The sequence below is a fragment of the Calidris pugnax genome, unplaced genomic scaffold (genome assembly GCF_001431845.1).
Source record: "Calidris pugnax isolate Ruff unplaced genomic scaffold, ASM143184v1 scaffold20, whole genome shotgun sequence".
NCBI lineage: Eukaryota > Metazoa > Chordata > Aves > Charadriiformes > Scolopacidae > Calidris > Calidris pugnax.
Window position 1 is genome coordinate 10750742 of NW_015094510.1, and position 72089 is coordinate 10822830.

Sequence of the window (72089 nt, forward strand, 5' to 3'; positions counted from 1 at the left end):
CTTAATATAGAAGCAGATGTGTATACAAGCCTTCCTGTTTGAAACTTCGTATCTTTCTTAAATATTAACATGTAGTCTCAGTTTCTACAATACGAACTAAGAGTGAACTTCTTTTAGTATCCATAGCAAAGATACAGCCATCAGGGTCAATGATGGTTTATGGTCTGGTAAAACATACGTTGCTGTTCACAAACAGGACTTTATTCCTACAATCAAAGGCTAATTGGCTCATAATCTATTTTTAAGATAAGCCACAACAGGCATCCCTTCGAATGGAAGGAAGTCCATGAATAATGGCTTGTCATCTAGCAGGAGCCAATAGTTATGTACTCAGGAATGACCTTAGTATGTTAATCCATTTTCAAAGAAATCTGAACAGTCACATCTCTGGGCTGCCTCCAAGGCTGACCCATTTAATTTTCTGCCTGGGACACATCTCAGCGCTCTGCCTTCTCTTCCAGACGAAAGTGAATAGCTACTTGCCTGGGAGGCACTATACCAAGTTTGATGAATTGCCTCACAGGCTGACCCAAACCTATACCTGTCTGGAAGGTACTGTCTTTCTATTGACCTAATTATTAAGCAGACTGTAAGAGTTACGTATCCTAAGATGTGTAATGTAAATTATACCCAAAAGTGACTGTCTGTGGCTTTTGATTAATAATTCATATTTAAAGTCATCTTGATTTTTAAATGTAGCAGTGACTGCTCCTTCAGAAAAATATTAGAATAATCACTTAACCATTGCAAATCATGGTTCTTTTTTTTTTCTTTTTTTTTTTCTTACTCACTGTGATAATCTTCATGCTGCAAAATGTAAAAGAACATGCATTTATATGTCAGGTTTTCAAGGTCATTGTGAAGCTTAATTTATGATCATGAGTGTCTTTGTAATCTTCATTTTAAAGATGTTATAAATGCAAAATAGTAGTGGTAGTATTTCTTAAATCTGTTCTGAAGTTCACAAAACTCTTAAGTGAACCACTGACCTGACAGCTTAGATTTCTAGCTGAACATTGTCAGTGACTACAGAAGAACATACAAGGGAATTTGATAGTGGAAGAATAATAAGATTTAATAACAAATTACATGCGAAATAAAAAAGGCTAGAGAAAAAAGACAAGTAAAGAATGATCTGTGTAGTAAGACTAAAGGATGATTAGGGAGTATAAACAATATTAGCATAGGAAAAATCATCACTTGGAAGCCTGATGCTTCTCACAAGACAAAACGGAAAAATTCTACCTTTGAGCACATTTGGAACTCACTTTATTGCAGATGTGTGTCAGGGCAATTTGTCTAGCAAATGAAAAAAGACAAAATAAGTCTAATCAGTTAAAATGCATATTGATATCTTTTATGGGGTTTTTTTGACTCATCTGATCTTTTCCTTGCAGTACTTGGGGATATTTGCTTAGCTGTTTTCTTCAACTTTCCATTTATAAAAAGTATGATTTTAAAATAAAGTGTCTGAGCGATACAATCTCCATGTGTGATGAATCAGACATCAAGTACCTGCACACACGAAGTAGGAAGTATAGTAGAGGGATTTAGACATACAATAACATATCCAGCCTTCAAAGTAAATTATTTATTTTCATGGTTATGAATGTCAATATACAGAATACAACAGGAAGTGCAGGAGCTGCCTCTGAAATCAGAGAACGCATCAGAGATAGGAGGTCCAAGTCACAGAAGACAAACTATCTGCCTGGGATCCATAAATGAGATACTCTCTGTACTGCAGACGCAATCTCAAGGAAAATTGCTCCATCCTCTTTCTGCGTACAGTGGATTAGCTCAAAGAGTGCTCAGTAATCATTGGCACAGAACTTAGGTGCAAAATCTGCCCAAACAATTGCCTCCTTTCCCCTGGCTGACAACTGGACATTTTTTGACATTCTGACTCTCCCTGTTCTAAAGGCTTGTTGTTCCCCCATCATGTGAATTTGAGTGAAAATCTACTGGTGCTTTCTGCTGCCTTTTCATGCTACCTCAAACTGTGTACATAAATCACATCTTTGGATACAGATCAGTATTCAATTTTAATTATTCCCATATTGACAGAGGTAGTAAACACCGTGCTTCTCTGCTTAAAGTATTAATTAGGGCAATTTCTACATTGGGAATAGTGATTTTTTTCTTACTATTACTGCCAGTATTGTTACAAATAGAATTATTTATTAAATGGTGCCAGTGGTTTTATGGACTTCCAGAACATCACATGAAAATCATCAAACAACCTGGCCAGCCATACAAACTCATTTCAAAGGTAAACCAACTTGATTCTTTTGATGTTTAACAAAGTATATGAGAAGGAAAAAGTAACATAATGCCCAAAGTTCTCTTTCTTTGTCTATGGAATCAAATGCCTGAAGGGAGAGATCTCAGTGTTCCAATAATCAGAACTGTTGAGGAATTAGAATTTCCATTCCACAAAATTCCCCATATTTAAAAGACACCATTTTACTATGAGTGAAAATATATATCTGGAAATGTAGTTGTTCCCCTGGAAGGAAAATTCTCAGAAATAATTAAGTTTCCAACTCCGTCATTCTGTTACTGTGGAACACCAATCAGAAGTGGTTTTTTCCTCTCTCTTTTTTTTTTTTTTTTTTACCTTCCTTTCTTTTCTTTTAAAGCATAGAAAAACGTACAGAAAAATTGACATTAAAAATATAGAAATATATTTGTATAATATTTCACTGGTACAGACTTTCATAAAACATATTTAAGCAGAAAAGGATACTACATAAATTAAACACTCTCTTTAAATTAAATGCTCTTATTTGCTGTGTGCTATGGAACTCATGCTTTCTCATTGTTTTAAGTCTTCCAACTGAAAACAAGTCAAGGAAGATCTCAGTTTTCAGCCTGAAGAAAAAGTGAGTTTTGTGTTCACAAATACATTCAGTGGGGGTTTTTTTTGATATTGTAGTTGAAAGAAATAACATAAATACATAAGGAAAATAATCAAATAAATTAAAAAAAAAACCATACTGGAAGTCCAGGTCAGCTTGAAATACCTGTATTAAAAACAGGGTTCTTTTAAGAATAGGTTAAAAAGCAAAAAATCTTAAGATTTAAAAAAATATCACCTTTGCCTTGAACTTAAAAGCCCTAAGGGCTGCACTTACAATATGTCACCTTATCACTCATGCTTGAAGTGTTTTAGTGCTTAATCATGTAATAGTCTCATCTTGAACAATATCTGAGAGGATGGAGAAACTCTGCCTTCTTCAACTCTCACTAGAGCATCACGTGTGATCAAGTAGAAGGTTTGGTCAATATGCTTTTTCTTTTTTACTGCTTGTTAAAATTCTGTAAAACTTACTGCAAAATTCTGAAAGTAATAGTGTAGTAAAGTAATCCTCCACCAGGATTTCTCTCAGCCCACTTTTAAACATGATCCATAATTTGATCAAATGCTCTTGGGCACTATTAAATAGTAATAATGAACTTCACCTAAAGCCCTTAGTAATTTTGTTCCACATTTCCTTCTCTAATTATCCACTATTCCCTATTTATTATTGCTTCATTCCCTGCCTTGAGGCCTTCTAAAAATACTAAGAATGATAAATTAAACAATACATTTTGGCACCAAGTTAACCAGTGGGGAGGGTTATAATTTAATGGGTTGTCTTCTGAATTAATTATTTTTGAATTATTTAATTGCAGCTTCTAAACAAAATTTCTTGCTGAAAGTGTGACACTGAAAGCCAAATTATCTTCCTGTATTCTCTAGAAAAAGGAAAAGCAAAACATTAAAAACATACATGTTTAAATGAAATTCACAATGTGTCTCTATTCAGATCAATAGAAACCTTCCATTTGCATCTATATTTATATTTTTGCTAATGAGCAGTGTCTCCTCCCAAGAGCCATAACAGTATTTTTCAGGGTACTCTCACAAGTGTAATCACTAGGCAAGCGGCATTCTGGAGCTAATGTCTTTTTTCCCCATCTTTATTTTTTAAGTAAAAATAGTCATTGGCTTTTATATGATGTCCTTATGCTTTTCATTCAAAATCAATTTTAAATAAAGCTCTGATTTTCTTTCTAATGTTAGAGATCCTTGTTCACTCCCTATTATTTTCCAGCTTTATTATCCAGTCCTGATAGAACTTCACTTGTTCTTAGTTTCTAAAATAAATATTTTAATTATTTTGAGCAATATGATATTTGGAGGAATGCTAAGTAGTAGGTGCCATTTGTGTGCTTTTTCTAACCAAGTTCACATGGATATCATACAAAAATTTTGCTGAGGTACACCACCGCGAATCTGTCAGTATCTAGATGCATACCTTAGACATGCTTTTTTGTACTGATACTGAAAATTCATACGAGAGAAATAATTAAACATGCTATGCAGCTTGTCACTTCTCTGGGATCAACAAAAAGAAAAGAAAATCAGGTCATGTGAGCCATTTAGTATGATGCCCTACATTTTGCAGGACTATGTTCTTTCCTGAATAAAGGAAGAACATTAAAAGCATGTGGAAATCTGAGCTTTATTACTCATCCTACTAATTAATGTCTCTGATTCAGAACAAAATTTTCAATTCCATTGTGTTATTCAGTTTTCATGGGTTTATACTTTTTGGTGTTATGGTTATGAGGTGTAAAAGCAATAGTCCATTATTTATCATCCTACCAAAAAACTGGTTCAGAGGAGGAAAGGAAAACATGTCCCACTCACCCAGAAACTCCAGATCATTTTAGTGTAAATGCATTGGCTCCTGAGTAGCCACAACAGATAAGAATATATTCTAAGAAAGTAAGTCCTACTTTCAGTATTTAAATAGAAATTTACTGAACCTTTTGTTGACATACTCTTAACATGCATCAAGCAGGGTGGTTCCTTCAAACCCATCATATAATTAATTGTATTTCTCCAAACTTTCCTAAGGCGTATCTGCAGACTCATTCAGGTTCATTTTAAGACATTAACTATCTTTAAATTAAGAAGGCAAAGTATGTTTAATATGCTCAACAAGGGCTAAACCAAAAAAAAAAGCCCGACAAAAAGTGTATGAGAGTACATGAGCTAAAATTTTGCCTCTTACCATTTTATTTCTGTCTTCGTCACTCCCAGACATATTTTTCCCTTTTAATGTACCAGGAAGCTCCCTCCAAATATATATGTGGTTTCTGTAGGTCCACCAACCACTCTCGTGTACTGGAGGGGAGGCAGAGAAATACTCTGATCAAGCTTTTATCACATAATATGCCACTTTTCCAGCTCAAGCCTAAGCTGTGAGTGGTGCTGTCTGTAGCAGCTGTCTTCCTGGCCTAGGAAGAAGATAATGATGATAAAGTGACATGAGCTATACTTGCCTGGAGGATCCCAAGCTTTAAGGCAAAGCAGCAAATGAAAGTATCCGAGACTGCAGTACCTGGAAAATTTCCATCTATTATGTGAAGCAAGGTGAGAGCCTGTGGGCCAGAGTTCTCCTCACTATTGGTCTGGCAGTTCTGCTCCAGCTTACTCTGAACTTGTCTGAATCCATGAGAGGAATTTTGGTCCAAGAAGGGTGAAAAAAAGCTTAACAACCCTCTGTGACTAGAAAAATGTCCAAGAATTTGTGCTCTACCAGGGAAAAATCCTCACCATTACACAGTGCTGTTGAGTCTCAGGGCTAAGATGGAAAGAGTGATAGATCACAGGGGTGTTTATGGTAAAAGGACTAAATATTGCATGCTTTCTGGCTAGGCAGAAGTGAAGAAGGTTAGATATTTTCATTGTCTCAGCTTCTGATTTTTAGATCAAGAGAAAATTAACTATAGAAAACTGTCCATTTTCTGTTGGAAGAACCTTCTGTAGAGTAGAGCAACAGAAGCAGTAAAAGGAATATAGTAAACTGTGATCTTCTGGCACATGATGAGGTTAGGAAACTCCTGAACTTTCATGCACCTAAAAAGATCTAAGTCTTAGAGATCACAAAAAGAAGGAAATTATCTGAAGTACTCAAAGATGATTGAATGACTTTTTCTTCTGTTCACAAATTCATAGGCTGAAAGGGAGTGGAAGAAATGGAAGAAAAGATTTGCCTTAAAACTGCAGAAGGGTAAATTTATTTTTATTTAATTTGACCTGTCGTGACACCTGCAGTTTTCTCTGCTTAAAGAATTGTTCTGTTCTAGTATCTTGTTTTCTGTTTCAAGCATATCATTGATCTAAAGCCTGGAAGCAAATGGGAAGACTGGCTTGCTGGAACAACTTCATAAAATAACCATAAAATAACTGATATTTATGAGCCACTTAGAGGCAATGGGTTGATGAGTATCTTTTATTTTGTTGTTAGACTTGATCATCCAGGGCATAATTAGTGATAAAGTTGCTCTAAATTGCAGATCTTCCAAGTCCAGCTGATTAAATCTAGACATAATGGCCTCAGTCTCTTTAATAAGCCTCCTTTAATACATCTTCCTTAAAGTCTGGAAGCTGTTAATCATATCTGTATTATGTGTAGGTGATTTAGCTTTCCTTTAGTCGTCTTTTTATAAATACTTGGCACATATTTGGCAATGAAGTAGCTTGTTTGATGAAAGCAGTTATATATACTTACAGTGGCTTGCAATCTTGACTACAGCCAATAAACATGTCTCATTTTCTGGAGAACAATAAAATTTATCTAAAGAAATCAGATTACAACAGTTATACTTGATAAGGTTATATAGTAACCACTGCAGAAAACAAAGGTAAAGCAGGAAAAATTATTTTAAACAACAATCGCAAAAAAAAGAATTTATAATTATTTTAATTATTAATATATTATTATTTCACCCTTTTGTATTAGACAAAACTGTAGGAACAATGTTGCAGAGCATATTTATCCATTTACTAAAACTTTGGGTAAACACATATGCACAAAGGTGTGTTTCTTAGGAAAAAAAGTATCCAGTTTCACATCTGAAAATGATGAACATGAAAATCCTTAAGTATTCAATAGGTTATACAAAGTCCAAAATGGCCATGTAATTTTTGAACATGAAAACTTAAATTGGCTTTAAATAACAGCACAGAAGATTCACCATGTGGTATTTACAGATAGTTATGTCTGAGTTGCTCTGTTAATTTTAAAAGATATTTATAATTTTCTTAGGTTAATTGTTTTGAAATAATAGCCACAAAAATACTGTGTTCTTTTTATTTATTTTACAATTATCATATTTTCATTCAAGTAATCTATCCTTTAATTTTAAAATAGAGTTCATATATTTACAAAACTGAGATATCTTCAGAGTATTTTATTTATTCTTCAGAAGCTTTGTATCTGTGTGTAAAACCACTTCCTGTTTCTTCATTCAAAACCTTAATGCTCCTGGTTAATTCTCTAAATAAAATTTTTAAGCTATGTTTTGATCCAGTATTTTTTATACTGATTTAGGAGAGTACAAATACACAGGAGAGTGCTGTATATTTGCTTTTGCTAATGTCCTAAGCTGGCAAATGGGCTAATTTTACTAAAATGTATATGTGAGTTTTTTTCTTAAATAGAAGAGAATGAAAAATAACTGCCATTCATAGCTGAGTTTTGGAATAAAGATTAGAGTGATTCCAGCAGTCAGTATAATCGGTATTCAGAAAACAAATCTTTCTTATAGTTTGCACATGATTTTACTACTAGATCATTCAGTACAACTATGATTTTTCTCTTTAATTTCATAGCAAGATTCATGAGCTGAAGCCTGCTACATTTTCTGTTCTATTTCTGCATTTTTCATTATCCCACTGTCATGTACCTGACATCCTCACAGAAATGTACAGTGACCCGTTCTACTCACAGTCATTCATATCTAAGTACTATAGTTATTTAGAGGTGAAAGCAAAATTGAAGTAGCATTTGTAGTCTCAATGTGGATTTTTCAACAGAAACAGCACAGTATCATGTATGTATGCTCTCTATTGAGCTTCCTATTCCTTTTGTAAGAATTGGTATTAAAGTTCTTTGATCATTTTTAATCTCTGTATGTTCAAGTTCTTGTACAAATATTAAAAAAAATTTCAATAATCATATACATTTGTAATTTTTTTGGTGTACCAATAAAAGCTAAATCACTTGGACGTTTTTTCAATCAGTTTTGAGTTAAGTATGATACGCCCAAAACTAAATGCTTATAGACAAGTGTTAGCTAATTCTTCTTTCACTGAGAAAGTCAGAGCCAAATCTTGATATATTTTTTGGCTTTTCTGCTGTATCAGAGGTAAAGAAGATTTCTCACGATAATGTTTGCTATCCCTGAAATATAAAAGCTACACACTTTAAAAATATTGGCATCCACATATCTACCCAGGAGTTCCTGAGCAAGAATATGTACTCAAGGCCCACAAAATGCATGTATGTGAAGTGAATTCAAAACATTTGTGTAGTTAATTCCATGCTTCAGACTGTCCCAGTCTTCTGTCTTTGTGATAGAATGTGGAGGATAAAATAAAACACACAAAAAAAAGAGTTTGTTTACTACACAAAAGCTTATGCAAGAAGTAGAAGATATCATGCTCCTCATAGAGTACTCCTATCCCAAATATTTATATTTCATTGAGTATCTGTGTTAATTAAAAGCAAATACTGTAACTTGATTTTTTTCCAAAGAACTCCTGGAACTTTTTATGAATGGAGAATAGGAAAGATGCTACATCAGGAAACTGAATCAAAATTCCAAACCCTTGGAATTGCTATTCTATTGCTATAGAGAAAATATTTCCTTTTAGACCAACATGTAAGACAGGACAGAAGGACCAAATTTGCTTTCTATCTATACTTTCTAGCTGCTAAGGACACTTCCTTCAACAAGACCATCTCTTTGATCAAGGTATTGGGAAGTCTGCACTGGCAGCCCCTTTCCTCCTAGCTCTCATGTTGATGGCACACAAATTGGAGACCAAGGTGACAAAGTCCCTCCCACTGTAAGTGAAGACAAGGTATGTGATCAGCTCAGGAGCCTGAAGATATACAAGTCCATGGGACCTAATGAGATGATACTTCCCAGAGTCCTGAAGGAACTGGCTGACATAGTTTCCAAACCACTTTCCATGATATTTGAAAAATCATGACAGTCAGGTGAAGTCCCTGCAGACTGGAAGAAGGGAAACATCACACCCATTTTTAAAAAGGGTAGAAAGGAGGACCCTGGGAACTACCGACCTGTCAGCCTCACCTCTGTGCCTGGGAAGATCATGGAACAGATCCTTCTAGATGTCATGCTTGGGCACATGAAGGACAAGGAGGTGATTCAGGACAGCCAGCATGGCTTTACTAGGGGCGGGTCCTGCCTGACGAACTAGTGGCCTTCTATGGTAAAGTGACTAGGTCAATAGATAAGGGACAACCTATGGATGTGATCTATCTGGACTTCTGTAAGGCCTTTGACTCGGTCCCCCACAACATCCTGCTCACCAAATTGGAGGGGTATGGATTTGATGGGTGGACTGTTCAGTGGATAAGGAACTGGCTGAATGGTCGCATCCAGTGGGTAGTACTCAATGGCTTGAAGTCCAGATGGAGAGCAGTGACAAGCGGTGTCCCTCAAGGGTCCGTGCTGGGACAGATACTGTTTAACATTTTTATCAGTGATATAGACAGAGGGATTAAAGGCACCGTCAGCAAGTTTGCAGACAACACCAAGCTGCATGGTGTTGTTGATACACCAGAGGGATGGAACGTCATCCAGAAGGACCTGGACAGGCTGGAGAGGTGGGCCCAGGTGAACCTCATGAGGTTCAACAAAAGCAAGTGCAGGGTTCTGCACCTGGGCGGGAACAATCCTCACCATCAGTACAGACTAGGGGGTGAGGTATCAGAAAGCATCCCTGAGGAAAGGGACTTGGGGGTGGTGGTGGACAAGAAGCTGGACATGAGCAGGCAGTGGGCACTTGCAGCCCAGGCGGCCAATCGCATCCTGGGCTGCATCAAAAGATGCATTGCTAGCAGGTCCAGAGAGGTGATTCTTCCGTTTTACTTTGCTCTGGTGAGATACTGTGTACAGGTCTGGAGCCCTCAATTAAGGAAAGACACGGACTTGATAGAGCAGGTCCAGAGGAGGGCCACAAGGTTGAAGCACCTCTGCTGCGAGGACAGGCTGAGGGAGCTGGGGTTGTTCAGCCTGGAGAAGAGGAGGCTCCGGGGAGGCCTAATAGCAGCCTTCCAGTACCTGAGGGGGGCCTACAGGAAGGCTGGGGAGAGCCTGTTTACAAAGGCCTGCAGTGACAGGATGAGGGGCAATGGCTTTATACTGGAGGGGAACAGATTTCGATTGGAGATGAGCAGAAAGTTCTTTACTGTGAGGGTGGTGGAGCACTGGAACAGGTTGCCCGGGGGGATGATTGAGGCCCCATCCCTGGAGATACTCAAGGTGAGGCTCGATGAGGCCCTGGGCAACCTGGGCTAGTTGGGGGTGTCCCTGCTGACTGCGGGGAGGTCGGACTAGGTGACCTTTGGAGGTCCCTTCCAGCGTGGACCATTCTATGATTCTATGATTCTAAGTCCTAAAATTTCTTAAAGCTTGGAGAAGACAGGCTTCTCATAACACTGCAAGTCCAGCTCAGATCAACAGCAGGCAACTTCCAAACCCTGAACCCAATTTTGGAGAGCGATCTGGTACAGTACAGATAGTGATGAAGGCCTCTCTATGAGAAGAGCTAGCCTATCTTGGCGCTTTCATTATTACTGAAAATCTTAACACTGTTCTGCTCTGCTGGCTGCCCTAGAGACACCTTTTTTATATCTCAACTTCTACTGGGATTACCCCTGTGTTTTTTTCCTCAGTCCTTGTACTGTGACATGTAAGGCAGTGGAGGCATAGGGAAAAAGCAAAGTTAACTTGTTTCTTTGCCCTCCTTTCTGCCATGAGGACCTTGGGAAGTCATATTTTGTCTCTGAAGTTTAATTTCTTCATCAGGAAATTAGAATGAGTTCCAGTTCTTTCCTGGCAAAGAGTTTTTTGTTCCCTGGCTGAAAAAGAAGCAACAGCCACTAATTAAGTATTATGGAAATATTAAAGTATTTAATAGCAAGTACTCCTACGTGTACCAGACAGACAGGTAGTTCTCTTGTACTCTATTTATTTGTAAAAAAGTTATTGTGTTATGATTTCTAGAATCACCAAGTGAATCTGTTATTGACATGCTTCCAAGTAAAAAAATTGTGTTATGATTTCTAGAATCTCCAAGTGAATCTGTTATTGACATGCTTCCAACTTCATTGTATGATTTGAAAGCATCTTTTTTATTTAATGTTGTTACCCTGAAGGAGGTGGAGAAAAAAAAAAGCAATAGAATAAGATTGACTGTAAATCACTGAGGACTCACAGAGAGCCAGATCTTTTCCAGGGCTCTGCTATGAGGAAGACCACAGTGGTATTGTTTTATTATCTCTGCTTTCAAGATAACGTGCTATGAATGCTAATGTTAAGTGGCAACAACAAGCAAGAGATGGGGTGCAGGTATATAATAAGCAATAAAAACGTGTTTGTCAGCTGTTATATCCATTTTTTACAGAATAACTAAGTCTAATCTATAAGCAGCAATTTTGTTAAAAACGGTGTACATGCCCATTGTAGTGCAGTGATTCCAAATTCCCAAGCTCTTCCTAAACAAGATCATGTTTTTCATTACGCAGGTATATTTTCTGGAAATTATAAAAACTCACAGTTTCTCTTTCAGAGGAAATTTAAACAGCAATGTGCAAAAAAAACCCTTCAAAAATTCCTAAAAAACCTCCAAAAACCCCAGACCCTTAAAATTTCAGTATATGTCACATAGCAATAGCCATTGATAGCAGGCTACATGACAAGATAAGACATGCTATATCGTGTTGTTGTTAAAAGCATGCCACAAAATAAAGTACTAAAGGGAAAAAAAGATAAGAAAATAATGCTCAGAATTTGTTTTTTGCTGAAATTGTCTTTTTTTTTTTTTCTTCTCTTCTCCAAGGTACTAAAAGACTTTAAGAAACATTTTTTACAATAAACATAAGATAGTTTAGGTTGGAAGGTCATCTGGTCTCACTTGGTGCTATAAGTTATGTCAGGTGACTCAGGACTTTGTACAGCTGAGTTTTCAAAATCTCCATAGATTAATATTATCTAGCCTCTCTGGATAACCTGTTCCAGTGTTTGACTGTCCTCACTGTGAATTTATATATACATTTGAAATTTCCATTACGGCAGCTTTTCACCAAAGCCTCTCAACCTTTCACTTTGCACTTCTGAGAAGACTCTAGTGCTCTCCTCTCTGGCAAAAGATAGCTGAGTGCATCAAACAGGTTGTCTCGTAGCCTTCTCTTCTTCGTGCCTCTGTTTCTTTCTTTATTTCATGTGTTCATGTGCTCTTCATCCCATGTATTTCATGTGCTCTTCATCATCTAAGTAACCCTCTTTTAAGACTTGCTCCAGTTTGTCAATCCTTCTCCGTATTGGGGAGCCTCAAACTGGAAACAATACCTCAGTTGCAACATCAGAAGTGCCACACAGAGGACAACAATCACTTCACTTTTCTTGCTGGCTATAGTCTAGCTTTTTGCTTGGAAATAGCTTCCAAAAGAATTTGCTGCAGTTTCTTCACAGGCAGTCTGTATTACCTTGGGTGGTCTTTCTGTTTTAGAAGATAGGCATGATAATTGCCTTTTTCAAGGCTACAGGGAACTCCTTTGACAGGTGCAGCCCTTTGAAGATGACAGAGAGGGACCTTGAAATGGCATCTTCCAGGTCTCTCAGGTCTTTTGAATTCTTCAGTCTGTCCCCATTGTATCTTTATACAGTTTGTTAACATGGTCCCTAACTTCATATTTTTCTGCTTTTAAGATATACTTCATTTATTCCAACATGGGAGACTTGACAGCAGACATTGAAAGTACAAACTGACACAAATGAGAAAATTAGTATCTCTGCCTTTCAGTCCTCTTTCAGCAAGTCACTGGCCTCACTAATAGAAAACCTATGTCACCTTTGATTTCTGTTCTTGTTATTGCCAATGTACTTATGGAAGCCCTTCCTGTTGCCTTTCACATCCCTCAGTTTCAACTAGAGATGAGCTTTACTTTGCCTAATTGTCAAATTCCAACTGTGCATCTCATGTAATATTTCTGCTTTCCTCCTGGCAGTCTCTGTTTCCCCCTTCCATAGGCTTCTTATTTGCTTTTGAGTTCAGCTGGGAGTTTTTTAACCATGCTGGCCTGATGTCAAGCCAGTTTGACTTCAGTACAACAGGATGGATCATCCTTATGCTGTAAGGAGTTTATCCTTGGCAGTAACCTGCTCTCTTGGATTTTCATTTGTTGTTTTTTATCTTTTTCCCTTTGAGGCAGCATTTCTACCAGTTCCCTGAACAAGCAAAAGTCTGATAGTTTGAACCCCTTGCCTTTATTAAGCTTGATCTCTTATTTTCCTGAGGATATTTAATTATATCATCTCATCATCGCTGAAGTGAAGGCTGCTGTTGACCAATCACACCACTCATTTTCCTTCACAAGTAGCACATCTGGCAGATCTGACTTCTCAACTTCTGTCAGTACAGCATCTGCATCAAACTGTTGTCCTTGACACACTCCAGAAGTCTCCTGATTTGTTTGCATCCAAACATGTTGCTCTTCCATTAGATGTTGGGGTAGTTGAAGTTCTCCATGATAATCTCATCTTGCAACTGTCAGATTTTTTCATGTGTGTTGAAGAATTTCATCAACTGCTTGATCAGGTGGTCAGTATCCAGTGCCTGCCATGAGATTCTCCCTGGTTGTGTCTTCTGAAATCCAGTCTCAAAAGCAGCTGATCAGCCTGCTGTATGTTCCATGGCAAAACTCCATGTATTTAGTTAACTTCTTGATATAAAGCACAACATTCCTTTGTTTTCTTCCCTGCCTCATTTTCCAGTATGGACCCATCACAACATGCCACATATTCCACCACTGCATGACTGCAAATTTAGCAAGATTTCTAATAATGTTAGAACTAGCTTTGTTCCTGAATTATACATCTGCCATAAAATCTGTTTATCTCCTTTATTCTCCTGTTCTCTGTTCAATTACACTGCCCTTCGAATTCTGCATTTTCTGGGGTTAAGAAATCAGTTTTTATCTCTGAAGCTGAATCCAACACAACACATAATTTATTTCCCCGAGAATAAGCATATAATTTCTGTAGTTTGTTCAGGTTTGGGGTTTTTTTGGCCAATTCACATATCCTCATCATGAGACAAATTTGCCTTAACAACACAGTGTGCTACAATAAAAGCTGTGTTTTTGCTAGAAGTTATCAGCAAAATGCATTAGGTTTCCCATATTCCTATGTTCATGTTTACATTTCAACTACTGTTAAAAAAAGGCATTCTTATTTTAACTTTATATTTGTACATGAAGTGAGCAATTCCATGACTTCATGCACATAAATTAATTTTATGATTATTATTTGAGAGAATATTAATGTGAAAATACACACACACAGAGTCTGTGAAAACTTCAAACTGACACCCCTTTGAGAAAATGTCTATTTCTTGACTAGAATTACATTATCAACACCATTAATTGCTATAATGATCACTGCATGTTTTTTGGTATATCCAACTTGTAATTCCAGAGCAATTTCTTGGTGTGATTCAGCAGTCAACATGGATAGGGAAACATTCCCAATCAACAGCTTGAATGTGATCGGCATGTTTCAGAGAGTAGAAGACCTTAAAAATATCTACACAGTCTAGTCTGTGCCAGTTGGCCTCAGGAGCAGATAATGGCCAATTTACTTTGCTAGTATACACACATACACTAGATGATTCATTATTACTTATCACTCATATTGAGTCCTCATTTTTAAAATTTTACATTATGTACTGTGAAGAAACTAAAGATTGGATATTTTAAAAATATAGTGTAGGAATTTAGTTAATAATCATGTGAGGGGAGTAAGTAGGGAAGTAGGGAAATCATAAGTAGGGAAACACAACATAAAAACAAATAAATCATGATGGCACTGCAGATGAATTAATTGTCCTCAGTACTTTTCTGTCACATTGATTTACAAGGTTTCTTCTTTTAGCCTTAGGTTTAGGAACATCTCATTTTTTGTCAACTTGGAACTGTAACTTTGTTTTGAGAATTTACTGTAACTATTTTATAAAACTGCTTTATAAAATTACATGTCTTAAGAGGTAGACTGCTGATTGGTGTTGTGGAGAGGTTTTATTACCCTGATGTTAGTTCTCATTGAAAGATGATTAACTGGATTTAGGATACTCTTCAGCTATTCAGATCACAGCTTTCATCCAAGTCATTACCTATTTTCCTTTTGTCAATTTCAATGCTTCCATTCCATTTATGAAACTGTACAGGCTGCCACACTTTATAAACTTAATATATTCACAATCTATCTTTTCCTTAAATTGAAAATACTTTAAGTTAAGCTGGTGGTTAACATGACTGAAATGAATTAAAAAATAACAGGATGTGTGTCTTATGCTTTTATTTTAATTAGAAACCTGTTGAAGTGGGTACTACACACGTCTCCACAAATGAGTGAAATTAAGTCCTAGCTTTTCTGTTTTAAGATAAATGAATGTGAAACTTTAGTATGAAACTGTACCAACCTAAACCATTAAGCTTCTTACTTTTCTTCTCATCTCTACTCAACCTTCAAGCTGGTTTTAATTTCTTTAGCTGCTATATCCCGTGGCTAGTTTGAGAATATTTTAATAGTCTTTGAAGCTGCAGTGCCTGACTTATTGGAGGGACAGTATCAATTCACCTTTTATTACCTTAAACTCTATTCCCATTCTCCTTCAGTATTAAGGTAGAGGTGAAAAAAATGTGGGTTTTTTTCCATTTTTCCATACATTGTGCGATGCAGGTAAGATGTGTAGAGCTATAGGGTCCCCTTAGATTTCCTGAAAATGACAAAGGAGATAGATAAATCTCACCTTGAAAAATAGAAGTTCATATTCTGACCTACCTTGACTTGTGCATCTAACAGTTCACTGTCTAACTGATCCATGTCATGCATGTTTTTTTTTACACTGAGTAAGATACATTTAACCATCTCTGGAAGGTAATTAATGTCATGTTAGGATGGGCAATAAAAATTACATTAATTGCCCTCTGGAGGTGTCTATTTTTTCTGCTAAAACATAAAAGAAGACTTAAGATGACTGCACTATAGCTGTCTAACTTTTAGACAAACAAAATGAGGTGAAATTTATTTTAACCTATATCTAACAGCCGGTAAAGTTGTTTTACATGTGATAAAGATTATATTTATATATACAGTCATATAATAACACCTTTTCTTCTTTTCTTTAATTTTTCCTTGAAACACAAGTTTTGGACAACAGTTTTATGTTCAAACTTCTGACTTTATTTTTAGAAAAAATTTGAAAGTCAGATTTTCTGACAAAAAGATAAACCATGCAAGTTCATAATGTTATTTGTTGTGGGCTTTTTGGATTTATTTTTTTTCTGTAAGAGATGAAATTTTTATCCAGTCTCCTGATTCTTGAAAATCCATGTTTGGCAATATTTTTTTTTTTTTTATAAAATATTTGGTTATTGCTTAATTACAGCAGGTTAAAATAGGTAAAGGTCTTCTCCTTCAGTATAAACCCTGTTAAAGCACTCTTTATAGCCAGTCAGGCACTTAGCACATACAAAACACAAGCAGATTCTATCATGACTACTACTATCAGTGACTTTTTTACTGAGCAACTTCCTAATTGCCAAATGGGGAAAGAGGGGAACTGATAGTGTTGCAGAAGGTACAGTACTAGCTGTATCAGCTTGCCAAAGGGGTCATCTCAGGGTAGAAAGAGAGAGATAAAAATCAAAGAGGTACATAACACCATCTTATTAATCAGTGTTTTACAGGAGGAAAGATCTGGGAGAAAGTCCATGCTTCTTGAACAAAAGGATAGATTTATAAAAGAACGTAGGATACTGAAGTAGGACTTAGAGTTTGGTATAGTACCATTTGTAATTCTATAAACATACATGAATAAGCATTTCAGATGCATGCATTAAGCAGTTCAGAGCAGATTTAACACAAATCTACAGGATTAGGTTCTACGTACAGTAATGGTAGTACAGTCATCTGTCTTGGATAGAAAAGTCAGATAGGTTTAAGCCCTATCAAGAAGACTCATTTGGTGGTGTGTGATAAATTATATATGTTGACTAAAACCTCCCACTCTTATTCCCCTTAAACATAAAACTTCAGACTTTGTCAAAGCCCACCTTTGTTGCCCTGTATTCTCACCATCCCTGCCTCCTACTCCTACCCTGAGCCACGTAGGTGCCCAGCAATTACCTTTTTCATGGCAATTCTGGAGCTTCCCTTAATAATCATCTATGGCCCATGGATATAAGCAGAAGCGATTGTTGAAACATGATCTTGTATATTTTGAATGAGTGTATGTATGTATTGAGACAGAGAAAATGGAAAGATCACAATAACAACAACAGTTTTTTGTCAGAAAATCTGTTTATGGTTATCTAATCCTGACACAGGTATTGTAGACCTCCACTGCAGGAGAACAAGAGATGAAAACTTGAGACTTAGTCTGTTGAACACTGATGTCCCTATTGGGAAAAACATTGTCATACAAAGAACTAGAATTCCTTCTTTATATTTCCTCTGGAAAATGCAGATAAAACTCCTTAACTGCTCTGTGGAAGCACAGTAAGATGTCTGAATAAACATGCAGCCAACTTGTGGAGGACTTTTATGCAATTATTTTTTCTTAATGATATTTTAGTATATGTTGAATCTGTCCAATAAGATAATAATTTCTAGCAATGAGGCAAAAAGGGTATTTTCCACAAGTTAAATGTGAGAAAACTGTTAGCACTGTAAAAAGTTGTTTGTTAGTGAAAGGTTAACATCCACTCCCCTACAAAAAACCCCAACATTCCCTTAAACATCAACACTTATCAGGAACATTCAGACTTAGAATCTTATTCTTACCTACACAATCTGTTACCTGAAAGGAATTCTTTCTTTCTTTCTTTTTTTTTTTTTTTTTAACAAGCTAAGGAATATAGTCTTTATTTTGTTTTATGCCTCCACCTGAATTTCTCACTTCATTCTTCATGTGTATCTCTACAGGATAGAAAGGAAGCTGATAGCATTTCAGATTAGAACAGAGAAAAGAACAGAAAAGAAAAGAAAGAAAAAACCACCAGAAATCCTTTAGATAGAGATGTCAAAGTATGATAGCCATAAGAAAGGATAACACGGATTTCATATTGCCATACCTTTTTTTCCACTTCATTGCATTTTATACAAGTGGTTTCACACTGAGAAGATCCAACAATGTATGTCAGGTGTGGAGATAAGTTTTTTACCACTGGAGTTAGCAATGTCATTAAACTATATGGAGACATACGGGTTTCTACATTATAATTGATAATTTAGCTAGGAAAAGCTGTCCTAATTAAATCACTTGCAATTATAGACATATTGTTTGTCTCTATTTTTTGATGCTGCACTCTTAACTTACCCCTTTTCAGATGTTTTATGAATCATTATTCATAAAATCAGTGCATAGACTCTCTATCAAATCAGTGGAGAGCTAGTTCCATGTGTAAGCATTTTGGTTAGTGCTTCTTCTTCTTTAGATGCACAGTCGCAAATCATGCTGATGAGTTTCACAACTAAGAACAATGACTTATTCCTGGGAAATAAACTTCAACCAAAGGGCTCTAATTTTGAAAAAAAGTGCATATTAACCTTCAGAAACAGTCACACTTCTTATCTCATCAGTCGAGTAAACTTTGTATCATTAGAGGAGAATATATTAGCGTCCACTTGAGACAGGAGACTTTCCTCTATTTTCCTTCAAGTAGCTCAGAATAAAAAAAGATTTGGGTACAACTTCCTACTATTAATCAGGCACCTGTGAGCATATTAAATACAGTTTGTTGCTTTTTAGCCATGAAGTTACTGGAAAAAAAGTGCTGCAGCCATCATTCATCCTTAACTTTCATACAAGGGTAGGTCTGGCAGCCATGGAAGCTCTCACCAAATGAGGTTCCTGCAGGGAGACATTATGGAAAACTTGTAGTCTGCTGTAGGATTTAGGTGTAGGATGACTAAACACTGGGATTAAGGCATTCATGTCCAATGTTAAGAATTAAAAAATATCTTCTTGATGAACACTGAGGAATTTGAACATTTTTCATAATTTAAAAGACATTCTGAAGGTCTCGAGACTGCTGTACATTGATGTGGTGGGTTGAATTTGGCTGGTTGTCAGTCCTCCACCCAGCCACTCTCTCACTCTTCCTCCTGAATAAGACAGAAAAAGAAAATATGATGGAAAAGCTTCTGGACTGAGACAAAGGCAGCTTAATAAGAAAAGCATGAAGGTGTGTGCAGAAGAAAAAAAAAAAAAATTTCCACTATTTCCCATTGGTTATTAACTTTTTGTTTAAAAAGAGGAAAGACAACCAAGAGCAACAATCGAGTGCTGCACAATGACAAGAAACTTAGTACAGAACAAGGACAGGATCCAAGGCCAGAAATGGGAACTTGAAGCAGGGCACTTGTTGCATAGTCAGATACAGAAAGAAAGGGATCACCTTATACATTAATATGCAACGGGAATTACCTTGAGCAACCCCCTGCTCCACACAGGACTGGGATAAACCCCTCTTATTGTAGGACACTTGCTGTCACTTCCTTGGTCCTTCTTCTGTGGGCATGAGATTTGCATACTGGTATTATTGTTATTAGCCACCTTGTTTTGAACAATTTTGTTATCTACAGTTCTGAAGTTAATGGGACTGTTTATATGCCTTAAAGCATAACTGTGCTGAATCAGTGTCTTAAATGATAAATTGTATTGATTAAGTGAGAAGTGATGACACACATCATTGCAGAAGAATTTCTCATGATTATTCTCCCAGTTCAAACTGTCAACTCCAAATGTTGCAGTAATATATGTTAACTGAAAAACCAACAACAGTTTATCCAGAATATCCTAACATCAATTATTAGCTGAAATTAGGATAAGAAAATAATGTTTCTTTTCTCTTCAAAACAAGAGTTTATGCTTACACAAATGCTGCTGCTTCAAAATCAGAAGTTTTCCCAAGGAGAATTGGATTCCACATAAGTTTGTCATAAAACTAATAATCAATGAAGTTATACATGTAAAACCCTCCAAATTATTTTGATAAAGAAATAAAACTTTCCCACTTGCCTGGCATCAGAAGCAGCTTAGCAGAGGAAGACTAAAGCAGTGTGTTTTCTACTGTGAACAGAAGTTAGAGATTTTCCTTTCCTTTCCTTTCCTTTCCTTTCCTTTCCTTTCCTTTCCTTTCCTTTCCTTTCCTTTCCTTTCCTTTCCTTTCCTTTCCTTTCCTTTCCTTTCCTTTCCTTTCCTTTCCTTTCCTTCCCTTCCCTTCCCTTCCCTTCCCTTCCCTTCCCTTCCCCCTTTTGTTCTTTCCTTTCCTCTTTCCTTCCATTCCCTCCACCTTTTTTTTCCTTTGTGGTTTGGAAAATTTCATCCTCATTCCTCAGCAGCTGACAATATGGAGTGAAAAACTAAACAGAATTGCAATAGTTGCTGAAGCAGATAATACAGCTAAAAACATGGTATATACTGGCTGGGCTTCTAGACAATATGTTGCATTCTTTCATTATTTGGACTGAGAGAACAATTAGATTCTTCCTATGAACAGTGCAAAAATCTGAAGTGCAAAATACAGAGGTCAGCAAATTTGATTCAGCTGGTAACATAAATAAATGAAATAATTAAGTCCAAGATCCTTGCTAAAACCTGGCATGTAAACATTTAAAATAGCAATCATAGATTATTTTTTTCAGGGGAAAAAAGGGAAAACGAAATAACTAAGGAGAAACTTTCCTGAAAGTATCAATATTACATTTTTTTTTCTGAATGGTAAACAAGTAGTAAGTAAACAAGTAGTGAATTTCATAGAAAACATTGACTGTGTGATTATTTTTTAGAAAATATTGACCATATATGTTTGAATTGAGCCAGATTCTCATAATCTCAGTGACGTCAAAGAGATTATATAAACTATATCCATGATATAAACTATACACACTATATAAACAAAGAACTAGATAACTTAGCATACAATCTTACTTAAAGGTTTTGTCTACATAACATTGAAATTAATTTATGGGTTTCCCAATCATAATGATGAATAACCCCTCTCCCAGTGGCATAAAGTAAGTAAAATACTTAAAACACCATACAAGCTCTTTTTTTTTTTTTTTTTAATTCATTAATATACTCTTGTTTTATCCTATATAATTTATAAAAAGTGTTCTACTTTGATATTTGGTATAAGAGCAGATAATTTTTAGTTGTTTTCCTCGCCTACATATGTCCCTTTTTTCTGCTTTTATTTGAACAACTACCCTAGAACAGACACTTTATTTTGATACAAGGGACAATATTTTGATAAAAATTGAAATATTTCATAGGGCTAAATCTGGAATGTAGAAATCATACCCATTTAAAGTAAAAATAGCCATAAGCCCTCCTCCCCAGCTTCAAAAAAAAAAAAAAAACCCAACAACCTGGTTCTTTTACTGATTATTCCATCCTAAATTTCTTAAAATTGTTGCTGCTCCCTCATCTTTCATAAATATTAATTCACAACAAGCAACAGGAAAAAAAAAAAAATCAACCCCAAAACCTAATAAGCTAATAAAACTATTTGTACCAAAACTTAAGATGGAAAGAAGATGAAAGAGGGTTATCTCTAAAAAATACAGTTTTCAAGTCTTGTGGTGAAAAAATATGTTGATTTATTTTTTAAAACCATGCAACAGAATGGAAAAAAATGCAGACCACTTTTAGTCAAATAAGTATTTTAAAGGAGTTTTTAAAACTTCAAAACATATAAACATCAAGTGATCTTTCTGCTGGCAAGCCATTTCACTCCCCTGTTAGCTATTCTACCTCCCTTATGTCTATCACCCATCTCTGGGCCAAAACTGGACAAAATTGTTGGGCTAAGGGCCACAGAGATGATTAAGAGACTGGAGCATCTGGCATACAAGAAGAGACTGAGAAAGCGAGGACTCTTTAGCCTGAAGAAGGGAAGGCCCAGGGGAATCCTATAAATGTGTATAAATACCTGATGGAGGCAGTAAAGAAGATGGAGCCAGGTTTTTCTCATTGTCCATTGATGGGGCAAGAGGTAGTGTCATACAAATTAGAAGTAATGAAATTTTATTTGAATGTAAGAGGACAAGTTTTCCTGCTGTGAGGACCATCAGACACTGAAAGAGATTTTTCAGAGAGGCTGTGGGGTCTCCATCCTTGTAGATATTCAAAACCAGACTGGACACAGTTCTGCTGTAGCTGGCTCTGCTTTCAGAAAGGGCTTGGACTAAACAGTCTGCAGAAGTGCCTTCCAGCCACAGCAACTCTATTTCTGTGATTCTGTTATTTGCCAAATCTTGCTTGCAAAACTGCTTGTCCAATTCAGTACCTCTTGTTCTGTTTATTTGTTTGCTTGTTGCAAACATTTAGGAGACAGATTTTGCTCTGTACAAACATTCAGAAAGAGCTTTAATTAATAGAAGTACAGAGACTGATGTGCAAATGAGTGTTCTTGTGTTGATTACACATTCTTGAGTGCAATTATGGGGATTCACTTCAAAAGTGTTATCATACCCCTCCATAATGTATATTCATGTCCACTGACTCTTATTTCAAACCTTTAAGCAGATCTAATCAGCCCAAATTTAAAAGAAAATAGCTTACTAGAAAAATGTATTTCCCTTCTTTCTCCCTACATATGAAGCCCATCGTCATTACCAGATTCCAGTCCTTAAACCTATAACTGCATCAATTATACAACAAACTATGGTCTAGTCATGTGCACTGCCAGCTTGCCTTCATTTTAAAAGGTTGCTTTTCATGTGGTATAAACACTGACTGTTGGCTACCGTCAGACAGAGGTGACCTTTCTTTATCACTATGAGTGAATGTCCCTTAATTCATTTCTTTTTCTCACAAGTCCAAAAGGAGATGGGAGTTGATCACCAATAAATCTTTTCCAGAGTGAAAATTGAACTATACAGTTCTTGACTAAATTCAACTTTCAACTAGAATTTGACGTGAAAAAAAGCAGAACTGGGATCCAGTCTACCTAACACAGACACCTAACTTTGTGCACTCTTTAAGCTAGTCTGCCTAAAATTGTCGTGTCACATCCCCACAATAAATGAAGGTTGCTCCTAAATAGGAATGGGTTAGTGTGTTCTGTGGGAGTGTAAACTTTGTGTGCATCCTCAATAATCACAGGTTAGGATTTTTTTGATGCTGAAAGATCCATTAGTTTTGGATGTTTCTAAAAGTATATTTTATTTGCAGTGGAATTCAACTGAAGATTGATACCTAGTACTCAAAGCAGTTGTTTAACCAACAGCCAACATTAACATCTAATACAACATGACACCTTAGCATATCTGAACAGAGATGGCAGGTAGACTTCCTATGAAGGAAATATAAATAAAAATTTGTGGCATTTTCAACTGTCACAGCTGGAGTCCAAGACAGTGTACACAGCACCCATGTTTAGGCAACTAAATACATCCTGACTTTGCTGAGATAACTTGCTCTGTAAACTGCGTTAACTGTAAGGGAAACTCAGACACTCAGCATTTTGGCATTGTAGCCAACTGAATGGGCATCTGAGCCCCAACTCATTGTGCGTTATAACTAAAGTTTGGTGAATAAAATGCACGACATAAAATTGTGCATCTTGGAGGCAAGGCAGCACTGTCAGGCTTGCTCTGAGCACTTTCAGCTTAACTAGACCCCTGCAAAAATGAACAACATAATCCTTGTTCTTTGAGTTGAAAAGATTTCAGAAGAAGGGCTAGGGACATATGGTGAAATCTGAAAGAGAAAGAGTTACCTTCCAAGCTAAGAAATGGCTTTGGAAATGGCTTTTTCTTTGACACTTTTTTTCCTATAAATAAATAGATAAATAAACAAATAGGCACATATGTTTTCTCATGAAAACATTTATATAGCTATGAGACTGCTGTGCAGATACTGGGATGACTGAAAGATTTGGAAATGACTAAGGAAAGTAGTACGAGTGATGACACTCCAACTAAGCCTGAGTAAGTAAATCTAATAGATCTTCAGCAAAACTCAAGGAAGAGACATGAGCTTTTGAACAACAGTTTTACAATTTATGCAAAGCTTGAGAAGCAAGGGATTGTTAATATTTTTGAAATCTAAGTGTAGAAATTATAACAACTGCTAGGAAAATGTGAAAAAAAAAGGCAAATTTAACAAATATTTTATAAACTTTAATTTACACTTTCGGTACAGGTAGAATTACCATGTATACACATATCCTTGCAATAAGCAGAACTTCTGCACAATGACTATGGACTAGCTAGTGAGGTATGTATAGGGGCACAGTAATAGTCAAGTTGAAGTAATTTGTGCTTTTTCTAATTTCTTAAATTACAGTCTACAAATTGATCATGAGTGTGACAGTGACTATTTTGGTAATACTCTATCATGAAATTAAGATGTCCTCATTACATTTCAGGATAGACTTTTCAGTGTCTGAAATGAGAAATGATTTCATTTGAATTAGTGAAAATAACCCCTGTAAGGTAGCTCTTCTAGAAGTGACTAGAATGTATCATGGTGTCGCCCACAGTCATTTGTGAATTTAACTGTAGAAGTAAATTAGAGAGAGATGCATTTTTACATTCACAGATAGCTAAACTCTACAATTTGACATGACTTTGCTTATTGTTGGCAAAGTATTATTTCCTCTTTCTGTTGAATACCTTGTTTAAAAGGACATAGTTGATAGTGTCTCAAATCATGAAGATATTAAAATGCTTTGATATGTAGTTCTTATTGCACATTAAAGAAGGAAATAATAATTTGCCCTCTTGATTGACTTCAAGATAGCAATTACACTGAATATTTGAAATGTAAGAAGCATTCCACAGACAGGTGGTTTGAATTTCCCTTCAGAGAAGCTTGTCATTTGCATCTCACAATGTTAATATTAACTTCAAGATAACTACTCTATTAATCAAAAATGACAACGAATGCTCCCTTCTAACTGATGTCCAGCTCATTTACTGCACAGAAGCAAAGTAAAACCTTCATAAGTCATCTGATCCTCCAAACTGTGATAACCTACACCAGAGCCAGAAGGTAAATGCCTGCCTTCCTTCTACATAAGTGCTTGGGATGGAGAGCAAAAGGAGATAAAAGGAAAAAACTAATATTAACTCAACAGAAGTTATGGAACCTTTTTGAAAACTTAAAGTAAAATTAAACTCACTTTCTCCTTAAAACAAAAAATATGATTTCTAAGTCTGAGTTGGCCTTTATTAGCTTCCTTCATAGTCAGTGGAAAGAAGCAGTTACTTTTAAAGAGTAATTCATCTCATTCTGAGACAGGAAACTGTAGTAGGTCAGACGGATCACCTTTAAGGATTCATGGGACTGCTCTGCTATACAGTCCTGTGGCTATAAAGGGAAACTGGAAAGTTGTCTTAGATTAGATGGCTAGGTGGCCAAAATGTAAGTAAGATTAATCCTGCCTTTAGTGCCTAGTGTTTTGTATGCTTCCCGCATCATTCCAAAGCATGAGGCAACAAACACAACCTCAATATGATGACTACAATCTATGTGTTTTCTGACAGTGATCCAATTTTTAGATGATGCTTATGCTATTTATTAAGTGAGAGCAGGTGATTAAAATTATTGAAGGAGATAAGAATAAGTGTAGCAAACCACAAAGATTTATCTCCATGCCTTTCTGGAGTGCACCACATATTAGAATTGCCTTAGCAACAGAGGCAGAAAATTGCTGAGTTGCAGCTCTGACCTGTGCTGGTAAGAGCAATGTACAACTCTCATTCTGTTTAATTCACCTTAGTTAGAAAGTTGCTCCTCTTGATCTGAGAATTTTAATAATAAGACTATAGGATGGAAATACAGAAATAATTTTAAAATAAAAGGGAACAGTTAATAAATTCAGAATGGATAGACAGAGAATACTGGTGAACTTGTGACTTTGTTTTTAATGACTTGCTGCAAATTTAAATAACAGTTTAATATATACTGTTCAAATAAGATGCCTGGTGAATAAGATTCCAAGAGACTTTGCTTACCCTTGCATTTATTTTTTATTTTATTTCTCAGCCTGATTAGAGCAAATTCTTTAATATTCAAGGCATCCCAATGAGCAGAGTGTATTGTATATTATTAATAGTTTGAGATCACTGTTAGAAAGACTTTTACAAGAAGCAGGTATAATTCCCTTTTCAAATGCAAGACTCTGATTTTTTGACCATAAGGGGTATTACTAGAGGTCACCGTCTCGCATAAAATATGTTAGAGGATTGCCCATGCACCCACTGCATGAACAGAAAGCATATTAAATAGTTTCCTTGTGTAGATGTAGATTAAAAATGTATAATAGCACCGTTCCTTAGAAAACACAAGCAAGTGCTTTACTGATCTTTTTCAGTCATTTGGAAATTGGTCCAGTTTATGGAAGGCTAGTGTCAAATTTAACTATGAAGGGTCCATGCTCCATCATAGAATCATAGAATGGTTCAAGTTGGAAGGGACCTTAGAGATCAGCTAGACCTCCCACTAGACCAGGTTGCTCAAAGACCTGTCCAGCCTGGTCTTGAACACTTCCAGGGATGAGACATCCACAACTTCTCTGGGCAACCTCTTCCAGTGCCTCACCACCCTCAAAGTAAAGAATTTCTTCCTAATATGCAATCTAAATATCCCCTCTTCCAGTTTAAAATCATTACCCTGTGTCCCATTGCAATAGTCCCTGCTAAAAAGTCTGTCCCAATCTTTCTTGTAGACCCTCTTTAAGTACTGAAAGGCTGCAATAAGGTCTCCCCAGAACCTTCTCTTTTCCAGGCTGAACAACCCCAACTCTCTCAGCCTGTCCTCATAGCATAGGTGTTCCAGCCCTCTGATCAACTTTGTGGCCCTCTGCTGGACCCATTCTAACAGGTCTATGTCCTTCCTAACTTTCCTCAGCCAAACTCTGAAAATTGTCACAGTTTTCTGAAAAATTAGAAGCTTCAAACAAAATAGTTATTCTCTTTCTTATGACATTTAGTGCATTCCCAAATTCATTTTCTTGACTCATATTCTCTTTGTATACTTCAGGGCCCTAAAGGCACTGTAGGCCTTATTGCTTCTGCCCAGCCTCAACGAGGACCTCCCTACACCCTACCCACAGACCCAGGAGCTCCATTTCAGCTCATCCCAGGGCCATCAGCCCCTGCATCAGCAATGCCACAGGTGTGCTGGTCTCTAGCTGTGACACAGCCTTGCCCTGCCTGATCATGGAATCCTTTATCTGGACTCCAACCTGTTGGCCGAGGTCCTGGTCTGATTTCAGCCCCCACTGTTACTATGGACCTGCCTGGCCACCACCAGACCTGATCCTAGCTCTGACCTATGGATTGGCTTTCCAACCTCACATCAGACATGCCTCATCACTATGATATGTCCTTATGATCCAGACTCTTGGTTGACAATGGCCATCTTCTCTGAGTCTACCCTGGTCACCTCACTGAGTCCTGTCAGATGGGGACTGCCGACCCTGGGATTTTCCCCCTTGACGCCTGGCTCATCTGACAGTGGATTAGCAGTACTTATACTCAGTCCTCATCCTATTAGGATGAAGGAAGTTTATGCTGTTTTTCAAGATGCATTAAGAAACTTAGGATTGCCTTGCATCTTTGCAGAGACACCACCTGGAAATTCAAAATCACGTATCCCCAGAGGTCCCAGGGGAGCATTCAACAGAAAGCACAGAAATGAAATTAAGTAAAAGGCCTTAGGTAGTCCAATTATATGTTTTCTTACCAATAAATAGATAAATAAAAAAGATATTAGAGACAGTTAAATGCTCTTTGGAAATGTTCTTGTCTCAGTGACACACAGTTACACACCAATAACAGTTGTTTAGGAGGAAATCCATAAATATCACTAAGTAAATAAAATATGCAAATAAACAAAGCAAAAATCACATTCCAAGACTTATTGACTTTATTCAAAATTCAGAGAAAAGTTGGTCTGGAAATATGACTTTCTATTTTTCTAAATGTTTTCTATATTAGTATGTGGGCAGCACATGAAAATTTTCACCAAGTGGGTTTCCAGAAAGCCACAGAACAGAGAAATAAAATTTTATTTCTACATATTGAATCAGCATCTCCCTCAATTGAGATCTACTTGACTGTGTGAATCCTTTTTAAGGTTTAACAGTTCTTAAAGATAGTTTTTGCCTTTTGTTCCCAGAATGCAAAAGGCAAAGGTACACCTCTTTCTACAATCCATTAGGTAGTCATAGCATGTAACAAGTAGTTTCTATCTACCAGGAATAAAGTATTAATTTAAGATTGTGACACAGTATTATATGCTAGACACTTATATTTCTCGTTTCTCTGTTATTTTTTATCTACTCTAACAACCTCATCTAAGGAAATATAAGGACTTCCTGCACTTTCTACTTTTAGAAAATACAGAGAGAATTGATTCAGGTCATAAAAGTCAGTGCATTAAGAGCATTAACGAAGAAAACAACTCTTGGAGATTTATAAATTAATGTGTGCCCTACTGACCATTAAAAAACATGAACCTTGCTTTTATCCTGTTTATAAGATTGCTGTGAGGTTGAACAGAACAAAGTTGACATATCTGTAATCTCCAGTGGTCTACTAATCCCTCCCTCTATTGCTGTCCAAACATTAACCTGTAACATGACTTGAGATGCAACTCTCATCAATGCCAAGTGTCTGGCAGGTATAGTACGTCTATTCTTTACAGATGAATAGAGGCTTTTAATGTTTAATACAAATCCTGCAGCATTTGTATTTATATTCCTTATGTTAATGTGGACAATCTTTTGACTCACAATGCTGAGCTCAAATACATTTTCTTCTGAGCTCCTAAATTCCTAAAAGATTAAACCAAAACGGATTTGTCCATCACAACAAATCACATTTCTAATATGATAGACAAAGGGAATTTAGTAGGATATACTGATTTTTAAAAGCTTTTGCCTCTGTAAATCAGGTTTTCTCTTTTTGAGACTAATGTAATATGGGGTAACTGGTAAAATATCACCATGTCTTTGTTCCTATTAGAATATGAAAGCAAAATGTAATTACCATAAAATAAAATAACAATTTTAAACCTGTAGTGATTTCTTTCACCATTCCCTTGATTCTATTGCTATTATTATTCAACGAAGTTTGGAGTGGAACTGAAGTTCTGTGTGAGAAGCGACAAACCAGCCTCCTTCAAATCTCAGACAGGGTGGGTGTGAAAATTGGGAAGGAGAGGGAGGAACAGCTCAAGTCAGTGTGTCTTCCAGACTCCTGTTCAACTATTCAAAATAGTATTGACATGTATTCAAAGTGTGGAAAAATCCTCTCCAAACCATGACCCTCAGTGGTAGGTACAGTGAATAACTTAAAGAAAAGGAGTTCCTATGCAAACAAACATGCATAAGCAGTATCATATTCAGGAGAGGAACACTGAAGCCGATGAAGGAATAGATGTTGGTGAGCTGTAAATGAAGATGTAAAATAGGACTGTATAGAAAAGTGTGTGATCTCACTTCTATTTAACTTAACTTCATGAATTGTGCTAGGAAGTAAGCCTGAAAGCTACCAGTAATTGTATTTTTGTGTGTGGAGATTGAATTGTTTTATTATCAGAGAATGAAACTAATGAGGAGGGGAAAAAATTGTGAGTCCAGAGCAATGACAGCACAATTGGGTTTTACTCTTCTCTCTGCCAATTTTGTCATTGACTTTATAATTAAAGCTTGAAGAGTTTCCTGCCTTTTTTTCTCTAGATTTCTTCAGAAGAGAGTAAAAGAAGAAATGGACTTAAAATCTTATATTTATTTTTCATTTTAGAGGATGAGCTACTTGACAAAGTAAATTATTATCCCCTATTTCTTACTTGGTACTGTTTCCAGATTTGGATTACGCATAACTGGGGTTATCTTTTACCCTTAAATTGCAGCTAGCATTAAAGCTAGCTCCCTTAAAGCTAGCATTAATATTTAGACATACCTATACAACAAAGCAAAGAAATACATTAGAGACTAACAGTAAGAACACACCAGAATTCAGGTGAGGGATACTAGAAATCAGCTATGTCAACCAGGGAAAAAAGAAGAGAGGAAGAAAAGCTCCTTGTAGGCAAACTCAGAAACAGTGTTGTGTTTTCGGGATGCATTTTCCAAAGGCAAAATTCAATCTGGATGCAACAAGAGTTCCTGTCATATTCTATTATGTGAGTGGTTCTGTCCCCCAAAATGAATCAATTTCTTTACATTGGGGAATCACAACAGTGGAAGAAGGTTGTGATGCTCAGAAAACATCATGTTTTTGTAGTATGCAAGTCAATGTTACTGTTTATAAAACAGAATTAATGGGAAAAACCCCCAAAACAACAAAACACAAAAACACTACCATTTTGCATGTTAAGCACATTTGGCTTAGGTCAGTACCAGATGTCCTTGGATAAGATCCAGCTTCTGTAGAAAATGGTGTTACAGGATGTAATGCTATTTCAAGGTCTTTGCAAAAAAAAAGGAAAACCAGATCTCCTTTCTCCTTCCCTTTCAGAAAAAAAAAAAAAAAAAAAAAAAAACCAAACCAAAAAACACTATGGACACCTTCACGTTCATGTTTTAACCTAAGAAAAACTGTAGTTCCTTTAATGATAAAACTACTTCCACGGTCCAGATGTGATAAAAAGTAATCAGTCTACAGTACTGGGACCTTACACTTATTTCTGAAGACCTCCAGGACAATTATTCTCAGCGTCATTGTATTTTTTCATGTCTCTTCTGACAGCGCAGGGAAAGCTTCATTTCATCTAACAGATCCAATGCTCGTTACTGGTGTTAGTTTATTTATTATCTCTGTCTCATAAATCCCACAGTTATCCAAACTAATAGGTATGGTACAAATGTCACAAAGGATGGGAAGATAGGAATGCATTACTGTGCATGGATTGTAACGGCTACCCACAAGGACCTGCACTTCACAAATACCCAGCTCTGTCATATGCAGCAAATTAGTTCAGATACTCACAGCTGAAATTGGCGGTAAGTACCTGATTCAAAGTCGGTTTTCTTCTAAGTCATAACTGCCATATTAAATTAAATCATATTATGCTGTGTCATAACAGTATACAACATGATACTTAAGTGTTATAACCCAATATAACAGAAAAAAAATATATGCTGTGGACCATACAGGCTCTAATGTCTCAGTTAATTTCTCATGAAGGCTTCCACCATCCTGTACTCTGTGATTTAATTTTGATTTATCTTTTTTTCTTTCTAAAAAGGCACTATTCTAGATGAGTGTGCAACACTATCCTATTTTGCCCAAATGGCCAAGGCAGTCAATAACATCCTGGCCTGCATCAAGAACTGTGTGGTGAGTAGGACTAGGAAAGTAATCATACCCCTGTACTCGGCACTGAGGCCACATCTCAAATACTGTATCCAGTTTTGCGGACCTCATTACAGGAAAGACATTGAGATTCTCAAGAGAGTCCACAGAAGGACAACAAAGCTGGTGAGGGGTTTAGAGAATAAGTCTTATGAGGAGCAGCTGAGGGAACTGGGGTTGTTTAGCCTGGAGACAAGGAGCCTGAGGGCATACCTTATTGCTCTCTACAACAACCTGCAAGAAGGTTGTAGAGATGTGGGCGTCCATCTCTTCTCCCAAGTAACAAATGATAGGACAAGTGGAAATGTCCTCAAGCTGTGCCAGGGGAGGTTTAGATTAGACATTAGGGAAAAATGTCTTGACAGAAAGGGTTATCAAGCATTGGAACAGGCTGCCCAGGGAAGTGGTGGAATCATCTTCCCTGGAGGTATTTAAAAGACAGATAGACTTAACAACATGGTTTAGTGATAGTGTTTGTCAGTGTTAGGTTGATGGTTGGACTCAATGATCTGAAAGGTACCTTCCAACCTAGAAAATTCTATGATACTGTGATTTTACTGATAAATTCAGCAAATTTCGATGAGTCACGCAAATGCAATATAACATCTTGTCAAAGTCACTGAAAGCCACTGAAGTCCTTCTGGCCAATCTAGGATTCAAAAATGGAAGTCAAATCATCTGTCCTTAGGTAAAGAGTAATAACAGTCGTTTGGATCCCTGTAGGAAGCAATAAAAACATAGGTAGAATGGAAAAAGAAATATGAAAGAAATCATATAATCTTAAACAATTATTGTTGGAAGGGTCCTTGAAGATCATCTAGTTCCACTGCCTCTGTCATGGGCAGGGACAACTTCCACTAGACTGAGTTGTTCAAAGCCCCGTCCAATCTGGCCTTGAACACTTTCAGGGAAACGGCATCCACAACTTCTCTGGACAACCTGTTCCAGTGTCTCACCACCCTCGCAGGAAATAATTTCTTCCTAATATCTAATCTAAATCTATCCTCTTCCAGTTTAAAAGCATTGCCCCTCACCCTATCACTACACTCCAAGAAGAATTTGTTTGCCATTAAGAATGCTAAGAATACTGATAGCCCACAAAAGCTATATTTCAGAAATGTAAATGAATACAATAAACAGAGAAAGATATGAAAATATCCTATGATTAAATAAATAAATAACTACAAAAAAAACCAAAGAGCCAGTGTCAGGGCTTGATGGACACAGGAAATAGTTCAAAGTCCTCCATTTTCACTGTTTAGGTTACTATTTTTCCTCTACCCAATATTATTCTTCTGATCCTCATTTTTGTGTTCACTGTGATTAGCTTTTTTATCACAGAATCACAGAATTGTAGTGGTTGGAAGGGACCTTTAAGATCATCTAGTCCAACCACAAAAAAAAAAAAAGAAAGAAAAAAAAAAAGAAAACACCACCACCCACCCCCTAAACACACAACAACAACAACCAAACCAAAACCCCCACCCACCCACACAACATCCCACCACAAACCAATAATCTTGGGCACTAGAGCATGCCCTGAAGAACCATGTCTACATGTTTCTTAAATACCTCCAGGGATGGTGACTCCACCACCTCCCTGGGCAGTCCATTCCAATGCCTGACAACCCTTTCAGTAAAGAAATGTTTCCCAATATCCAACCTGAACTTCCCCTGGCGCAACTTGAAGCCATTACCCCTTGTCCTATCGTCTGTAGCTTGGAAGAAGAGACCTGCCTCTCTACAGCTATCATATAAACTAATAGTATGTAAGGTATAGAATGTTCTATGACTAACAGTATGACACTGTCAATAATATGACACTAACATACTATGATTAGTGAGTCAAACATCTCCAGAATTATTTTCTAGTGCAGAGGTCATTTGGTAAGGACTGGTGAATCTACATACCATCATATAATTTTACTTCCCAGAACAGCATGGTCACATAAAACCAGCACAGTAGTAAAGTCTCTTCTAACTGTGCCTGGGAATTATCTGCAACAGTTCTTGCTAGCCTGTGCCATATCTATCCCAAAAAAACATTATTACGGATTAGCAATATGGATCACTTGTTCTAGTTCCAGGAACACTTTCGGTCACTGTTTAATATACCAGTACAGCTGTAACCTGTATTTTCTGAGAAAATGTTTGTCTATAAAAGCAAAGGACAATTCAGGACTGTGAAACTTAATTTGAGAAAAGCACATTTTATCCTAAAACAGACACAGGAGATGAGTGAGGATTAAGTTGCATGTGCACAGACATCACTACCTTCCATGGAGTTAGGTGCAATCAAAATTTACCAGCCCTAATGGAGGCTGTTATCTTCTGAGGCCACTCTCCCACCACTAAATATGAACTTTCTTTTCCTCATATTCTTGGCTTGCTTAGGTAGATCCACATTCCTAGCTTCTGTGGATTTTTTTCTTTGGTACAAATCTAACTATTGTGTGAGAAAAAATATAGGTTTCTTTCATTAAGACACTGAGGTTAGTACTCTTAGGACTATAATTCTAAGGTAGTTTCGGAAAGATATTTTGAGCCTTTGAGTTAGATGCTTCTAAAAAATGTCACTTCTTCAACATATACCACTAGACACAGGTATAAAATTATGTGAAGCTTGCTTTCCCTCCTCTCTTTTCAAAGAAACAGCTACTAGTTTTTCACAAATAATTATTAGCTAAGTACTTAATGTAATTAATGCAACTCAGTAGTGTGTTCATTTTAAAAATATTTATTGATTGTGGTCATTTCTCTAGTCTATATTTTGCTTAAAATATCTTGTTCTTGCTCTTGTATCATGATAGCACAGCTGACTTCTGACTTCTGCATTGTCATCAGGTTTTAGATTTGGTCTCAAACTTTTGATGTCTTTCAAAAATTATCGTCATCAATAAGTTTTATTTGGCTGCCTATGCTACCTACAAAGTATAGAATACATTCTGAAAGCCAGATTATGTCTCAGGGAGGACAATATTAAATAAAAATACAGATGTCTAGATAGCATTTGCTAGGGGGGTCATTAGCAGATTCTTCAAGAATGCTTCATAGTCAACATATGTGCCATTAGATCATAATGAAATATTATGTGAAAGGTATCTTGAATGAACATAAAGTACTGTTCAAGCTCTCTTTTACACAGGTTTTGTATTTACTGAGGAATTTTTTAACATGCAATGCATAGGTTGAGAGTCTTCTGTTCAGCTAAAAAAAAAAAGTTGTCACTTCTGAGGATGAATAACAATGACCAAACATTTGCATGCACTTGAGACAGCTGAGAAGATAGTAAAAGAATGAACAACATTCAAAACATCTAATTTCCATCTAAATCAGACTTACTCTCCATGTGTGTGCTTTACATTCAGACTCCACAGAGTCACTCAGGGCAGATTTCTAACTATGCAATTTAAGGCTCCTTCTGAAGGACATGCCTCTCCCTCAGTACTAACAACAGAGACCTTTAGGTGAACAGTTCCTAATGTCGTGTGGATAAATCAAATATCTGGAACTGAGTTTGAACATTCTTGTTCCTCATAAAGTTGTCTTGCCCAGATGTCATTAAAACTCAAATCTTGGAAGCTACTGAAAAATGTTGAGATTCACAAAATTTAGTTGGAGACTGGGAAAAAAAACCTGCTGGGATTACTTGCCAATCTGCCAGTAGCTCCAGCACTGAATGATTGTAACTGTCATGAATTACTGAAAGATCTGAATACCGAGTACCTGATTTGCAGTTAAACCTACATTCAATTGCATTTTCAAAAACTATTAGGAATTCAATTACAAGAGGAAAAGTAAAAGGAAGTTTATTTCCTTAAAGATGTAAAAGAGCATTGTCTCAAAGGGGAGGGATGGTTTTCCACTGAACAGTATTTAGGAGAAAACAACTTTAAGCACTGATTCTCAGGAAAACAGATAAACTTTATAACCCATTTGAAGGATGAAGCTTAGATTTATAAATATACTTATAAATTGAAGTACTGTACCATGACTCATGATATTTAGGCTACTAGTCTTGCTCTGCCACAGACTCATGGTATAGTCTTGGCAAGACATGTGATTTTCATTTGTTTTAGTTTGGTATGCATAATGTAGAAATAATGCATTCTCTATGAAGAAAGAAGAAACTACCACAATAATTCATTTTATTCTACTGTGTAATAAGAAGTGTAAGCGTGCTCTTAATCAGTTCCTCCCTAAGCTAAAATACATATTTTTAAAGAACAGACATCTAATCTTAGTCGAGAAATAGCTACTGATATAAAATTCATGATAGCCATAGATAAGTAAAGCTTTCATTGACATTTCATAAGTCATTAACCTGAGTATTAAAAATTGTATTTCTTCTAATGGGGATACACTGTTATTTCATTGTCTATTTTTATGTAAAATCTGTAGTCTCAGAACCTAAAATCAGAAAGGAAATTTATTCTGAATTCTTTTATGTCAATGAGCTTAACTTTAAAAATTATGTTGAAGCCTTTTGGCTAGATTGTCAAATATTGGAATGACCTGGTTACTTCAGATCCGTTACATGAATTACACAGGCCTGGAGAAACAGATGGTTTATTATCTAACCTTCCTTGACTTGAAGAAGAGTTGTACATCTGGATCCTCGCCTTCTTTCAAGAAATTTCTGTTCTTCTAGGAAGAAAAGATTAAGCTAAGGAGCAAGCAGGATTTAAAAAATGTGTTAGCTGTGTAACACATCAACATTCTAAAAGTAAGAGGAAAGCAGGAATCAGTAAGACCCTAAGGCCTTTACGAAATTTATACATAAATATGACTAGTCACAGTAAGTATAGTAAGCACAAATATATGAATTTGGAGAACCAGATCTATATACCTATAGATATGAGATTGAATATTAGGAAAAAGTTTTACACTGAAAGGGTTATTAAGCATTGGAATGGGCTGCCCAGGGATGTGGTTGAGGCATCATCCCTGGAGGTATTTAAAAGATGGGCTGACATAGTGCTTAGTGACATGGTTTAGTGATGGTTTTTTATCAGTTAGGTTAATGATTGGACTAGATGATCATAAAAGTCCAACCTAGACAATTCTATGAATCTATGAATCAATTTCCAAATAAAATAAAAGTCCCTTATCACTCTCTCTGTGTTTTCCTCTCATCATTTTTTGTCCATCTATTTGTCCTTCTTTCTTCCTTCCTTCGTATATATACATGTTAACTCAAAGTTATATATGTATATACATAAGTACTTTTAACTATTGACCTTTATATATCTACACTGAAGGAGAGACTAGCAGAGGTAAAACTATCATATAGTCCATTTGGCAGAGGCCAGATAATTAGTAGACATGCATACACCTTTAGATATGCCACAAACATGGCATATTTTATTGTTGAAAATGACACATATGAAAGGAGTAGGAGCAAGGCAGAGAGATATTTACAGCGGAAGATGGAAGTGAAGGACACAGATGTGTGGAAAGCCAGGGTTCATTAACTCTACGGTGCATAGAAGTTCTTTGCAGAGCAGACCCTTCCCTTGAACCGCTCACATCATATAAATAGGAATAATAGATAATACTTGCCACATATAATAAAAAAAAAATAAATCTCCACTCCAAAATTTTCCTATGATGAAAAAGACAGCTCTGGGTTGAACTACAGGAGGCATAAAGTAAAGGATAATTGTGTTACCTATGTTCACTTGAAATACCATACTTACTAGAGGAGGAAATTTTTTCAGTACGCAGAGTCCTCAGAAGGAAGAATAAATTAAAAATACAATCATGAGTAAGTAGAGAAACCTCACAAGTAAACACACCAAACAACTGGATAAAGTAAGTTTAAGTTGCTTATTTGGTATCAGTTCTCTGATCTGATAATTTAGACATTCTCATAAAAATACATATGTAGAAATAAATATATGGTCTAATTTTTACTGAAGAAAATAATTGAAATTGTGGAATTATTATGAGGTAATATTTGAAGAACAATTGATTTATTTTCCAGTAGGATATATCATAAAGGAGGGGTTTCTGATCCAGAATGTAAATCAGGATAGGCAATAATGAGCTACTAGGTCATGAAATCAGCACTGACTGTTATTTCTGCCACCTGTATATCACTTGTATCAGATTAGGAATACTGAATCACAAACACTTATTTTCACTTCTTTTAAGCAGTATCGGCTGCATTTGAGTGATTCTGCCATTTATGATATTGATGAAATTGTATATTTTTCTCATTGGATAGAATTTAAAAGTGAGAAAGAGGATCACAATTTGTCTGTCACCAAACATCACATCATCTGTCAGCCACATGTTGCCCAAGGAAATGGGCAAGCTGTTAGCCTGTTACTAATTTTAGTTTGTTTTTATTCAGCTTGGCTTGTTCTCTTGGGTCACTAATTAAAGTTTATGTGCTATGATTCAAAATAAAAAGTTTTTCTTTCTTCCTGAAAATATTTGTTATAATGAAGAACTACCTCAATTTCATACCAAATTATTTATATAACAGATTGCAAGGTGTTAACTTTTTGTCTTTACAGAAACAGAGAAAGATTTGTAGGATTGATCTGACAGTTCCCATCATAATTATGCTGTAAAAAGAGTAGTTCCTGATGAGCTTGCATTTTTGTGCTCCCAAAATTAACCGACAATGGGGGTGATTTTTGACTCAAAGTAAATTTGAGAAAAATACAATGTTGAATTCTGTGGAGATTAAATTGCACCTTCATCTTTTATGCTGAATGCAATCAGCATAAAAAACAACAAAAAAAATTCTTTGTTTTTTTCTCCTGGTAATCAACAGCATGATTTGGAAAGTTTATATGAATTGGAATTAAAAGCTATTGCTACTTTTTTTTTAACTTTCTGTTGAGCACTGGTTACAAATCTTAGGAGAATTTAAGTCTGAAGGGACCTCAGGAGATGGTCTGATCCAACCTTAATAAGCAACACCACCTTAAGTTGTTCAAATAGAATGGAGGATCTAACTTAGTATTCTTTGCAGAATGTCTTGTTATAAGATTATTAACATAAATAGCTATGCATAATGATAAAGATCCAATTGTTCTTAGCCTTAAACATGGTACCATATTGCTACCAACAACTATTTATGTGATTCTTTACCAGCATACAGATTTGCAGGGATTTTCTCACATGGAGCTACAAGAAGCTTTCTATCTATGGAGTGAAAGGCTCAATGGATCCAGAGAAGAGCAAGGAAGCTGGTGAGGGCTCTGGATAATAAGTCTTATGAGGAGACGTTGAGGGAGCTGGGGTTGTTCAGTCTGGAGAAGAGGAGGCTGAAGGGAGACCTTATCACTCTCTACAACAACCTGAAAGGAGGCTGTAGAGAGGCGGGCGTAGGTCTCTTCTCCCAAGTTAAAGGGGATAGGACAAGAGGAAATGGCCTCAAGTTGCACCAGGGGAGGTTCAGGTTGGAAATTAGGAAAAAATTCTTCACTGAAAGGGTTATCAGGCATTGGAATGGGCTGCCCAGGGAAGTGGTTGAGGCACCATCGCTGTAAATATTCAAAAGACGAATTGACATGGTGCTCGGGAATATGATTTAGTGTTGGTGTGTGTGTTTTGTTTGGTGGTTGTTTTGGTTTTGAATTATTTTTTTTTGGTTGGACTAGATGATCTTAAAGGTCCCTTCCAACCTCGGCAATTCTGTGATTCTGTGATTCTGTAAGCAGATTACTGTGAGGTTTATTACTCTGACCTCTCTACTTAATAGTTTAGTTCTTCCTCATCACCTCATACATGGTAACTACAGAAGGAGAAGTAGTTAGGACATTTCCACTCTGTCTATAAGAATGCATAGTTTTTCTTTTAGTTATTAGTTCTCCCTAGAGCAAGGCAATTCTCTCAATGTCTCTAAAGAGCCCTAGTACAGAAAACCATAAAAATAATAATAAAATTATTATTTTAGACCCAAAGAATATGTTGCCTTCATAAAGTTGATTTTTTTTTTAAATGCTGTTGAATTAAAATGTTACATATAAGGCCAAGACTGCTTTACAGTCTAAATACTGAGGAAATCTGGGACAAGTTCACCAAACCATAAAAAATTAAGACAAAATAAATATTATGATGGCAGTTAGTTATGTACAATTGGTAAAATAAGAAGGAATTAATCTACCTTTTTTTTTTTTCCCTAAAGTCTGTCGTCAGGCTGTTGCATACTCAGCTTTAATCCATGGTTCAGGAAAACACTCTCATTCACAGTGAGATATATGCCCTATACGATGGGTTTGGGCATCAATTTAAATAGGGATTCATTTATGCATATCCTTCCATATCTTCTTAGTCTTGTATTAGAATCATTAACATCATATACGATGTGGTTTTTTTCCTATATTGATATTTTGAATGTAATGGACCAGATGCATAGATAAAATTTTAATCAAATATATTGACTTTTACAATATAAACAATTTTAACAAAATGCATTGTGTTCTTCTGTTAGAGATATAAGTGACTTGAATTTGTTTAGCAATTTATATGAAATTTGAAATAGGGGAACCACTGGAAACTACCACTTATCTTTCTTTTGGCAGAAGTAGCATTTTTAATATGTCACTAGAAAAGAGAAAGAATAAAATTGTGTGGATAAATGACGAAACATACAAACCTTAAACAGATTAATATCCTATTCATCTGAATATGAATAAAATAAACAGTGTAGAGATTGTTTTTGCAGTTTCGATGAGTTGGAGAATGAGGAAAATATGTAGTAGGACTTTAGGAAAAATCCAGTAGTTTGAACCCCCTCAATATTGAAAAGATATTTGAAAAGCAAAAAGAAAAATGAAAAACCCCAATATTCTGCCTGGAATCTGTCAGTCATCTTTCTTTGTTTCATATCTTGCTAATTCCAGTCACATCCATCTGGAAGCTCTGATTCCTGCCACTTCATAAAATTAACTTTACACACATGTAGCAAAAAGCTGAAAATTCTCTTCTATGGAAACTTATTTCTGGGCAGTGAATGGTCTTCACATTTCTGTGTCCTCTCACTTTTCACCGAACCCAATTTTTCTTTGGACAATGTTACAGAAAAAAAATGTACAAGCTGTAGTCTATAAAATTGTATTTTAAAGATTAAGAGGGATGTGCAGGATTCCTATGGAAAAGGACTAAATAGGAGATGTGTCTGATTATTATGTGGTTCTAAGAAGTGAGGAAAAGAGCAGTGTTGAAGAACACATTTAATCTTCTATCTCTACAAAAACAGGTTATTTTTTTTCTTTGCTTTTTTTAACATATGTGTTTTAGAAAGATCTCCACTGTGGATCATGGAGTGAGTATGATCTTTTATTCGTTTGGCTTTCTACCCCCCTTTTTCAGTCTTACATAAGCACAAAGGAAAAGAGAATTTGGAGCTAATGATTTTGAACCAATTCTAGAGAGAAGGGTGGCATGCACTCAGAAGGGAGCTTATCTCCAAAAATACCTTTACAAAAGTTTGTCTTCCTTAAGTTGATATCCTATGAAATAAAACACTTTATTATTAGATCTCAATTTTAGGTTATAAATTAGTGATTATACTTCTAAACATCTCAAAACCAGTGTTTTGAGTAATTTTAAGACTACCTGGCCAAAGAATATCTTCTAGTTAAAGCTTGCTTGCTTTATCAATGCATATTTACAACCATGTTTTCTCTGTGTATTGCTGTAAAAAAAAAAAAAAAAAAAAAAAAAAAAAAAAAAAATCAGGGCTATGTCTTCCATTCATGCTAAATAGGAGGCATGAACAGCTGCTTGGCCAACACTTTCAAGCAAGCTCTCTCTCTCTTTAGCATTCCTGGCTTCTCTTCCTTTCAGCTTTACATTTTGCCCATGTTTTACAAAAAAAAAAAAAAAAAAAAAAAAAAAAAAGAAAAAGTGAGGAAATTGCATTTTTTTCTAATTATAATTAGGTTCATGCAGAGTTGTCCCTAATAGTTACACACTCAGCTGAATTAAATGTCTAGAATTTCAAAGAATCTTAGAATGTACATAAACATGCAGGAATCTTTGCTATGTCTTCTTGAGCTGATGTACTTGAATTCCGAGCAAAGTTTAGGATTAATAGTTTCTGATTCATGATTACAGCTAGAACCCATGGATTAAATCAGCAATGAAGCATATCCCTAAGGCAGAAAGAACTAATTGTAAGAACAGGATGGCCCACATATTTCACATAACTTAGGTACTAATTGGAAACAACTAAGTTAGGAGACTAATTGAACTCCATAATTCATGCAGAGAGATATTTCAAACACCAAAAATTCATTAGCTTTTCTTCTTAAACATGAAGAAGATCTTTAATACCAACATAAAAATGTAGAGTCATGTCAGTGATTACTGGCGTACTCTGTAAGACAACAAAAAGCTGTAAGCCTGTAGTAAATGGTCACACCTCTGTGTGACAACGGACTTGTACACAAATAAGGAGAAGACTGGTTTTGTGAAAAACATTTTGGTTTTTCAGTACTTGGAAGGCAATAGGGAAGGGAAATAATGGTTGTTACCAACCTCCCTACTTGTGCTGTTGTTGCATAGCGTCTCTTCACCATTGCTTTGACAAACATCATTTTAAAAGAAGTTGAAAAAACCCAAACCAAGAATACAAGCAAAATGCCTCTACCCATATATGCCTCTGAATATTGAAAAGTGAATAAATAAGATATGAAGCCTACTAATTCCATTGTTTTGTGCATTACTGGAATGCACAAACATTAATGGAAAAGTTTAAATAAACAGTGAACACAGCATAAAAATTATAGGTAGAATGAAGTAAGATAAAAAAAGAGATTAAATGCTGATAATAGATGGGAAAATATGATTGTTCAGGACAAGACAAAGTAGAAGAGTAAATTACTTAAGTTACTTACTAAAAGATTTACTTGTAAAGGTTAGTAGTTCTGAAAACAGCCTAGGTAATAGTATCTACGTTCAGTACATACTCATCCCAAGAGATCTTATTTCAGATGCTCTTTGCATCTGTCACTCATTGAGGTCACAATACCACATAATCTGCTACAGGAGCTGTGTCATTTTTCTAATATATTTCCTGCTCTGAAAAGATGTATCTTTCCAGTCCAAGTTTTTGTATTAATCATCTGCTCTCAAAAGTGATATTGTTTTTCTGGTTTACATCCAAACTTCTACACACTACTACTTCAAACACAATAATGAGCAAAAGAGACCTCTAGGATCAAATTTAACAGTCTAAATCAAAGGAGAGAAAGAATAAGTGTTCAAAATTGTCCCAAAGAGTCTTTCAGAACTGCTGCCAAGGCAGCTCTAGGAAAAAAATATTTTCATAATACAAAGTACAAATAAACAACTTATCATCACAGAAAATAAAAAAGAGAAACTGATATGGTCAGTGAGAACCTCCCCCCCCCCCCCCCCCCCCCCCCAAAAAAAAAAAAAAAAAAAACAAACCCAAACCAACTTACGAAGCCAAATTGATGGAGAAAAACTCAAGCAGCACTCGTACTGCTGCTATATTATCAGCCTAAGGTGTTTCAGTCATAAATCTTCTGTATCAAAGACCGGGCAGGGTCACGTTATCTGTTTTTCACAGCTTTAGCCCCAAAACAGGCCAGTTACAGAATCACAGAATCTTAGTGGTTGGAAGGGACCTCCGAGATCATCAAGTCCAACCCCCCCCCCAAAAAAAAAACAAAACCAAAACCCCCACATGTATCCAAAAAGAGTTTGTATTTTCATGTTTTATTATTTCTTTGTCAAAACCAAGCTTTGCAATAACTTAATTTTCTACATTTTTAAACAATAAAGAAACCTAGGATAAATGATGCAATTTAGCTGGGCATTGCTCCTTGAAAAAAGAGGTCTGAACATAATGTGTAATCTTGATGTGGTATAAGCAGGAGCGTAATTGGGTTTTGTTTATCCAATATGTATGCCAATATGTGGACAGTACAACAGTCTATTGTGTTTGCTGGCAGGTAAATTTCTCATTCAGTGAGGGGATAGCTCTTCTAAAAAGCAAACACAGAACTTAATTGATAGTGAATGTTTAATTCATTTTCATAAAAATCAATAGTGTTTCTCAAGGGGATAAAGGTGAATTAATTCATTTATCTAGATCTTTAAAGCTGATGCATAGTAAACATGAGACGTTTAACAAAGGTTAAAGAGTGCTTGTTGAGAGGCCTTCAAGATAGCAACACTATTTTGATTTGTTTGATTTCTTAACACTGGGAGGATTATTTGTATTAAATTATCACTATATCATTCCATGGTAGAACAGGTGCTTCCTCATGTTATAGTCCTATTACTAGATATTTACCACTCATGTAAATTCATAACACAGGGAACATGATCAAAACAGGAAAAAAAGCCTATCTTGTTTCTGAATAGAAGTAAAATTAATTGTTTTGATATGAAAAATGTAAAAAAAAAAATAAATATAGAAAGAAGAGGCTGGACACTAAATGCCAGGAATAGTTTAAACAACATAAAGGTCCAAAACACAGTAACCACTTTTGCAAGCTTATTGGTAGACTTCCTCTGCCCAGAGAGTTTTAGGGTCTTAACAACAATAAAAAGAATTGTCGTGGTTTGGCCTCAGACGGCAACAAAGGCCCACGTGCAGCCGCTCGCACACAATAGAGCCCTCACGGCCACGCGGCCGGGAGGGGAAGATGGGAATAAAAAGGCAAAACTCGTGGGTTGAGACAAAGGCAATTTTAACAGAACGGAACAAAGAGCAATAACAACAACAATAACAGAGGGGTATACAACCGCGATCACGATACCGCCGCTCGATACCGCCGCGCGCCGACCGCTCCCGGGACGCCCCCGACCGCTCTACTCCTCCGGGGGTCACCGCCTCCTCTCCCCAACTTCCTGTCCCCTCCCCTTCCCGGCTAGCTCCGGCTACCCCTTGGGCATGGCTCACATGGGATGGAATACTTGTGTCCCTCCTAGGTCCTGGGGAGAATTAACCCCATCACTGCCAGACCCAGGACAAGAATGAAGGCTAGGGAAAAGGGTAGAAGCCTAAAAATTGCAGAGCTTTCATACTGGCCCATTATTATAAATATTCTTTGGTATTCCCTCCCTTGATTATTCCATCACATGTTGTTTGGGGGAGGGGGTGTGTGAAGAGGGTGTTTTGTTTTTTTCTATAAATCACAGAACATAAAATGTCAAAAATAAGCCAAATAATCAAAAAACAAAGATTACAAAGAAATTCCCATCTCATTGTAGTTTTAAATGGTATTAAAAAACATGTATTAAATTTAAAGGTATCAAGACCCTAACTTTCCAAATCTATTTGCACAAGTATAAATCCCCCATTCAGGATGTGCCTGGACTTTTCTGTTGTTAAAGTTGCTACTGAAGAATTGTGAGATGGTCATTAGGAGAGGAGAGGACACTGCTGAGAATGAAGAATTCAATATCTAATAATGAAGATATCATTCCTTTTCATATTCAGAATAAAATAAACTGAAAACTTCAGTCACTAGCATCTCTTGAATAAAAAAAGCATTTTTTGGTCCGCTTTAGTTAGAGATAAGAATTAAACAATTTATGATCAATGGTCAGGCAGGTCTTAGTTGTTAACAGCACTGAGTGCACATTGCATTTCTAAATTCAATCTGCTCCCTCCAAAAATGGCAAAGGACAAGCAAAACTATAGATTCAGCTGCACATGTAAAACATACACTTCCAAATTCAATTGCCCCACATATGAATGCCGAGGACTCAGTCACATTGGTATTTATTTGATGATTAGAGGCCATTGATTAAAGCTAGGTTTGGGTCTCATTATTGTCAAGAATTGCCAAAAATCTTATGTATAAAAAGACTTAATATCAGGTGCAAATCAGCTGAGGAGTGGTGTAGTTACTAGACCTTAGTGGAACTCAATGATCAAAAATGGGGAAATGTGCCTCAGTTCTGTTCCTCTGTCCAACATTGAGCTAGGGAACACTTTGAATCCTTTGCATTCAGCTTTTTAAATTGGGTATGATGCCATTTAGTCAGGTTTATGATGATTGATCCAAACATAATGGCCAGTCAATAAGATAACCAGAAATAGATTGCAAGTTCTTATATGAAGGTCTCATCAAGGTCTGACTTTTAGCATGCAGCTACTACAATAACGTGAGGCAAGCAGCAGAAGTCTGAATCAATAGGATATTAGGTATGTGTTATATCTAATTACAAATACAGAAAGGTATAGGCAAATCCAACTATATAGCAAATGTGGTATAGTTTATTCATCTATGCTCACATATCAGCCAACTCATATTTAAAGGGAATAAAAAATGCATCTGGAGGTTGTTAAAGACTAGTTAGCTATCTAACGGGTTATCTGTTCTGATTGACTACACAGGCAGCTTTAAGGCATCTTGTTTATATGCCCATACTTTATTCACAATATATGGATTTTTTAGTGTTTTCTTTACCACTGCATTAAGTGAGCTGCATGTGATTTGTTAGATGTTTTTATTTTATTTTTTATTTCATAAGGAAAGCTATTATTCCCGCTGTTCCGAGGGGAAAAAAAAAAAAAAAAAAGAGTGAAAACTATTAATTAGTTCCCACCCGGAATAATAAACAAAACAGGATATCACAGTTAAGAGTACAGCAGTGTATTCCACACAATGCCATTCTTATTTTGTTCTTAAATTTTTAAGTAAATAAGAAAGCAACACATCTTCATTTAAAGTACTCCTAGAAAAATATGTGCTGATTCATTCTGCTGAATCTTTCTAATGAAGTTAATGTTTGGGTGAAACATCCTCTCAGAGGAAAGAAGCTGGAAGCTCGTTACTAGCCACCGCATGATAAATAATTTCAGTATGTATATATAAATATGTTATAATCAGTTTCAGTATAATAACATAGCTGTTACATCATTTAAAAACCTGTACCTTCATTTACAGAAATCATGAGTGGGTTCATGACCTGTAAAGATTTACACTGCATCATTCAGTCCTGTACAGAGATATTCAAGCTACCTCAGCACAAGCTGGATCTGGAACTAGAAACAGTACTGTTGACTGTTGTGCCAACATTGTGCTGTGCCAAAGCCAATTAATCCTGTTTGGGGGCTACTCTGATACCAAGACCCAAGTGTATATCTCTATATAACACTGCACAGTTTTTATATACATACTAGCGTGTTTGGACATTCCTTACGTGGTACAAGATTGTGTGGTGCAGGAATACTCAAATATCCTGATTTACTGTGCAAAACACAATGACCTTTGATATACTGATGCAGCTTTTAGTGTTTAATCCCATACTGTTACGAAAACTAATTACATTTTCAAAAACTAATTATATGGCAACAGAATTTCACAACCTCTGAGATTAGGATGGTTCCAACACACTTCAGAGAAAGGTTGGTACTATTCCAGGCTAGAGTTTTAGACTTAATATCTAAAGGTATATCAATATTCTATACTGAGGTATAAAATATAATAATTATATAATATATAAACATGAGAAAAAGAGCCAAACCAACTAACCCTGATATTTCTGGCAGTCTACCCATGACAACACAGATGCCAAAGTAAGTGCGCTATGAAATACTGGATAAGTATTCAGATGATAATGTCTGATGTGTTGTAGTCCTAAAGAGCAGAAGTTACACTTGTTCAAACATATTAAGGAGATAAAGCAACTATTCTTGTATACTGCTGTTAGTGTCTATGCTGACTGCTTTCAAGAGACCTCATATTTGCCTGAATAAGCTGTAGTTGCACTTTTGAACAACAATGTGTTTATACAGATCTAGTTATTTTATGGGCACATCTTAATTATAATATTAGGCCTGCTCTTGCTAATAAGGAGACATTTGTTTCACTACAGCAGGGAACAAAAAACAAGTAAACATTTAATGGAGCTCTCACTTTCTCTGAATACACCTTGTATTTTGAATGTTCTTTTCCATGCGATGTTGATTCTGTTTGTTGTTGATTCTTTGAGCTATTAAACTCTGACAGTATTTCTGTGCTATATACACCAGTAATACACATACTGTATGTACACCTTAGATACCTCATGTAAGGTGGGAAAGCAAGTAGCATTAAGACAAAATATTGTCTAATACAATGTAGAGTGTACACTTACCTCAGGTTTGAAGTTTGCCCATTGCTTACTAATATTGAAAATACATCAGATACTTTTATGACTAATGAAAGTAAATAAGATATAGAAAGGTTTTTTACTTTGGACTTCTTACATAGCCTAAAAAGAATACAGTTCCACACCTGTAACACTGCAATAGTAACTGTGTTAATTCAAGAAAACTAGGGCATTAACAAGGTATTTACTATCTGAGTGATAAAAAGGATCTGGAACCTTTTCATGGTTCATCGTTTCATATTTTTCCAGCTGTTTCATTAGGGTAGTCTGCATTACTTAGAAGTTCAATGAGCAAATTTTGCCCAGTTCTAAGCCTGACTAAATACCAATACTTGCTCAGATAGGATAGAACACGCTATATGAATACACAAAGGTCTATGACTCTGTACCTGGAAATCTTCTTAAGCAACTTTGCCTACACATGGTACCAAATATGTCATCTATTTATATAGCAATAAGAATGGTGGTTGTTCAAATTAGGTCCATTACAAAAAAAACCCAACCCAAACCAAACCAAAAACAAAAGCAAAACCCCCTAAAACCCCCCCACACTTAATTCACTTAATTAAAATACTTAGATTAAAAATCTTGGTAAAATGTGTTTATTGTAAGTTTTGATTTTGTTTGATTTCTGACTAGCATTTCTTGTCTCCTCTAAAATTCGGGAAAATAATAGAAAAAAAATTAATATCTACAGCACTTCAATCATTTCTTAATAAAATAGTTCCTTTTTTTAAGAGGCAGACCTAATTTCTATATCCTCTTCTCATACTTTTGCTTCACTCTAATGATGATTTCTCTAAAGTAAAGAACATAAATACAGGAGATGATATGTTATCTAATATGGCTAATTTAAGAAAAAATATGTTTTTTCCATATCTAGTAGTGTAAGAAATTATATCAACTAGAGAACCAGAAAATAAGTTTGGAAATTTTTTGCTGGAATGACCTTTCATTTCCAAGTGGCTGTGATATCACAGTTTTCTTCCCTGTAGTTTTAAAAACAATGTTGATCTACGAGCTTCATAGGAACCCACGCTGACATCTCTGCAATCACAACCTTTTCTTTTTCATTTCCTTGAGGAAGTGGAACTTCAGCAATTTAAAACTGTATCTGAACAGCCCCATCACAACTGACAGGTCTTCAGGACACGTTAGCATCTCTGGACAAGCACCTTAAAACCTAATCCTGTCTCCATCTATTCAGTGATGTAGCAGCAATTACATAGATCAGTGCATGTCTTACGTCAGGAGAGAAAATGTGACAGTCTAGTGTAAAAGGAAATAAGCCGTTTCAGTGATACATAAAAGCATATATAAATCAAATATACTTCAGTTGAGAAATATATAACAAGTTGTAACTTATTTGTCCGCAGCATATACCATGTTCCTAAGTACATATCTTTCTTGCTTAGTTGTAGTCAATAACCAGTTGAGAGATTCAAATAATCTGGGGCAAGGGAAAGATTGGCAATATAGACTATTTTGCTTCAAATACATGATTTAACTTTTTTAGACAAATAATTTTAAATTTTAGCAAATTTCTCTTTTAATTAGGTGTTAATAGGAAATAGTTTTCCTATTCCACAAGAAATATGGAGATGTAAATATTTATGCTTACCATGAAAATTATAAGAACCCTGAAAATTTAAAGTGGTCTTTGTCTCTCTGAAAAAAAAAATAGAATATTTTAAATGGTTTCGTCTAATGTTGGGGTTTTGGTTTTTTTTTTCTATTTTTTTTATTTTTTAATTTTAATTAATGTTTTAAAAGATGATTTTCTTCAAATAAACGTATCTTCCCACCTGCAAGATATTAAAATGGGGTGTTTCAACAAATCTGAAACTTCCTTTAAAAAGGCTTTTGAAATGGAAAATTCTTTTAAACAGTCTTTTCCTCATAAATAATTTCCATCTCAATAAATGAATATATATATGAAGAGGGAGAATGGGAAGTGTCTTTCAAAAATATGATAAATTTTCCAATCTGATTTCCAAACCCACTGTTAATCTACACCTCTGTGGTGTGTGAAGGGGCATTTTCTAAAGCAAGTGAAAAATGACATTGTGATTAAGGCACAAGGCTGTGACTCAGGAGATTAGTAAACATGGAAGTTTTGCCACAGGTATCCACTGTGGTGTTGGATAATTTACTTTCTGTTTCAGTCAGCTCTTCTCTCTGAATGAAACAGGTCTACCTTGCAGAGGTATCATAAAGGTAGAGATATTAACGTCAAGTTGCTGTGGTGATGAAGGTTCTGTAAGTGCCTACATAAAAATAGTGAATATACTCAGACTGCAGTTCGTTCACCAATTAATGAAAAGCTATATTTCCTTACATATAAGTAGAGCAGAACTGTTCAATGGAGTTGCTCATTATTGTAATATATTGACTAAAGTAACATTTTTATCTTTAAACTGAAATAGTCCCTGCAAATTTGTCCTATGTGTCCTTAGCTCGCCTATGAAGCACTATTTGAAGGAGTATTTTAAACATCATAATGTTTGAGTTTCCTCTGAACTTGAAAAAAAACTCCAGAGGTTCTGTGAATTATTTAGAGTACTACAATTATAAGCACAAGCAATACCATTGCGTGATTCAGATGGATATATAAATCAGCATTATTCCACTTCCCTTAGGTTCTTAAAAGATAAATTTTCTATTTACATTTCTATATAGTTAAAAATACCTATTATATATATAAATATATATTGAATACATAATTAGAATATATGTATATCAAATATCTTTTTAAAAGTTGATTTGAGAATACCAAATATATCCTACATATACTGTGTCAAATATTCTCAATTCTGCATTTCTGCATTCTGCAGATATTCTGCATTTAATTGACTGAAGACAGTATTTACCAGATCTTGTCCCACCTCAGTGATGGTGCTTTTATTTTTAAAAGTCTGCTGCTGATTCCAGCTAGGATATTTAGATACAAACCCAAATGTTGGCATCTAATACAAGACCGAAAAAAAGATTTATGCACCAACATCTGAAAATTAGTGTTCACAATCCTTACTTGAAAAAGGTTTATGAAAGGATGGTGTCACTACTGCAGAAATAAGTAAAGCAGATATCTGAAATATGCCATTGAAAGCCAGGTCATTTATGTTGCAAAGAAATATGACAGAAAATATACTTTTTAAGTATATCTTTAGTAAAACAGGATGTGAAGCCAGATTTTTTTCTAAACTTGTTTTCATAAAGTACTCCTTCTCTCCTAACAAAGCTATGCAAAGGAGAAAGCAAGAAAGCAAATGAGCAAGAAAACAAGCAAGCAAGATAAACCAAGAAAAAAAAACAAAAGGAAACAGGGAAGCACAGAATTACTTACTTGTGTCTACAGTGTCATGGTTTCAGTTTGGGTAGAGCAAATTTGCTTACTGGCAGCTGGTATAGTGCTATGTTTTGGGTTTGATATGGGAAATAGTGTAGATAGCACATTGGTGGTTTTGGTTGTTGCCAAGGAGTGAAGGCCTTTTCTGCTCCTCATACTGCCCTGCCAGCTAGTAGGCTGGGGGTGCACAAGAAGCTGGGAAGGGACAAAGCCAGGACAGCTCACCCCGACTGACTAAAGGAATATTCCATGTCAAATGACATCATACTCAGTATATAAAGTTGTGGGGAAAAGAAGGAAGGTGGGAATATTTAGAGTGACAGCTTTTGTATTCCCGAGCAACCATTATGTGTAATGAAGCCCTGATTTCTTAGAGATGGCTGAACACCTGCCAGCTAATGGGAAGCAGTGAATGAATTCCTTGTTTTGTTTTGCTTGTGTGCATGGTTTTTGCTTCACCTATTAACCTATTTTATCTCAACCCATGAGTTTTCTCAGTTTCACTCTTCCAATTCTCTTCCCCATCCCAAGCGGTAGTAGTGAGCAAGTGGCTTCGTGGTCCTAGTTTCTCGCTGTGGCCAAACTATGATATACGGAATATCTTATTTTGAAAGGGAAATAAATTTGAAAACTTACTGACTTCTGCTTTGCTATTTTTATTTTTTCATTTCAAGGATGATATATCTATGGTTTATAAAAAATAGCTGCACTGTTTACTAATTCTATTGCAGAATTTTTAATTCCGGAATCAATTATCTATTTTCAAAATGTTATTTGGACATTTTACTGGTTGACAAGAACTGGAAAATTAGATGAGGAAAATAAAATTATTTCCAATAAAAACATATAAGTAAATATTATTGTGAAAGTCCTGGAAACAGTCTCTTGGAGGATTTAAGATATATGGTTTCTCTTAAAGAAGTTTATTCTTTAAAAGCTATTCTATTATGCATTTTAAATCTAGTGCAACTGGTATTTATATTTTTTCACATTCCAACTAATAAGCAACGTTTTTTTTTCCTGTTAATAAAGCTAATCATGCTTTATGCTCATATGACTGAAGACGTCTTCATTTTCTGGCTTTCTTGAAATGTTTCATAAAGGTAGCTTGTCAAGTAATTGGTAATCTTTCTCTTCTCATAGCAACTATAAACTTCTGTTGTTACTGTTGTTTTGTTCTAATCATGCATGATTTGATTTATTTTCTGTGGAAATAAATATTTTGTTGGCTTCAGAATAGACATTATTCTTATGACAGACACATATGGTTAGCAGTGTACCCTACAAGTTATCAGGTCATTTTTTAAAAAAACCAACTTGTCTCACAAAGTCAAAAGCTTTTTCTCTGCTCCTCCTCACTCCTATGCTATGGAATTTTAATTTGTCTCGACTTTCATAAACTCCATTTGGGAATTGAGTCAGTTTCTGGGGTGGAAAACCAGACTATGTCTCCTTTAGTTCAGGCCCTGTTAGATGCCCATTGAATAGGCACTTATGTACATCTGTTACTTTGAGTTTTGAAAATGAAGATGCAGAGAAAGGATAGTAAAAGTCAATTTAGTTTCTTTGTTCTGCTCTAACATCAGCATCTGAAGTTATACATTATGCCAGCAGAAGTCATAACCAAGGACTGGGTATACCCCATGGGGGCAACACTAGGCAAAGGTATAAACACCTATGTATTCTAAAATAGTTACGCATTGCTTCTCACATTCAGACTTGAGTATTTATTTTACCTACCCTTAACTGTTATCTTTTGTATGTAACATGCACAATGTAATCTGAAAGTTGAAGCTTAGTGTCTTACATTCATCACACATAAAATTTGATCTGCTTATACTCATCTAATTCATTTTATCTTGTTATATCAGGCATTAGAATAATTTGGAATCATTACAAATAAAAATTATTCCCCCCCTTTCCCCTCCCCTCCTCCCCCCAATTTTCCAAGGATTAAAATAGGTGTTAGATGTTTTTCAGTTCTATATGTAAACATTTCTTAATTCCATAAGGCTGGAAGAATCTGTAATTTGAACTCCAGATTTTGTGAGCTGATATATGAGAATGTTGTGCATGAAAACCAACTTGTCCTTTAAGTGTTGTAGAATAGAATAGAACAGTTGTTGAACCACAACATTTGATTCAGCCTTTTAACACTCAGATAACTTACTAATATTGTTTAATTGAGTTCAAATATATTACTCTTTCTCAGTCCTAAACAGTCAGGTAGATACATGAAACGTTAGTGAAAAAGGGCAGAAATCGGACTCACAGTCAAACATAACATTGCAGTGTACCTATGTTTCGGGCTCAGAAATCTATGCAACCTACCAGCAGCATAACAGGGAGAAAGCAACAGAAAGAAAAAAAAGAGCAGGTAAACAAGTCATTTAGCCAAGTTGGTTCCCTGTTCAAGAGCTCTGCACATCATGAGTTGGGATTTAGTGGGGGTTTTTTTGTTAAATGCAGTGAGGTTTATGATTCAACTGTATTGCTCTTGTTTCTCTAGAATTTGTTTGGCAACCCTTGACACTGAATAACTTTGGTTTCAGAAGGATAAATTGATGACTAAGGGGATGATGATTTTCTTCCGCACTGTTAGAATTATTCAAAAATTCCAGTAGAAACAAATGCTAGTAACAAGAACATACATGGGAATAATGTTCCTGACATTCAAACTAAATTCATTATGTAACAGATCTTATAAGAGTGACCCCATCTAAAAAATCATGAGGTCTAGAGAGAGGATTCCTTCCCACAGTAACACTCTGCCTTTTGTGTCTCAGTATTCCCCCTAGTCCTTGGTATCTTCCCCTATTCCACAGGGGAACTGTCTGCAGGAAGTGCTACCGGGTTAATTTGCTATATAATCAAGAATCTTTTTGCTTTATAGAGGCTAGATGTGACCCACAGACAACATGAAAAGCAAACAGATGGTAAAATTTAAGCTACATAAACGGTACATTTATGATTGTGGTTAATGCATTTCATTAGGCAGAAGCATTAAACCCAAATCTAGATCTCAGCATTTTTCAGTTTCCATAGATTCCAAAGTGAAACCTGCCATCAAACATTAAAAAAGATCTTTCCTGCAAATGTAACAAATTATACTTATCTGTAATGATCAAAGCTGGATAAATTTGCATGGTTTCCCTACTGAAATTATTTATTCAATAAAATCCACAAACTCTAACCACAGGCTCATACTTAAATTCTCTTCATTAAGCATTGAATTTTATGGTCAAAAAATGTTTTCAGCTGAATTTGCATAAAATACCTGCACATATGTAGCTAGTCAAGTTGATCTTGGGGAAAAAAAAAATTAAAAAAAAAAGAGAACATTCTCTGTGAGTGATCAGCAAATAAAAGCAAAATCCAAGGCCTGTCTTCTGCTGGAAGAAGGCATTCTTAAATGTAATTTAATATCATAACTTATCAAAGATGAAAAATTTCCAAAATACACTGGTTTTAACTTTGCATTTTTCTCTCAGTATGTACACAACCTGACTTTTCTCTCACTTCCATTATTGTCTACTATCTTGACAAATAACAGATAACTTTTTTTTTTTTTTATGGTTTCTCCAGGCTTTCCCTTCCTTAGTCTGTCCCCTGACCTTTTAATTCAGACCCAGTTCTCAACCTAGTTTTCAACCCAGTTCTGTTTCTCAAACATGTACCCTTACTAACTCCTTTCAGACTTACACTTCATGCTTTTTTCTATCATCTCCTAAGAAAAAACATGATATAGTAGTAGTCAACAATATTTTGTAAATGACTCAGTTATTGCCTACTGTGAAAACGCAATCTCTAAGTTACTGCCATATGTGTAGCAATTCTGGTTTCTAATCAAATTTTTAACAGTTAACCCTCAATGACCTGCACTCTGAAAATATGATTCTGTAGATGCTTTTCTACTTTTTAATTATACTTTTTCCATGGTAAAAAATTTTACATTCCCTTACTAAAGAAATCTTGTTAGTTTAAAAATTCATATAACAATAAAAATAGAAAGCAAGCAATTGGTCTGCCACCAAAGTAACCTATTAAATTACAAAATTAACAAATTGAATTTGAATATAAAATCTGAATTTTACATTCAGAAATGATAGTTTCAGTTTTATATTATTGGTGATAAATTGCAAAAATTGCAATTAGTTTTACAGAGTCTATAGCAAAGTACATGTTATTTTTAACTTCCATTTTGGTTATTTCTAACCTGCACTTTAAATATGTGCAATTAGAAGCTTCCTAATAGTAGTCAAGGAGTTATAAGCTGACAAAACTGTACAGGCAACTTCAATCGACAAATAAAGGGTGCATACCTTCTTATGTGCAAAAAGAGGCCAATTTAATTAAATAAATTATAGATCCTGAATGGCCTTTCAGGCCCAGTGATATTTCATTATAAATCTGCCCTTTCACTCTGCCAGGCTCTGACCAGCTATTCTATTCAAAGTTTGTATACACAAGGACTTCCCTGGTTTAGAATTTTCTCTGAGTGCACTGCCCTCTATTACCTCAGACAACTTTGAAGTTAATGAAATCAGTTACTGGTGGCCCAGCAAAAATTCAGATTAGCCAAAGCCACCAAATGATGAAGACATGATATGACACAAATTGTTTTTTCCATAAAGAGCACTGTAACCTGTTGCTGTTGGGCCTGAAGATCAAAACTGCTACAAACGTAGATACTTTTTTTTTTTGTGAGTTGTCATTTTTTTGTGAGTTTGGCAATAAAGAATAGGAAGTCTGTTCCTGAGATCACCAAAATGACCAGAGTCACAACTTTTTAGATTATTAACCAGGTTTTCATTATGAAAACAGCAACAGGAGAAACATAAGCATAAGAGAATCACCAAGTGGGTAAAGTTGGAAGGGATCTCTGGAGATCACCTGGTCCAACCTCTCTGCTCAGGCAGGGCCACCTAGAGCCCTATCAGAACATAAGAGGGCACTAATGGGCCTGACCATCCATGCCTCCTCCCCTGGGTCTCCTCCTTACCCTGCCCAGGACCCAACACCCCATGTCACCTCCCCAGGGCCATCAGCCTCTGCCCCAGTGACACCACCACACGGCCAGTTGCCAGTTCCCCACAGCCCTGCTCTACCTGGCCTCAGACTGGGTCAACGATCACACTGTTGATGTTCATCCTTAGCAGACACAGAAAAACAAAGTCCATGTCAAAGGAAGCGACTGCTGGGCAGTACACTGATAGTGAGAGCTTAGGTTGCAGTTAAGACAAAACTAAATCAATTCAAGATATTCAAGAACAAAAAGTAAGCATAACTCATTATATACTTTATTACAGGGTGGCCAGGAATGGTGAAAGGAAGGTTGAATGGAGGAGGTCTGTGAATAACCCAATAAGAAATATGAACTAAATCTACTCACCTTTCATAGAATCATAGGATCATTCAGGTTGGAAGAGACCCTTGGGATCATCGAGTCCAACCATCTTTCCTCACAGACCTGTAATTTATAGAAAGAGATAACTATTAATTGGAAGGAGAAATGTAGTTGCAAGTCTTTCTCAGCTTTTAGAAACTGTTGGCTTAAAAATGGCTTTAAAGTTTGTTTCAGCTTGTTCTGGGAAAAGGACAGAAAGTTAAAGTTAATGAAATGTACCTATAGCGAACTGCATGGATTTTGGTGGAAGGAGGATGCTACACTAGAGGAGGTTTATGAACCCAAACACTGTGAACAGATTGTTAACTATATGTCAGCATCTACAACTAGGTTATGAATAGTTATCTTAAGAAAGAACCAGAAACTTACTTTCAGAGCATGTTACTATTCACAGTATGATGGTGGTACTACTAGCTGCCTGGAGAAACCTATAATGAACAGTGTTTCAATCACATTTCTTCCTGCAGGTTCTCCAGTTGTCTCTCTTTTCTCCCCAAGAGCACACCACAAGGATGATGCATTGGTTTAAGTGTGCTTTGTGTTGAAGATGCACTCAGGAGCCAGAACCATGCCATATGTAATTGTAGCAAGCTTAGTGCAAAAAAGGTAATAAACCTTACGGTCAGGGAGGCCTGCATGAAGTACAGTAGCAGCTACTACTTCGAAAAGAGGCCTCTCTTCTTCCCTATACGGAACGTTCACTGGCCTATTTGGCTAAGGGCAGGCCAACTGAACCTAAAGAAAGTAGAAGTCTCCCTTCAGATTTGGTTTCTTAAAAACTTCTTTTCACTAAAATTATCTGAAAAAAATACCCAAGGAAGTGTAAACAGAAACTTAAGTACCCTCTGTTAGAAGAATTCCCCCACTATTGCTATACAAATTATTGTATAACTGCCATGCTCTTTACCTTCTCTTTTTAACTCTCTTCCATCTATTTATCATCCTGTAGCCAGCTTTGACTGAAGAGCCAATGCACATACACCGTCTCCTTACTGAACATAAGTTTCTGGTTGATTATGTGAGTTTCAATTGTTATAAGGATTTAATGGAAAACTGGTGTTCATACAGTTGGGGGAAGGGAAAATAAATTGGTGTATTTGCATCTTTCACTAGATGATGTTGAGTATAAAGATGATCAGGAAGTATCTAGTCTCTGCTGTGTTCCCAGGGATCTGTTTATGTGCATGTAATCACTGTGCATAAATTTCCCGTTTGTAAGTTCGTGATTGCAGTGCCCCATATTTCACAGATATGTTGTGATGGTAACTGCATTAAAATGGAAAATTAAATGGAGGCAATGAAAGTTGAGTGAGTATCTTAAAAAAATAAAAAAAGTAAATACCTTTTTGCATGTCAATCAGATGAGAACATGGGGTTAAAAAGCAGGAGTAGCAAGAAAGGACAGAAATAGATAGGATGTGCCTTTTGAACAAAAGAAATGCTGATTCAGGAAAGAAAATGTTTCAGAAAACTAGGTGTCCAGGTTAGGCCAGCCCCTATGGCAGAATTAATTTGCCTGAGTGATACTTGTATAGCAGAAAATCCAACCTGACATTGACCTTACCAGTACTGATGGAACAATGTTTTCAGAAGGAAAAAATTTCCTTGAAATAAGGATTTCAATACAGTCAAAACACATGGTGCTCTTCCACATAATGTGAATTTCTTCTTGTTCCTACACAAACCAAGGATGAGAAACAAAGGGGACTTCCATTTTTTTACTTGCTTCAGTTTTCTACTTCCTTTATAGGAGTAGAAAATCAACGAATACACTTTTACAATTTTCTCAAAGTTGTTCTAGTATAAGCAGAGGATTAGACAGCAATTGTCAGTGGTTAGTAACCCTCTACACCTATTTTTTACTGTATATCTTGTAGGGAATAAAATTTTTGTTTTTTCTTATTCTTGAACTACAATCGTAGAAGAATTTTAAAATGGAAATAACAGTAAAAAACCAACAAAAACTACAACAACACAACAAAAAACAACAACTCTCCCCAGAATCTTTGAGAAACTTCAGTGTAAACTTGCAGTACTCTAATAACAGTATCACTGCAGTGGAGTGAAACACTGACTGCAAAGCCAAACATTATTGCTGCACAGCTCATCGAGATAGGATAGGTATTCTTCTTGCAAGTGAGGTTGTGATAGTGAAAGATAGGAAGGACTGTTCCTCTGCATACCCTTTATTTTTCCTGTCTTTGCTTCTTCCCCACAAACCTTTTCAAAGTTTCACATAATGAGAAAATGTATTTATAGTCAAGACAGTCAGAGCATGGCTCCTTCTCCATGTAAGATCTTTGGAGAGCTCACAAATATAGCAAGTGCAGATTTGTTCCCATTGCTGACATAGCCATTCTCTGAGGCTCAAGGAGAAGAACGGTAAATGGAAAATAGCTCAGGAGACCTGACCTTGAACTCCAACTGGCATGACATTGCCACTAGATAGTTGATATGGCACATCAGTTCTTCAGTATATAGGATTGAAAGTAGCAAACAAAATAATGCCTTTTTGGAGTCTTTTCTGGAAAGATTCTTCTTACTTTGTTTACAAAATTACAAAACAAACTGGTAGTCATATCACTTTTACAGTATTAGCTGAGTTTCAACATGTTAAGGTCAATGAGCGGAAAAATCACTTTGAAAGTCCTTAACCAGTGTTCCTTGTAGACATGAAAATAAGCCTGCCATGTCACATAGTCCTCTGCTTGCCCCTAAACTCCTTAAAGTTGGTCACCCAGGGTTACTTACTGCTTCATATTTAAAGCTTTGTTTACAGTAGAATGAAAAAACAATATGAGATAGAAACTGACTTTCTGTGGAAATAAATCTTTGTCAACAGCTCAAACCAAATAGTAAATCGTTATCAATTAAGAGGTACAGCCATCCTTACTTCTAGGTTTAAAGTAGTTGATTTGACCCAGTTTTAGTTAGTTATTAAATTATCCATGTCATTTGCCTATTTAAACAGCTTGTTTCCTTGGGTAAAATTCCTCTGACCTAGTTTTAGGCTTGAAAACACTTAAGGCTTCCAAAAGGTGATTTGTATCATCCTAAAACAGGTATTCAAAATAGAACAGACGAATCACACTTCAGTCATGATTATTTTTCTTCATTTACTGTAAATGGACATTGGATGACTTAGTGACACTTCACTGTCTATCTTAGATTTCTGAAACTAGGTAAGATTAATATCTTACTAGGTAACATGAATATCAAAAAATGCATTTCACCATTAATGCATAACAAACATTTTTGCTATCAGTCAAATCAAGGCCCATATTGCAATCACATAGGTTAAACTTTCCAATAGTATCATGGTTCTCTGTACGCAGCTGTCAGTTCTACCTTTGGTTATTGCCCTCTACTTCTACCCAATAGTAGATGTCTTCATTTAATTAGTGCCAGTGAATTAGCATCTTCTTCTTTCCCTGCTTTTCCTTCATCTTCAGTCATCACTGTTGTTAGGCCACTCTAAGTTCTCTTCATCCTTCTCCAACTTCCATCACACCCCTGTGTGTCTACATGTCTTTGGTCTATACCAAATTCCTTGTTCTTTTCACTTTTCTGGAGTCTCTCTTTCTTTCTTTTCATTTAGTCTGTGTTTCTCAGTCATAAAGCTCAACTGGAAAGCAAGAGAGGTAACTTCACAGAAGACATCTCTACTTCACCAAGTCTATTGTCAGCAGGGAGCAGCTTCAGGCACTGTAGGAAACAAGCTCATGGGAAGCAGAAGCACCTACCATTGCATTTGAAACCTTCAAACAATGAAGTGGTGCTTCAGTCTTAAGTACAGTTTAGGTCTACAGTAATAATCTAAATGGTGTCTATATCTGGGACTTCACTTGAAGAACTCTGTTCAATAATAAGAGTTCAAGTGTAGATTTTGTTTGAAGCTACAGATTCTTAACTCAGAGAGTAATGTCACTCTTTACTGGAATTGTGCATGTAACTTTCAGTTTTATTTCAAGTGACATTAAAAACCCAACAACAAAACCACCTTTATAAACTTTTATTTTTTAAGTAGCATTGAAATGTACCTTAGTTTTTTTCAGCTGCCATCTTGCAAAACAACCTGTATCCAAAGCGGGACTTCTCTAATGAAGAAGAAGCCACATGGAAAAGTTACTTTACTGTTGCTGCAGTTTATGCCTCACATATGCCAAAAGCACCCCTCTGACATGTGAAACAGAATTTCATTCCTGATGACTACAGGATTGTGGAGGAACAGTGAGTCCCCAGAACGCATGAAAGTGACAATATTTGAAATCAAATATCAGACAGTTTTGTACCAGATAGAAACAAGGTATTATACAAAATATTAATGAAATACTATGCTCTGATACAGGTGGTAGACTCATTTTATTGAATAAATGGTGGATGACAAAAATGTTAAATCTGGCATTTGATCATCTAGAAATTCACCTATCATAAACCCAATATTTTCAGTGATAATACAGCTTCTGTTTCTCACAGAACTTCAGGTTAAATGTAGCCAATGCCTAAGTTTGTTTGTAAATCAAGTAAGCTTTGTTGAGCTGGTATTAATTGTCATATTTTAATTATATGTTCTTTTCTGAATATGTATTGACTTTCCTCAGAGGCTTGTCTTTAAAAAAAAGAAATATTAACATAAATCAAAACTTTTCTGACATATAAAGAGAAATCATACAAATTTCACACAGATAAAATCACTACACAACCAGGCTAGTGTCAAAATAGCCAGGTAGTTTCTTTGCTGCTCAATACTCCTACTGCAGTGTCCCAAAAGGTTTGTTAGGGTACTACATCAGTTTGGTGGATTTAGCCACGACCTTTCCTGAAAAAAAACCCAACAAAACAAAACAAAACAACAAACCACAAGACCCCAAAACATCATCAACTTAATTTTTAGGTAATTTCAAATAGTATTTTCCTTATATGCTTATGAAGTTGGAATATTTATTAAGGCTACTTATAGGTCAGTGATATAAAAAATATATTTCCTTTTTTAATAACACACTTTTTTGTTTTTCAGATTACTTTTTTGGGTTTTTTAATGGACTGTAGGACATGAAAATTAGAAGTTCTCCTATATTTCTGCAGCTTCTACCACATCCCTGTGAGTCTACATGTGTTGTCCTGTTTATATTAAGTTCCCTTTCCTTTCACCTTTTCCCAGGGTAAATTCTGACTTCTTAAAATGTTTTTTCCAAGTCTTTTATACATTTATTCCTCCTTCTTATCTGAGGATGAAGACACCTCCTTTAGTTCTCTCTAATGCTATTGGACATATAGCTTACATCCATGAATTTCTACTTTCTGAAAAGCTTGCTATGCTGAAGTGTTTTCATGCTTTTTTCATTTGAATCCAACCACACTATCAAAGAGATTGATGAGCAGTTATTTACAAAGTAATAATTTTGAAACTTGGAAAAATACCTTATAGACAGTTACATCAAAAATCAACTATTTTATCTGAAGATTTTGTGTGATTTTTATTCAATTTCAGATTACTTCAGATGACATCTGAGAGAATTCTATTTCTTGTTATATTCTTAAAGGATTTAAGTTTATAGATGCAAACTATGCAAACTTGCTTTAACTGAATTCCACCTTAAACCCAGAATAAAATTCAAAGGCTAAAATACGTGAATTTTAAATCAAGCAAGAAATAAATAAAAAATGAAAAGCCACAGAAAAGCTAAAAAGCTTGTTTTTCTAATTCTTCCTCCTGGAAAAGCTAGTAGATTTTTTAAGTTATCGGCAGTTTTCAACCCCATAAAATCTACTTACCAAATACTGAGGTGAAATAGTTTAAGGGCTGTCTTTAGGAAAAAATTCTTTACTGTGAGGGTGGTGAGGCACTGGAACAGGTTGCTCAGGGATGTTGTGGATGTCCCATCCCTGGAAGTGTTCAAGGCCAGGCTGGATGGGCCTTTGAGCAACCTGCTGTAGTGGGAGGTGTCCCTGACCATGACGGGGGGGTTGGAACTTGATGATCTTTAAGGTCCCTTCCAACCCTAACCATTCTACGATTCTATGATTCATGGAATTGAACAGTTTTCTTTGAAGTTTCCAGCAAGCATGATCATCTTCATTAACTTGTTTTACTAAACTACTTTTCCTTTTTTGTTGTTTTCATTAGATTTAGCTCTGAATTTGAATCACATATTAAATATGTAAACTAATTTCAGAGTAATTCTGGAATTCTAAAGGAGACAGAGAAAAATGCTCTTTCTGTTATTCATAATTGTATTTTAAATTGTAAGGTTCACTTGTGTTTTTCTTTCTACTGGTATTGGCCATGGTCAGAAGCAGAATGTCAGTTATTCAGACTACTCATCTGGGTTGATATATCAGAATGAATATGAAAAATGAAAAATCACTTGTCCAAAAAAGATCGCCAGATTCTAAAATCAAACTAAAATCCTGCTGCCCTTGACTCCAAATATTTTTCCTAGTATTTTATTATTAATTTAAAATCATTTATTGATAAAGTTCTTCTTTCACTGAAATTTCAGATGCCAGAAAAACTTTCTATATGTGTCTGCAAGCTGTTCCAACTTCATTTTCTTTATTCATATGTAGTCCTAATATTTATAGGCTAAATCTGTAACTAGTGCTATAACCAGCAGAGAAGGCAGGCGTAGGAATAGTTTGATCCCCCATCTGTAATTCTTTCCTCATTTCAGCCTTGTGTTTTGATAAACTTCAGTACAGAGACAAAAGGACAGTTAAATATCTGCTTCATATTAGTAATTTTGATTTCCTTTGTTCTTTTTCTCTCAAAGTTCCCTTGTCATTTTTTCTTTTACCTTATCTCTGATATATCTTTTTCTTCTGAGGATTATGGCAAACACTAATCCAACTTAGGTATTGAAAATGACCTAATATATCAGTTTGGAATGCTGCCAGCTGTAGAAAAATCTCATTCTTCTTTTCTCTATACATTTCTTTTCAGAATATTATCTGCCACAAAAGAGGCCTTTGATTCACCAGTTAGAAATGCATTTTTGTTTTGCTAGCTGATTTTACTGATAATTTCATCATTTACTCAGTTATTTCTCATTTTTCCCACGTAGTATGCCTCAGCTGGAAGGTACAAATAAAACCACCTAGTTAACCTTTTTCTATCAGAGGTGTGTACTTACAACATGGCAGCTTTAATGGAAACAAGGCATCAATTTTGTCACAAAGGTCTCAAATATTTGCAACATGAAGGAACTCTTTAGACACTTGATACCAAAAAAAAAACCAAAAAAAACCCACCCAAAACCAAACCCTGAATTGTTTTCATAGAACCATAGAATGAATCATAGAACTGTTTGGGTTGGAACAGTCCTTTAAAGGCCATCTAATCCAACTCCCATGGCCAGGGACATCTTTCACTAGATCAGGTTGCTCAAAGCTTCCTCCAACCCGACCAACACTTCCAGTGATGGGGCAGCCACACCTTCTCTGGACAGCCTGTACCACTGTTTCACCACCCTTATAATAAAAGTTGTCCTCTTTATGTCCAGTCCAAATCTACCCTCTTTCAGCTTAAAATCATTAAAAGAGAGAACTTCTACTTTTAGGTCTTCATGTGAGTACAGATCATTTTATTGTAGACATGAACTTTCAGTTTGCATCTATGTTTGTACTCATGCAACTATAAATGTCTGTGCCATATAGTTGGTTAAGCAAGAAACTGGATGTCTCAGTCTCACCATGGAGATTTTTTCTTGGGCAATAGTCACCAGACTTTCTACTGCTTAACTGATTTAAATCAGCAGCTTTCAGGCAACGTCATCTCTCTAGCAATTTACTGCTCATATATGGGCTTATAATATTCCTCTTTCTAGAGTTAACTTGGATATATAAGGCCTTAGGCTGTTTCTGAAGAACCTCAAATTTAAATGGGTCCATCATGTGCATTATCTCTTTTATTCTTGATGTAATTTAAAAATTATTACTAATAATACCCACATGTTTATTACAAGAATAAATTGGGAAGTGTGTGTTTTGTTTTGTTGGGTTTTGTTCTGGGTTTTTTGTTGTTGTTTTGTTTTGTTTTTTTAGTTCTAATTCACAGGGCAGTTACTGACTCTTTACAGATATCATACCTCCTGTTTGAATCACCTGAAGATCCCACATCAGTAATGGCTAGAATCCACAGGTCTTGGATAACGATAGGAAAGTTCCTCATGACTAGACAACTGCAAGACAGTTTGTCCATGAGGAAACAGCTAAATAATGAAAGATTTTAACTCTAGTTCACTTTCTTTTTGTTTTGTTTGCTTTTTCTATGCTAAGGTGGCAACTCTTTATGGCAACTCTTTGTGACTCGCACACACTCTTTGTCTACTCGAAATAAGATTTCCAGGGTAATTTTTCATTTTGCAGGTGTTTGCTTTGTTACAAGTTAGCTCTGAAGGTTTTGGTGTTTATCTTAACCTATTCGTTGTCCAAAGGCTTAGGTAGTTTAGTTACTTTTCTCTGTTGATATTGTCATCAATGCTGAACCTTTAGGTGACTGTCATTTCAAACAGCATAACTCAGTTTCTCTTAGTCTGTCACTGAAACTTCAGCTTTAAGGCACAGAACTGTGTTTAATGCTTCGTTCTTAACTCAGACAAAATGTCACTGCTGACGGAGATCTAGTCTGAAAATCACCAGATTAAGGTGTCAGAAATCTCAAGGGGGCAAATCATCCCAATAAGTCCAGCCACTGGCATAGTTAAATGTTCAGGACTCAGGTTATGAATTTGCTACAAAATCAAGTGTTTGTGAACACATTAGTGTTAATTTGTTCTTATCTGAATTTATGTATCTGCAATATGGCCATACACACCTGAGCTAGCTAAATATAATCAGCTAGATCACTTTGTAATTGAAAGAGAAAGGTGCACTTATCCTGATGACATTCATCTCATCCTGATGTAGATAAATAAAATAAGCAAATGAAAAAGTAACTATTTTCCCTTCTTTGGCTAGGATTGGAATGTTCAAGTTAGAATTAGATAGCCATCCACTGTAGAGATCTCAGGTGGGATTATGTTGTGGTTAAACTCCAGCCAGCAGCTAAGCACCACACAGCTGCTCGCTCATTCTCCCATGGTGGGAAGGAGGGGACAATAGGAAGGATAAAACTGAGAAAAGTCATGGATTGAAATAAAGACAGTTTAATAGAAAAAGCAAAAGCCACGCACACACGCAAAGCAAGACAAGGAATTAATTCACCATTTCCCATCAGCAAGCAGGTGTTCAGCCACCTCCAGGAAACCAGGTCTCCTTCGGGTATAATCACTTGGGAAGACAAACACCAACACCTTCAATGTCTCCCACTTCCTTTTTCTTCCCCCAGTTTCATATCACGAGCATGACGTCATATGGTATGGAACGTCCCTTTGGTCAGTTGGAGTCAGTTGTCTCATCTGTGTCCCCTCCCAACTTCTTGTGTACCCCCAGCTGACATGCTGGTGGGGTGGTGTGAGAAGCAGAAAAGGCCTTGACTCTGTGTAAGCTAACATTATTATCAATGAGTATTATCAAAAAGTAAATTATCAACACTGTTTCCAGCAAAAATCCAAAACATAGACCCATACTACCTACTATAAAGAAAATTAATTCTAACTCAGTCAAAACCAGTGCAGATTAATTTCCATAACATGGTATCTTCTTTTGTGTCTTTATACGTAGAAGTCTATGTATAAGACTATGTCTAGTCTACCACGATCCTGTAACAGCAAATGGAAAATGTAATGTAACTAATAAAGTATAGAAAATACTGCAGTATATGTCTAACACTTATTTCAGTTATCTTCAGATAGACCCATATTGTCATTTGAGGTGTTCTTGTGTATCTGGCATATGGGTCACACTGGAAATTTTTGTTTGGACTGGCAGCTGGAAGCCAAATTTGATACATTAGAGATTTCAAATGGAGAGACCTCCTTATGCAGGCCTTCAGAAAAGAGAGGGAAAGTGATCTTCCACTAGGCCAGGTTGCGCAAAACTCCATCCAGCCTGACCTTGAACACTTCCAGGGATGGGATATCCACAACTTCTCTGGGCAACCTGTTCCAGTGCTTCACCACCCTCACACTAAAGAATTTCTTCCTAATACCCAATCTAAATCTACCCTCTTTCAGTTTACAACCATTACTCCTCATCCTATCACTACATTCTCTGATAAAGAGCCCTTCCCCAGCTTTCTTCTATGCCCCCTTCAGGTACTGGAAGTCTGCTAAAAGGTCTCCCTGGAGTTTCCTCTTCTCCAGGCTGAACAACTCCAACTCTCTCAGCCTGTCTTCATATCAATAACTTCATTTTTATTCAACAGGATAAGAAAATTTATACCTCATAGTAATAGTATAGGAGTATCTTAGTTCAAGCCAATGCTCTAAATAATTGCTGACTATGTCTACGTTGCTGAAAGAGGTACAGGGACAATACCTTGCTTTCAAACCAGCCAGCACAGAACAATTCACATCCTTGCTTTGATCACATTCCTGTTGGTGGATTTGGTTGAGACAGAATTCTCTGGAGCCATCAAAACCTGAGGTGAATAGCAAACTTACAGTGAGGCACTGAATGATCAGGTAGACAGTTCTTGAACTCACACTGGTCCTATTTTATTTAGCTTCATAGGTAGAACCACAGAACAGGAGCTGGTTCTGGTGTGGGCTTTCTATGAGGTCACAACTTCCTTCAGGGCACATCCAGCTGCTCCAGTGTGGGGGTCCTCTGTAGGGTCGATATCTGCTCTACCATGGAACTCCATGGGCTGCCAGAGGACAACCTGCGTCACCATGGTCTTCACCACAGGCTGCAGGAGAATCTCTGCTGTAGTGCCTGGAGCACCTTCTCTTCCTCCTTCTTCACTGACCTCAGTGTTTGTAGGTCTGTTTCTCTGACATACTTTCACTCCTCTCTCTTTCAGCTGTTGCAGGATGTTTTTATCCTTTCTTAATTATTTTGTCAAGGAGGCATTACCAGCATCGCTGATTGGCTCAGTTTTGTTCAGTGGCAGGTCCATCTTAGAGCTTGCTGGAACTGGCTGTCTCCAGCATGGGGGCAGCTTTTGGCTTTTGGTGTCTTCTCACAGAAGCCACCCCTGCAGCCTGTCCACCACCAAAACCTTGCCATGTACACCCAACACATAAGTAAACATCGTAGCCACCTACCTACAGGCCAATAAGACTCACCTTAAAAAGCAAAAGCCACGCACACACGCAAAGCAAGACAAGGAATTAATTCACCATTTCCCATCAGCAAGCAGGTGTTCAGCCACCTCCAGGAAACCAGGTCTCCTTCGGGTATAATCACTTGGGAAGACAAACACCAACACCTTCAATGTCTCCCACTTCCTTTTTCTTCCCCCAGTTTCATATCACGAGCATGACGTCATATGGTATGGAACGTCCCTTTGGTCAGTTGGAGTCAGTTGTCTCATCTGTGTCCCCTCCCAACTTCTTGTGTACCCCCAGCTGACATGCTGGTGGGGTGGTGTGAGAAGCAGAAAAGGCCTTGACTCTGTGTAAGCTAACATTATTATCAATGAGTATTATCAAAAAGTAAATTATCAACACTGTTTCCAGCAAAAATCCAAAACATAGACCCATACTACCTACTATAAAGAAAATTAATTCTAACTCAGTCAAAACCAGTGCAGATTAATTTCCATAACATGGTATCTTCTTTTGTGTCTTTATACGTAGAAGTCTATGTATAAGACTATGTCTAGTCTACCACGATCCTGTAACAGCAAATGGAAAATGTAATGTAACTAATAAAGTATAGAAAATACTGCAGTATATGTCTAACACTTATTTCAGTTATCTTCAGATAGACCCATATTGTCATTTGAGGTGTTCTTGTGTATCTGGCATATGGGTCACACTGGAAATTTTTGTTTGGACTGGCAGCTGGAAGCCAAATTTGATACATTAGAGATTTCAAATGGAGAGACCTCCTTATGCAGGCCTTCAGAAAAGAGAGGGAAAGTGATCTTCCACTAGGCCAGGTTGCGCAAAACTCCATCCAGCCTGACCTTGAACACTTCCAGGGATGGGATATCCACAACTTCTCTGGGCAACCTGTTCCAGTGCTTCACCACCCTCACACTAAAGAATTTCTTCCTAATACCCAATCTAAATCTACCCTCTTTCAGTTTACAACCATTACTCCTCATCCTATCACTACATTCTCTGATAAAGAGCCCTTCCCCAGCTTTCTTCTATGCCCCCTTCAGGTACTGGAAGTCTGCTAAAAGGTCTCCCTGGAGTTTCCTCTTCTCCAGGCTGAACAACTCCAACTCTCTCAGCCTGTCTTCATATCAATAACTTCATTTTTATTCAACAGGATAAGAAAATTTATACCTCATAGTAATAGTATAGGAGTATCTTAGTTCAAGCCAATGCTCTAAATAATTGCTGACTATGTCTACGTTGCTGAAAGAGGTACAGGGACAATACCTTGCTTTCAAACCAGCCAGCACAGAACAATTCACATCCTTGCTTTGATCACATTCCTGTTGGTGGATTTGGTTGAGACAGAATTCTCTGGAGCCATCAAAACCTGAGGTGAATAGCAAACTTACAGTGAGGCACTGAATGATCAGGTAGACAGTTCTTGAACTCACACTGGTCCTATTTTATTTAGCTTCATAGGTAGAACCACAGAACAGGAGCTGGTTCTGGTGTGGGCTTTCTATGAGGTCACAACTTCCTTCAGGGCACATCCAGCTGCTCCAGTGTGGGGGTCCTCTGTAGGGTCGATATCTGCTCTACCATGGAACTCCATGGGCTGCCAGAGGACAACCTGCGTCACCATGGTCTTCACCACAGGCTGCAGGAGAATCTCTGCTGTAGTGCCTGGAGCACCTTCTCTTCCTCCTTCTTCACTGACCTCAGTGTTTGTAGGTCTGTTTCTCTGACATACTTTCACTCCTCTCTCTTTCAGCTGTTGCAGGATGTTTTTATCCTTTCTTAATTATTTTGTCAAGGAGGCATTACCAGTATCGCTGATTGGCTCAGTTTTGTTCAGTGGCAGGTCCATCTTAGAGCTTGCTGGAACTGGCTGTCTCCAGCATGGGGGCAGCTTTTGGCTTTTGGTGTCTTCTCACAGAAGCCACCCCTGCAGCCTGTCCACCACCAAAACCTTGCCATGTACACCCAACACATAAGTAAACATCGTAGCCACCTACCTACAGGCCAATAAGACTCACCTTAATCTCTGGGAAAGTGATGAAGCAGATCTTTCCAAAAGCTATTTTCAAGCACATGAAGGACAAGTGATTGAGAATATTCAGTACGGATTTACCAACAATGTGCTTCAGTAGCCTTGTAGCCTTCTATGATGAGATTTCTGGTGGCATGGATAAGAGCTGACTGCCAATAAGACTTAAAGGGTAATAATCAGCAGGTACAAATTCCAACTGGTGGCTACTTAACAGTGTTTTCTCCCAGGGATTAATAATGAGTCCAAACTGTTTTTATTAATGCTGTGTAGGATGGGATGAGTGCACTCTAAGGAGATAACATTGAATTTGGGGAGCAGTCGATATGAGAATGCAAGGCTGTTACTCAGAGAGACCTGGACAGGTTAGAAAACTGGATACCTTCTTTTCTATGAGTACAAGTGCACTATCTCTTGCAAATGCAGTTTCTTTTTTATAAAGACTGACGAAGTTCTAAAGAAGCTACTAAGAAATAAAAAATACAAATACAGTGGAAAAATCTAAGATGTAATATACAAATTAATAATTCATTATTCATAAAAAGGTAAAATAAAGGAAGTTATCCCCTAAAATATTTTGTTTATTTAGCATTTGAAGTAAAATGGTGAGGCATTTAATTAGTTCAATTACAAGAAGAAAAATGTTTCTGTTTTTATTGATTCTAAGTAGTAAGAAGACATCCTAAAGTATCTCACTTATAAAGATTTTAAATTGGCCATCCAAGTAGTCATATAAAAAATATCTAAATAGAAAAACAGCAGCATGAGTTTGGCCAGGAATAATGATATTTAGCAGTGCATTTCATATATGGTTACTGATACTGCTTTATACTTTCCCTTGAGTATCAACACTGATTAAAAAAGGAGGCAGGATGCAGGTTTCATTATTGATTACATTGTCTTCAACTTTGCACACAGATTTTTTTTCCCCAGTTTATAATAGCAATAATTACCTTATTAAAAGAATTTCCTAAGGATTAATGTAATTGAATGGCTAGGCTTGATAAGCATTTTCAACTAATATTTCGGTTGCCAACTCATCTCCAATAAATGATCTAACTTTTTTAATGGATATTTAGGCTCATTTTGAGATTGGTCAAAAATTGACTTGACGACATCCATCAACACCTTCATGTGAGCAGGAGGCTCACAAACTCAGGAGGCAAAAAAATGACAGAGGCTCATCTCACATTTTACCACTGGCTCCTGTTTCCTCATTATTCACAAAATTGCTGTTTCCCAAGGCAATATGCATAAATATACTACAAGCAAATGATAACATTTCCTTCTCTTTCTCAAATATGCAGTTTTCTATTTAACCACAACTGGAATCAACATTGGACTAATAGTCTCAAGAGAATAAAGATTACTCTATTTTCTGTAAAACAAGGGATCATTCGTATGGAATCTAGCTCAAAGCTTCAAAGAAGAAACATGGAAAAGGCAGGCTCTTAAGAATGAAGTTCCAGAGGAACATGTCCTGCTAGTACTTTGCCTGAAATCTGCAGTATATGTCTATAAGTACATATAAGAACCTTGTACTATAATTATACATTATTATTAATGATTTCAGGAGAAAATAAATCTTCAACCTCAGATTTAGGTTATTCACTTTTCACAGATAGAGTCATAGAACCTCTATTAGACATAAAAGCTTTTTAGACATAAAACCTCTGATCTCAGAGAAATGTATATAAACAACACATGTGCATAATTCTATTATGAATAACAAAGAATTTTGAATTATGCTATTTTATTCATGATTAAACAAATTTATTTGTATCAGAAAACAGGAAAGCACATAAACACTTATTCTATTTAATTCCAGGGGCAGATAGCAAAACAGTATTATCTAGTTGTCTTCAAAAAAAGTTGTGGTATTTACCTTTCCCAGACAAAGATTGGGTATAACAAGTTCTTTCAAAATAAAAATTAAGTACAGATTCGTATCACAGCTAAATGGCCTGAAGTATCTGAGTATTAGCTTCAAGCTTTCAATAGTGAAGAAATTACAAAAAAAAAAAAAAAAATCTTGGAAGGAGGTTTATTGTTCTCTGTTTGTTCTGTTTGTGAGCTGGTCACATACACTGCTGGAGTAGGAAATTCTGAGTCGAAGACTGAACTCTTGGAGAGTGCAGTGGCTCCCACTCAGCACACATACTGTGTATTCCTTTCCATGCAAACCGGGGCAGAGTGGAGAAGCAAGCAGGTGGAACTAAGCAGAGGGAAAGAAACTAGATATGAGAAGAGGGAGGAATACACATAAAAATTAGATGGAAATGATAAAATGAAAAAAAAAAAAAAGACAAAAATAATCTGAAAGATAAAGGTTCAGAAATCATTGTTTGAAATCTCTAACATAACCTTCCTGAATTATGAAAGTCTTCTAGGTTTGCATGTGTGTTTTTTTCAATTAATAGCTTACTTTGAACTTAGGTATTGATTAAGTAGTGACGTTCAGTAACTTTAAAACCACGTACACAAAGTCCTCTCAGAGATCTTTTTCCTCAGGATAGCCAGTCAGTTGTAAAAGCTGCTAAATTTATTGAT